Source organism: Oryza sativa, chromosome 8, assembly GCF_034140825.1.
Source record: "Oryza sativa Japonica Group chromosome 8, ASM3414082v1".
Lineage (NCBI taxonomy): Eukaryota > Viridiplantae > Streptophyta > Magnoliopsida > Poales > Poaceae > Oryza > Oryza sativa.
The window spans coordinates 2,659,643-2,731,731 of record NC_089042.1 but is presented as its reverse complement, the minus strand read 5'-3'; positions in this window follow the sequence as shown (position 1 = coordinate 2,731,731).

The following is a 72,089-nucleotide window of genomic DNA, read 5'->3' as shown; positions in this document are numbered from 1 at the left end:
TAAATCATTTACAAATGATTTATAACAGAGAAAAGATTAAAGCAACCTCCGGAAAAAGATTAGATCATATTTGGTAGATGACATATATTAAAAAGAAATAATATGCCACTGAAAAGAGGAGAGGATTTATATTGATTTTGGACAGCTGAGATTAATCTTGACCGAGTCGACTAAGATCGGATGGCTTGGATTGATCTGGCAAGCGAGCCTCACGAGATACCGACTCAACGAGTCAACTCCACGTGACACGGGATCACCCAAATGATCAACCGAAACCGGCGAACGGAACCGGCGGCTCTGAACTAAAGGACGACTCAACACGGACGAACGAACGAAGCACGGGGAACACCTCATTCGAACGAACGAGCGAACGACTCAACAACGGCTGCGGCTAAACCGGTGGACTAGAAACGGTTCACGGTAAAGCCCCGGTACGACAAACGATAGGCCGGTGGGAACCTAGGGTTGCACCTACGGCTACACAACTCGACTAAAAGCAGCGGCTAGGTTTAAGCGGCACACAGCTGCGACACGGCGGCACTAAGACAACTTGACTCAGCTAGGCGGCGGCTCAGCGGACAACAGCGGGTACGGTGCACGGCAATGACCGGCTCGACGCTAGGACCAAAAAAGATTGGATTGAATAAAGACCCTAGGGATAAACTACACCGGTGAACGACAAAGGAGCGGCGGTTGCCGGCGAACCACGACACAAACGCAAACGGAGGGCACCGGGAGCGAGAGGGGATCAAAGTGACCCTTACCACCACTTATGCGACGACGAACGGCAACGGAAGATAGCCGGCGACGAGTTTCAAAGGGCGGCGAGGTACTGTCCACGGAGGCGATGACTTTCCGGCGATGTGCGGCGACAACAGAGGGGTGGCCGGGCTTCACTTCGCAGCTGCGAATCCAATGGAGTCGATGGCGACAGAGGGCGATGACGGGAGGAGCAGCAGGGCTTCGCCGGAGATCAAAACATGGCAACGGTTCGGCCTTCACGATGACGACGGGCTTCCCGGGGTCTTCGACGACGGGGAAGTGGAGGCCGGTCTTCTTCTCCTCCTCGCGAACCCAACGGCGGCAGCGGCGACCGAAGGCGACGACCACAGCGACGGCGCGGGGCTGCTGGAGCGGCGCCGGCGAACCACGATACGACCTCGCCGGAGATAGAGCGGCCGGCTGCGGATTTGGAGGGCATGCACACGTAGAGGACGACGAGGCGAACCCAACGGTACTCACCACAACGACAATCGACGTCCGACGACGGCCGGCGACGAGAGGAGGCGGCGGCGGCTTGGACCTCACCGACGACGGCGAGCTACGGCGGCCGGCGGTGAAGAAGGACGGGCGGCCGGGCTTCTCCACCCCTTGGCGCACCTCTTGGCGACGGCGGCAAGCGGCGGCGACGGCAGAAGCGGCGCGGCGGCGCGGCTGCACTCGGCCGGTGGCGGCGACGAACTTAACGCGCGCGGCGACGAGGCTACGGGGCACTAGAGAGCTCGGGAGAGGGGGCAAACGAAAGAGGAGGACTAGGGGGTCCTATTTAAAGCCTTGGAAGCTCGGGTCCGGGCCCAAAACGACGGGAAAAACTCGGGAAAGTTTATCTTCGCCGGAAAAAGGAAAGGATTTGATCCGCGAAATTGGAAAGGATTTCCATAAAAAATTTTGGGGATTTCTTGGGGAAAAGGAAGAGGAGAATAAGAGGAATATTTCCCCTCAACTAATCGGAAGAGAAGAGGCCGGATTGGGTGCGGGATCGGCGCGGCAAGTTGGCGCGGCGGCCGACTCGGGCTCGGCTAGGGCAGCCGGCCGGAGGTAGGGGAAAGGCCTGACATGTGGGCCCCACATGTCAGTGACCCGAGGAAGGAGAGGCGGGAGGCGTCGGCTGGGCCGTTTGGGCCGGCTCGGCCGCGCGGGAGAGAGAAGATGTTGGGCCGAAAATGGCCCAAGCGGAGGAGGAGGATTTTATTACTTTCCCAATTAAAATAATCACTTAAATGATCTTTGAATTGTTAAAAATACTTCCAATGCTCAAATAATTTCAAGAAAAATCATGAAAATACTTGGACACTCAAAGTATTTAACAATATTAAAACCAGACCATTTAATGATTAATTTAATATGTGGATTATTACTGAAATGTTCTTTGTATGATTAAAATTAGGAATTGAGCTCCGAAAAATCCGAGAAAATTTCAGAGAGTTGACTTAACCATGGAGAATTTAACAAAAATTAAATCCATCCATGCTTTATATTTAGGAAATTTTATTTCCCACATTTAACTTCACTTGTAAATTAAAGAACATTTAATATAAATTCTATTAATGATTTATTAAATAATTTATAAATCCTGAAACGAAAATCAGGATGTGACACTTTTATACCATTATTGAGATTGAAGGCCGATCAACAGTTTACTTGGGGGGCAGAGCAGCAGAAAGCTTTGGATGATATTAAGGAATATCTGAGTTCTCCTCCAGTTTTGATTCCTCCACAGAAAGGGATACCTTTTCGATTATATCTGTTGGCCGGCGAGAAGTCGATCAGCTCGGTCTTGATTCAGGAGCTTGAAGGAAAGGAAAGAGCTGTGTTTTATCTGAGTCGACGGCTTTTGGATGCAGAGACTAGATATTCTTCTGTGGAGAAGTTATGCTTGTGCCTATATTTTTCATGTAAAAGGGTGAGGCATTATCTATTGTCCAATGAATGCACTGTCATATGCAAGGCTGATGTTGTCAAGTACATGTTATCGGCTCCAATTTTGAAAGGAAGGGTTGGAAAGTGGATATTTTCCTTAACTGAGTTTGATCTTCGGTATGAATCACCAAAGGCGGTCAAAGGACAGGCTATAGCCGATTTCATTGTTGATCATCGTGATGATTCAATCAGCTCAGTTGAGATCGGGCCATCGATTTTATTCTTCGACGGATCAGTATGTACTCATGGTTGTGGTATCGGCTTAATGATAACTTCCCCTCGGGAGGCATGTTTTGAGTTGGCTTATACCATTAAACCTTATGCGACTAATAATCAAGCTGAATATGAGGCAGTTCTCAAAGGGTTGCAGTTACTCAAAGAAGTTGAAGCCGATGCTATCGAAATTATTGGAGATTCTTTACTAGTGATCAATCAATTGGTAGGAGAATATGAGTGCAAGAATGATACGATAATAGTTTATAATGAGAAATGCCAGGAGCTGATGAAGGAATTTCAGCTAGTAACTTTGAAGCATGTATCTCGAGAGCAGAATATTGAAGCTAATGATTTAGCTCAAGGGGCATCGGGGTATAAGCAGATGATCAAAGATGTTAAGATTGAAGTTGCTGCCCTGACAGCCGACGATTGGAGATATGATGTACATCAGTATTTACAAAATCCGTCTCAATCGGCTTCTCGGAAATTAAGGTATAAAGCGTTGAAGTATACTTTATTGGATGATGAGCTCTATTATCGCACGATTGATGGGGTCTTGCTTAAATGTTTGAGTGCCGATCAGGCTAAGTTTGCAATCGGAGAAGTTCATGAGGGAATTTGTGGCACTCATCAATCGGCTCATAAGATGAAGTGGCTGCTTCGACGTGCAGGATATTTTTGGCCGACGATGCTAGAGGATTGTTTCAAATATTACAAGGGATGTCAGGATTGTCAGAAATTTGGGGCGAACCAGAGAGCACCGGCATCGGCTATGAATCCTATCATAAAACCATGGCCATTTAGAGGTTGGGGAATTGATATGATCGGCATGATTAATCCACCATCAAGTAAATGACACAAGTTTATATTGGTGGAACCGATTATTTTACCAAGTGGGTAAAAGCGATTCCTTTGAAGAAGGTTGATTCTGGGGATGCTATACAATTTATTCAAGAGCATATAATCTATCGATTTGGTACTCCTCAAACCATTACAACCGATCAAGGTTCAATTTTCGTGTCTGATGAGTTTGTTCAGTTTTCCGATAGCATGGGTATCAAATTATTGAATTCTTCACCGCATTATGCACAAGCTAATGGGCAGGCCGAGGCATCTACAAGTGCTTGATCAAATTGATTAAGAGGAAGATTTCTGATTATCCTCGGCAATAGCATATTCGTTTAGCCGAAGCATTATGGTCTTATCGGATGGCTTGTCATGGGTCGATCCAAGTCCCTCCTTATAAGCTTGTTTATGGACATGAGGCTGTTTTGCCATGGAAAGTTAGAATCGGCTCAAGGAGAACGGAATTACAAGATGATTTGACAGCCGATGAGTATTATAATCTCATGGTCGATGAAAGGGAGGATTTGGTTCAATCACGGATGCGAGCCCTTGCAAAAGTTACTAAGGATAAGGAACGAGTCGCTTGACATTACAACAAGAAAGTGGTGCCTAAAACTTTTTCGGAAGGTGTTGTGTGGAAGTTGATTTTGCCAATTGGGACTCGAGATAACAAATTCGGCAAGTGGTCGCCGAATTGGGAAGGACCGTTTCAAATCTATAAAGTTGTGTCCAAGGGAGCTTACATGTTGCAAGGACTCGATGGAGAAGTCTATGGACGAGCGCTCAATGGCAAGTACCTGAAGAAATATTACTCAAGTGTTTGGATTAATGCATGATCGGCTGGTGTTGCCGATACATGATAGCCGACGTGTTTACATCGCCTTGAGATGGCCGATATTGTTATATTGCCCTTAGTTGTTTTTCATATTGTAATCGGTTGTGGTTGGCCGATGTACAATGGCCGATATTGTTATATCGCCCTTAGTTCAAATTTTAATTTTATCAATGCTTTGAACATTGTAAAATTAGGGGGGGCATATATATACACAAGTTGCAAATTTGGAAAATTTTTGAGAGCAAGTTCAGAAGTTATATTAATCGGCACGAAGGATTATCAAGACAAGTTAAATACAATATCAGAATATCTTAGCCGATCACAAAAATTTTCCTAAATCCTATTACATGAATGTTCACTGAGACAAATGTCGCTGGATAGCCGATATGGCCCTTTGCCTGATTTGTTCTACTTCTTCTATGGCTTGGGCATCTTGAGCATCGGTTCCAGGGATGACTTTCAAGGACTTGGTCATATCAGCAACATTCTTGATAGCCGATTTCAGCCTTGCCTTTTGTTCTTCGATAGCTTGCGGGAGATCGGCTAGCTTCTTGTGCTCCATATCCAGCTCGGCGTTGCATTCTTGAAGTTGTGCCATGAGATCAATCTTACGGGCATCAAGCCGATCAATATTGGACTTGATCGGGCCCTCAGATAACTGATCAAGCTTAGACTTCTCTTCGTGCACAAGCTGCCGATTGTGCTGGATTGTGGCTTCAATATCTTTGCGTTCCCGGCGATCGGCTAATCTCTGCCTGGCCTTCTCCAGCTTGAATTGGTGTTTCTCAAGGTAAACGGCTGGAGTAAGGGCATCGACTAGCTCATCTGGGAGTAGAGCTTGGATATCTGTGAACCTTGCACGGATCGAGTGACAGTTGGTTACCAGGTTGTCTAATGATGCTTCTAGCCGATGAGAGATATCTTTAAGCGTTCTTTTCACATCATCGGATAGAGGAGCTGTAGCTTTACTGGTGGTATCTTCTTCTGTTTCATCGAGATAATCCTTGATGTCGAAGGAAAACAGATCGGCTAAGACCTACAAGAGATAATATTATGGATGATCAAAGATCAAAACATGATTGGCCGATCTCAGGTTTGTGTCAACAAAAACTTACTGGAATAGCAAGAGCAGCCAGTTGTTCTCCTTCTTCAACATGATGACTCCCTACAGCCGATGGAGTTTTGTCACTTGATGATTGCTGTACAGGGGAAGAAGCTGTAAAAGAGATAAATGTTAGATATAATCGGCTAAGATCAATTAATGAGAAAATTAAAAATATCTTACCGGTGGAACTGGTTTGAGAGTTGGTGCTGCTGATTTCTTCTTCACAGCAATTTTCTTCTTCTGCAACTATAAAATCAGTGAGCAATCGGCTATAAGTGAAGTAATTGCAAAAAGAACCGCGGAGGGTTGCTTACTCTTGAAAAATGAGCCGGAGCAGAAGGAGTTGGAGGAGTTTGCTTGGGCGAAGCCGATGGTGTTATCTCTGTATCGCTCACTTCGGCTACAGCTTGATCAACATCATCTTCGATGTCTTTGTTAACAGTGAAATTTGGTAAGCCCTAAAGTTATCATCGGCTGAAAATCATTATCGGCTGCAGCATCTCGGAATCAGCCGATGGGAGTTATCAAGTTGCCAATAGTCGGATTCCTGCTATATTCGGTTAAGGAAATCAATCTACTAAAGGAAGTTTATCCTTAAGCAACCGAGTTCAAAGAGGATGTGGCATGGCAGTTTATCTATTAATTATGAATAGTTTGTTAGTTCCCTTTTATCTTTAGGAAAGTGTGTTTAGTGTCTGATAAGGACTTTATGTTTTCCTTTTATCTTTAGGATAGTTTCTTTCTTGTCCGACAAGGACTTGTATCAACCATGGGTATAAATATGTACACCCGGGGTCTATGTAATCTATCAATCTTGATCAATACAACTACTCTCGGCGCATCGCCACCCTATTCCCTAAGGTTTTTACTTACTTTCCGACGTAATTTGGGCACCCGACGCAGGGCTGCATCGGCTTTCGATCTCCGGCGAAGGGGTAAGTCCTACGTTCTGTCGGGCCCTGGTGAATCTATCGGCTACGCTGGTGTTGTTCAAGGCTGCATCGATTCGATCTCTTGGATCGCTCTGGTTTGGTTGATATATTTGCCTACCTGATATCTCAATTCTATCTCTAGTTGCATTGTGTTTAGAGACGCATCGGTTTAGTTGGGACTGTCTCGGTTAGGTCTGATCTCCTGTCTTAGCCGATATATCTCTACAATCATAATGCTGTTCTAAATAGATTTGTTATATCCATCACATTAGACAGATCTATCGGCTCGTCGAGTATTAGATTATCATATACAATCTCGTGCTGCATCGGTTAGGTTCAATCTACTAGATTGTTGTTGATAATATAAATCTTGTTAAGTCGATAGGTTCATGCTAATGTTTTATCGGGGTGCTAGCCGATAAGTTATATAGACGTTGCATCAGCTTGTAGGGATTGCATACACATATAAGTTGGATTTAGCCGATGGCAACAAAGGTTTCACTGTTTAATCTAATCTTGTGGATCTTATGACATCAGACCTCCAGCCGATGTGTGCTTTAACCTTCGGATCGGTGCTTATTCTATCATATCATTGCTAGCCGATTGGTTTCTAGTGGATTATATTGTTATTTTATTACATCATCATCAGTCGATTGCCTCTATATCATTATCTACATTGGACTTATAGCCGATAGCTTAAAACCCTATCGCTATCGGCTGGTATCGGCATCGGCTGGGTTTGCTCCATCGGTTGTTTGATCTATTGTTTACATATCTTGTCAGTTGCAGGGTCAAACTGACTGGCACGCCTGTATCTTATCAACCTTTGGACCTGCACTGGAGTTAAGCAGATCTCCCAGGCCGGTGTGTTTGATTTTTTCGTCAACAGTCTTCTTCATCTAGAGCTTGTTCAATAGATGGATCTAGGGCAGGCAGATCATCAGCTGGCTTAGTTTTCTTTAATTTGGTTTTCTTCTTGGGAGCCAGAGCCGATGTGTCCTCAGCCGATGATCTGGTTTTTCTCTTTTTACCGACATCGGCTGGTTCTCTGGTAAGGCCTTGAAGAAGACTTGAAGTCCTGGGGGCATTATAGCCGATGACAGGAGGAGATGGTCCACCTCCATTCGGAATTAGACCTGGCGCATATTCAATATCCCTGCCACTATTGCTCTGGTGTGGAGGAGAGGATTCTGTTGTCTACAAAACAAAAGATAAAATTAGTCAAACTATGAATCGGCTAAGCAATTATTCGGACAAAGTTCAATCAAGGCATACCTGAGGAATAACATCTGGAAAGAGGTCTGTCATGTACATGGAAGCCGATTGATGGAATAGATGCAGTTTCCATTCACCCCACCATCTGTCAAATGCTCTGCTCCTGAAGGTTGCCAGCTCTATATTATCAATACTGCCTAGAGGGGGTCCTTTGTCACACCCTGAAAATTCAAAATATATAAATTGTTGTTTAATTGGAATTTTTAGAAATAATTTTAAAAGTCTTGAAGAGAAGATCTAGTTTTAATTAATAAATTCCAATATAAAATGGGGCCAGATAAAATTTCATTAAATACTTTGCTTAATTCTATAATTCCTAGATTTTTCTGGGATTTATTTGAGCTAAGGAAGTATTTTTAATAAATGGAATTGCATTTAAGAAATAATTTAAATTAAAAAAGGTTTTAAAAAGTCCTCTTTTGGCTTTGGGCCGAAAGTCGGCCCAAAACCCTTCTCTCTCTCCTCGGCCCAGCCGGCCCAGTCCGCAGCCGCAGCCGCCCGCGCGAGCGCGCTGTCGCTGACAGGTGGGTCCCACCTGTCGGACCCATCGTCTACCTTCAGCCGCCGCCGCCGAAACCCTAGTTTCGCGCCGCCGCCGTTTCCTTTCCAAATCCGGCCGTTCCTTTCCTTCTCCGGCCGAATTGAAAGAGGGGAAATGATCCTCGGGATCTCCTCTACCTTTTCTCCTTTGGAATCTTCGGCTAATTCGTTTTGGAAAGAGTTGGATTCGAGTTCGTCTCGGATTCGTTCTTCCCGATCTTTCCTTCGCCGTTGCCGTCGCCGTGGGCCTTCGCCGCCGCCTCCGAGCCCCTTTAAAAGGACCCCCGGTGTCTCCTCTACCCGTCGCCACCCTTGCCTTCGCCTCTAGTCGTCGGAATCGCTCTAGCGCCGTGTGCCCTAGCTTCGCCGTCGCCGCCGCCGCTCCAGCCGTGCGCCGCCGTCGTTTCAGCCGTCGCCATCGCTCGGGAAGACCACCGTCGTGCTCGCCAAGTCGTCGCCGTCCTCGTCCGCCCCTTCGCCGTCGCCGGAGATCACCGGAGCAGCTTCGCCGTCGTCGACCCGAAGGTTCCCGCCGCTTCCTCCTCGTCGCCGTCGCCGTCCGTTGGTCTTCCGCCGCCGTTTAGGTCACCGGTGAGTTCGCCGTGTTGTCCTCTACGTCTTGGTGTCCTCCGTTTGCGTCCTAGTGCCGCCGTTCGCCGGCGAGCGTGCGCCGCCCGAGCCGTCTGCTCCGCCGAGCCGCCGCCGCTGTCGGTGACGTCACCGCTGACGTCATCGGGGTCGTCCGCCGTGAGCCGGTCGTGGACCGTTCGATCTCGGCCGTCCGTTTTGGATGGATCGATCTCGGCCGTCCGTTCGCGTGAACCGTCGCCCGTGCGCCCGGTCCACCGAAACCCTAGCCCGCTGACGCAATAATCCTCCTTTTCCTTTTCAAAAATAATTCATTATTGCGTCATAATTCAATTAAAATCAATATAAGTGTTTTAATCCGATTTAATCTTCAAAAACTCATAACTAATTCATCTTAGCTCCGATTTAGTTGGTTCAAGTCTCTAAATTTTTCTAAAATTGAGATCTACACATTAAAAATATCCACATGTACTGTTCATGCTTGTTTATGTGCTGTTTTGGTGATTTTGCTCTTTTCTGCTTAGATTCAGTCGTTTCCGGAGAGTCCGTTTTCGCAGAAGAAGAGTTTGAAGAGTTCCAAGGCCAGCAAGGCAAGTCACATAGATCCCAAACAACCCTTTGAGCATGTTGATCCTATTTAAAGCTATTGTTTCTTTTCAACTATTGCATTTATTTTCGAATGTCATTGGGTGGAATTAACCTATTGTTTGTTATAGCCCTTTTGTTCTTGATCACTTTATTCCTTGATACCTTGGGTTATTATAATTTGACTAGTTAAGCTTTATTTATATTGGTTCAACTAGATATTAGATATAATTGCTTAGCTCTGCTTAGAAACATTAGCACACTTATGGGATAACTAATGACTCACTATTATTTCATGATGGCTTATTGATAGTTCACGATGGTCAATCGTGATTAGTTAATTAATTAATGTGCCAACTAAAACCTGGTAATGGTGGGTTGTGAGCACATGGTTTTGATGGTCGTGCTCATGACAATTAAGGACCGGTTCACGAGTTTCGGTTGTGAAACATTTATCGTGCCAACCACAAGCCAGCATGGGCAACGGCTTTATCTTTTGTATAGCATGGTTCATTGCGGAGCACCAGACTGAGAAGTGGCGGAGATAAGCCCACGGGGGTCGCTGGGGAGTCCATGCCTTGTTTATAAGGGGGTGATTATGATCCAGGAAGGTGCGCTGCAGTGGATTGTGTTATGCGAGGGGTATTGTCACAACTCCTTTCCGAGGTACCGTGGTGGTATTGAGGCACATGGTGACATGATGTGGGGTTGTGTCTTGTGGGTACAGTGGTACACCTCTGATCAGAGTAAAACTATTCGAATAGCCGTGCCCGCGGTTATGGGCGGGTCTAACAATGTCTTTCGTGATTAGTCTCACCCCTCTCATCATAGTAAAAGATGCTTAAACTGGTAATAATTTGATTAGCTCCTGGTTTGGAATGGTACATTCCTGGTTTGGAGATAGAACTGTGCAGCCGGGATGGTTGTTCAGAATGGTTGGGCCTATACAACAGGGTATGTTGTATAGTGTTGGATTAATATTGATTAATTATTACTTAACCGTTTTATTAAATTCTCAAATGTTTGCTAAATGCTGCTTTTGCAAATGAAACCCTATTATGCCATCCTTTGTTATCCTGTGCACTTGCATATTTGCTGCGTGGCTTGCTGAGTATGTCATATACTCACCTTGCAATCATTCATCAGAGGAAGAGTTCTACAATGAGGCTGATGGTGTGGAGGATTAGGTGTAGCCTTGGTCAAGCTGCCTGTGGAGTGGAGCCGTCTGCGCCGTTTATTTATTTTTCCGCTGCTTAGATCTTTATTGATTGAGAGGAACTATCTACCTCTGTAATGACATTTTATTCGCTTATTAATTAGAGTAATAATTGTACTCTATTATCAATTTGTTATTGTGTGCCTCGGCTGATTCCTGGACGAGGGTTTACACACATGTAAGCGTTTGGAATTTTGGATAGAAATTCCGGGCGTGACAAGTTGGTATCAGAGCCTCTTTGACCCTAGGTTATGCCAAATGGTTATCCATAGAAGCCCTCTAAAAATATTGGAAAAGTAGAACTGTTCTCCTCCCTTTCTCTTTTAATTAAACCAAACTAATGGCACATGCACTTCATAATCTCTTTTAATGGTTCTCATTAAAAATTTATTACAGGGTTATTCGTACTGTACATCTATTACTGTACTAATGGCTCATTTACCAGCAAAAGTTTTACAATACTGTTTTATTTAATCTTGCTGCAATAAAATAAATTTAGCATGTTGATTTTATAATTTTCTTTCATTTCTTTTGAAACCAGTTATTCAAAATTACAAAATTTATGATCTCATTTCCAACTGTTTCAACTTATCTCGCAAAGCTTGGTTTACTTTATTTACTTACCTTTTTACTTTGATTTTCTAAACTTTATTCAAATTAATCCAAAAACTTGTGCTATTAATTGGATAAATGTCTTAACTCCCTTAACTCCCTCCTTTCACTTGTCTTTAGATGCCGCGTTACAAGCCTGAGTACCTGTTTGGTGTTGAGGGTTTTGTCCAGGAGTTGCGTACGATGTCCTTTGTCATTGGATTTGGGACTGCCCCTTTTTATGCCCAGATTCCTCATGATCGTCATGAAGAGAAGTGCCGAGTCAAAGTCACCTTGAACAGTAATAGTGAAGATATCCCCTCAGTGATGTTCGAAGCTGGAGGAAGAAACTACATCCATGCATGTCAGGAGGTGGCAAGGATCGCCATAGGAGAGCTCCGTGATCGCTACAGTGATCAATTGGCCGACACTGAGTATCGCTACCATCCTCGCCAACCCCAGGGAAGTGACCGTGGCAGTTACCTTGAGACTGAAGGAATTGAGAATGATGCTACCACGAAGCATTTGGTTGAGATGCTGTGGGCTATGGATGAAAGTCGTGCGGAGATTGTGTTAGCCGCTCAAGATCGTGAAGACCGGAATCGTGGTAAGATTTGCAAGTTAGAAGACAAGGTGGATCGTTTGGAAAAGGAATTAGCCGCATTAAAGGGAGAAGCACCGCCGCAGAAGGCCAGGATTCGTCTTACCGCAAGGAAGAGAGCTCTATTTGTCCCTCGCTATCAACTGGCGCCAAAGGTTCGTGTGGTGGAGAAAGAAGTTGCCCCAGCTCAAGCGGATCCTCCGGTCATCATCATAAGTGATGAAGAAGAAGAATCCAAGCGCAACCATTCCAAGATTGAGTGGGTAGCAACCCAAGATGATGAAGACGAGCCGAACGAGCCTTCAATTGACCTCCGATGCTTGGAAGAACTAGAGTGACTTGTTAAGTCGTTGTCTTAGATCGTTGTGTTAGTTTGCTTGCTTTAAGTTTGCTTGTGTGTGTCTCGCATGTGATTTACATCAGTGGTGGGATGTAATTGCATGTGTTTGTTTGCTTTTGAGTGTTAGGAAGTTGGTGAGTTTAGTGGTGTGAGAGTCTTCAGTTTGTAATAATGAAACTCAGTTAAGATCAATAAAAGTTAAAGTAATTCTCTATCCTAAGTAGTTTCCCCCGTTTTCTCTTCTTGTGCCCTGTCCATGCCAGATGGTGAACACTCGCAGCAATGGGAATGGTCCCAACAACCCCAATAACAACAACAATGGAGAGAATCCCACTCTTGCTCAAGTTCTTGCTCAACAGACACAGCTTATGAACATGATGATGCAGCAATTTCAGAATCAGCAAAACCAAGGAAATAATCATGCACCTCCACAGAACAAGTTAGCAGAATTTCTTCGTGTGAGGCCGCCTGTTTTCTCTAGTACCACTAATCCTGTTGAAGCTAGTGATTGGCTGCATGCCATAGAGAAGAAGTTGGATTTGCTTCAGTGTACTGATCAGGAGAAGGTCTCATTTGCATCACATCAGTTGCATGGCCTTGCCTCTGAATGGTGGGATCACTTCCGCCTGAATAGGATTACTGCTGAACCTATCACTTGGCTTGAATTCACCGCTGCTTTCCGGAAGACGCATATACCATCAGGAGTAGTGTCTCTCAAGAAGAAGGAGTTCAGGTCGCTTACTCAGGGATCTCGCTCTGTTACGGAGTATCTGCACGAGTTCAATCGTCTTGCTCGTTATGCTCCGGAAGATGTGCGCAATGATGAAGAGCGCCAGGAGAAGTTTTTGGGAGGACTTAATGATGAGCTTTCTTACCCACTCATGGTTGGAGATTATCCTGATTTCCAGAAATTAGTGGATAAGGCTATTCGTCAGGAGGACAAGTACAATCGCATGGAGCAGAAGAAACGTCGGATTGCTCAATTCAAGACACAACAGGGAAATAATCAGAAGCCGCGTCTTACTTTAGGACCCCAGCCCATGCCACATGGAGGTTCTTCGTCTGTTGTTCGTCCGCAGCGTCAGTTCTTCAACAACAATGCTGGCAACAACATCCGTAATCAAGCTCCACGTCCTGTTGCAGCTCCAGCACAGCAACAACCTGCCAAGAGGGAGCAAGGCAGCAAGCCCGTGGTGTGTTTCAACTGTGGAGATCCAGGACATTATGCTGACAAGTGTCCGAAGCCCCGACGCGTGAAGGTTGTCCCTGTCCAGAATAACTCTGCTGTACCAGCATCCAAGGCTCGTGTAAATCATGTCGCTGCTGCAGAAGCTCAAGATGCTCCAGATGTGATTTTGGGTACGTTCCTTGTTAACTCAGTTCCTGCAACAGTACTTTTCGATTCTGGTGCTACACATTCATTCCTATCTATGAGTTTTGCGGGAAATCATGGGATGGAAGTAGAAGATCTTAGACGTCCTTTGATGGTTAATACCCCAAGTAATCAAGCACTCTCTTTGCAACGTAGCCCCTCTGTCAGAATAGAAATTCAAGGAGTACCATTTCTGGCCAATCTTATCTTGTTAGAATCCAAAGACCTTGATGTCATCCTAGGGATGGACTGGTTAGCCAGACATAAAGGTGTGATAGACTGTGCCAACAAAAAAGTAACTCTCACCAGCTATGATGGTCGAGTTGTAACTGTTCATGCATTGTCATCTGAGTCTTTAAGGTCAAGACTGAACCAGATAACTTTGGAAGAGATTCCTATAGTCCGGGAGTATCCTGATGTGTTCCCAGATGATTTACCTGGTATGCCGCCTAAAAGGGATATAGAGTTCAGAATAGATTTGGTACCTGGAACAACTCCGATCCATAAGAGACCTTATCGAATGGCAGCCAATGAGTTGGCAGAAGTTAAGAGGCAAGTAGATGATTTGCTACAGAAAGGATACATCAGACCGAGTTCATCACCATGGGGAGCTCCGGTTATTTTTGTGGAAAAGAAAGACCATACTCAGAGAATGTGTGTGGACTATCGTGCACTAAACGATGTGACTATCAAGAATAAGTATCTACTACCCAGGATTGATGATTTGTTTGATCAGCTCAAAGGTGCCACTGTTTTCTCCAAGATAGATCTTCGATCAGGGTATCATCAGTTGAGAATCAAAGAGGAAGATATACCTAAGACAGCTTTTACCACTAGGTATGGGTTGTTCGAATGTACTGTTATGTCTTTTGGACTTACCAATGCCCCTGCTTTCTTCATGAACTTGATGAATAAGGTGTTTATGGAATACCTAGACAAGTTCGTGGTGGTCTTTATTGATGATATTCTTATCTACTCTCGAACCAAAGAAGAGCATGAGGAACATCTTCGCCTTGCATTGGAGAAGCTACGAGAACATCAACTGTATGCTAAGTTTAGCAAGTGTGAATTTTGGTTGTCTGAAGTGAAATTCCATGGTCACGTCATCTCAGCCGGAGGAGTTGCCGTCGATCCTAGTAACGTGGAATCCGTAACCAATTGGAAGCAACCAAAGACAGTTTCAGAGATTCGCAGTTTCCTAGGCCTCGCAGGATATTACCGGAGGTTTATAGAGAATTTTTCCAAGATTGCTAAGCCCATGACACGACTGCTTCAGAAAGATGTAAAGTACAAGTGGTCAGAAGAATGTGAGCGGAGTTTTCAAGAGTTGAAAAGTCGCTTAATATCAGCTCCTATTTTGATTTTGCCTGATCCAAAGAAGGGTTTTCAAGTGTATTGCGATGCATCCAAACTTGGGTTAGGTTGTGTTCTGATGCAAGATGGGAAGGTGGTTGCCTATGCCTCTCGACAGTTACGTCCGCATGAGAAGAACTACCCTACTCATGATATTGAGTTAGCTGCAGTCGTTCATGCATTGAAGATTTGGCGTCATTATCTTTTCGGTACTCGTACAGAGGTGTACACCGATCACAAGAGTTTAAAGTATATCTTTACTCAGCCAGATCTGAACATGAGACAACGGAGATGGTTGGAATTAATTAAGGATTATGACATGGGAATTCATTATCATCCGGGAAAGGCTAATGTTGTAGCAGACGCTCTTAGCAGAAAAGGCTATTGCAATGCTACAGAAGGACGACAGTTGCCATTGGAATTATGCAAGGAATTTGAAAGATTAAATTTGGGAATTGTCGGTAGAGGTTTCGTTGCAGCCTTAGAAGCGAAGCCCACTCTAATTGATCAAGTTAGAGAAGCCCAAATTAATGATCCTGATATTCAAGAGATCAAGAAGAATATGAGAAGAGGAAAAGCTATTGGTTTCTTGGAAGATGAGCAAGGAACTGTATGGTTGGGTGAGAGAATCTGTGTCCCCGACAACAAAGATCTAAAAGATGCAGTTCTGAAAGAAGCTCATGATACTTTATACTCCATTCACCCTGGTAGTACTAAGATGTATCAGGATCTCAAGGAAAGATTTTGGTGGGCAAGTATGAAGCGTGAAATCGCAGAATATGTAGCAGTATGTGATGTTTGTCAGCGAGTCAAGGCAGAACATCAGAAACCCGCCGGTTTGTTGCAGCCTTTGAAGATTCCTGAATGGAAATGGGAAGAAATAGGTATGGATTTTATCACTGGTTTGCCCAGAACGTCATCGGGCCATGATTCTATTTGGGTGATAGTCGACAGACTTACCAAAGTGGCTCATTTTATTCCGGTAAAGACAACCTATTCCGGAAGTCGCTTGGCGGAATTGTATATGGCAAGGATTGTGTGTTTGCATGGCGTCCCTAAGAAGATAGTGTCTGATCGAGGCAGTCAGTTTACTTCAAATTTTTGGAAGAAACTTCAGGAAGAGATGGGTTCTAAGCTGAACTTTAGCACTGCTTATCATCCGCAGACAGACGGACAAACCGAAAGGGTGAATCAGATTTTGGAAGACATGTTGAGAGCTTGTGCTTTAGACTTCGGTGGAAGTTGGGATAAGAATCTACCTTATGCAGAATTTTCGTACAACAACAGTTATCAAGCTAGTCTTCAGATGGCTCCTTACGAAGCACTGTATGGTCGGAAGTGTCGCACTCCGCTTTTGTGGGATCAAACGGGAGAACGTCAGGTTTTTGGGACGGATATCCTAAGGGAAGCAGAAGAAAAGGTAAAGATCATTCAAGAAAGATTGCGAGTGGCTCAGTCTCGACATAAGAGTTATGCCGACAATCGCCGCAGAGATTTGAGTTTTGAAGAAGGAGACTATGTGTATCTTCGTGTCACGCCTCTTCGAGGAGTTCATCGTTTTCACACCAAGGGAAAATTGGCACCGCGTTTTGTGGGACCTTATAAGATTGTCAGTAGAAGAGGAGAGGTTGCTTATCAGTTAGAATTACCTCAATCTTTGGCAGGAGTCCATAATGTGTTCCATGTGTCACAATTGAAAAAATGTTTAAGGGTACCTACCGAAGAAGCTAATATTGAGCAGATAGAAGTCCAAGAGGATTTGACTTATGTTGAGAAACCAATCCGTATCCTGGAAACAAATGAGAGAAGAACCAGGAATCGAGTTATCCGTTTCTGTAAAGTTCAATGGAGTAGTCACTCGGAAGAAGAATCAACTTGGGAACGAGAAGATGAATTGAAGTCAGCTCATCCGCACCTGTTCGCCAGTTCTTCCGAATCTCGAGGACGAGATTCTGTTTAAGGGGGGTAGGTTTGTCACACCCTGAAAATTCAAAATATATAAATTGTTGTTTAATTGGAATTTTTAGAAATAATTTTAAAAGTCTTGAAGAGAAGATCTAGTTTTAATTAATAAATTCCAATATAAAATGGGGCCAGATAAAATTTCATTAAATACTTTGCTTAATTCTATAATTCCTAGATTTTTCTGGGATTTATTTGAGCTAAGGAAGTATTTTTAATAAATGGAATTGCATTTAAGAAATAATTTAAATTAAAAAAGGTTTTAAAAAGTCCTCTTTTGGCTTTGGGCCGAAAGTCGGCCCAAAACCCTTCTCTCTCTCCTCGGCCCAGCCGGCCCAGTCCGCAGCCGCAGCCGCCCGCGCGAGCGCGCTGTCGCTGACAGGTGGGTCCCACCTGTCGGACCCATCGTCTACCTTCGGCCGCCGCCGCCGAAACCCTAGTTTCGCGCCGCCGCCGTTTCCTTTCCAAATCCGGCCGTTCCTTTCCTTCTCCGGCCGAATTGAAAGAGGGGAAATGATCCTCGGGATCTCCTCTACCTTTTCTCCTTTGGAATCTTCGGCTAATTCGTTTTGGAAAGAGTTGGATTCGAGTTCGTCTCGGATTCGTTCTTCCCGATCTTTCCTTCGCCGTTGCCGTCGCCGTGGGCCTTCACCGCCGCCTCCGAGCCCCTTTAAAAGGACCCCCGGTGTCTCCTCTACCCGTCGCCACCCTTGCCTTCGCCTCTAGTCGTCGGAATCGCTCTAGCGCCGTGTGCCCTAGCTTCGCCGTCGCCGCCGCCGCTCCAGCCGTGCGCCGCCGTCGTTTCAGCCGTCGCCGTCGCTCGGGAAGACCACCGTCGTGCTCGCCAAGTCGTCGCCGTCCTCGTCCGCCCCTTCGCCGTCGCCGGAGATCACCGGAGCAGCTTCGCCGTCGTCGACCCGAAGGTTCCCGCCGCTTCCTCCTCGTCGCCGTCGCCGTCCGTTGGTCTTCCGCCGCCGTTTAGGTCACCGGTGAGTTCGCCGTGTTGTCCTCTACGTCTTGGTGTCCTCCGTTTGCGTCCTAGTGCCGCCGTTCGCCGGCGAGCGTGCGCCGCCCGAGCCGTCTGCTCCGCCGAGCCGCCGCCGCTGTCGGTGACGTCACCGCTGACGTCATCGGGGTCGTCCGCCGTGAGCCGGTCGTGGACCGTTCGATCTCGGCCGTCCGTTTTGGATGGATCGATCTCGGCCGTCCGTTCGCGTGAACCGTCGCCCGTGCGCCCGGTCCACCGAAACCCTAGCCCGCTGACGCAATAATCCTCCTTTTCCTTTTCAAAAATAATTCATTATTGCGTCATAATTCAATTAAAATCAATATAAGTGTTTTAATCCGATTTAATCTTCAAAAACTCATAACTAATTCATCTTAGCTCCGATTTAGTTGGTTCAAGTCTCTAAATTTTTCTAAAATTGAGATCTACACATTAAAAATATCCACATGTACTGTTCATGCTTGTTTATGTGCTGTTTTGGTGATTTTGCTCTTTTCTGCTTAGATTCAGTCGTTTCCGGAGAGTCCGTTTTCGCAGAAGAAGAGTTTGAAGAGTTCCAAGGCCAGCAAGGCAAGTCACACAGATCCCAAACAACCCTTTGAGCATGTTGATCCTATTTAAAGCTATTGTTTCTTTTCAACTATTGCATTTATTTTCGAATGTCATTGGGTGGAATTAACCTATTGTTTGTTATAGCCCTTTTGTTCTTGATTACTTTATTCCTTGATACCTTGGGTTATTATAATTTGACTAGTTGAGCTTTATTTATATTGGTTCAACTAGATATTAGATATAATTGCTTAGCTCTGCTTAGAAACATTAGCACACTTATGGGATAACTAATGACTCACTATTATTTCATGATGGCTTATTGATAGTTCACGATGGTCAATCGTGATTAGTTAATTAATTAATGTGCCAACTAAAACCTGGTAATGGTGGGTTGTGAGCACATGGTTTTGATGGTCGTGCTCATAACAATTAAGGACCGGTTCACGAGTTTCGGTTGTGAAACATTTATCGTGCCAACCACAAGCCAGCATGGGCAACGGCTTTATCTTTTGTATAGCATGGTTCATTGCGGAGCACCAGACTGAGAAGTGGCGGAGATAAGCCCACGGGGGTCGCTGGGGAGTCCATGCCTTGTTTATAAGGGGGTGATTATGATCCAGGAAGGTGCGCTGCAGTGGATTGTGTTATGCGAGGGGTATTGTCACAACTCCTTTCCGAGGTACCGTGGTGGTATTGAGGCACATGGTGACATGATGTGGGGTTGTGTCTTGTGGGTACAGTGGTACACCTCTGATCAGAGTAAAACTATTCGAATAGCCGTGCCCGCGGTTATGGGCGGGTCTAACAATGTCTTTCGTGATTAGTCTCACCCCTCTCATCATAGTAAAAGATGCTTAAACTGGTAATAATTTGATTAGCTCCTGGTTTGGAATGGTACATTCCTGGTTTGGAGATAGAACTGTGCAGCCAGGATGGTTGTTCAGAATGGTTGGGCCTATACAACAGGGTATGTTGTATAGTGTTGGATTAATATTGATTAATTATTACTTAACCGTTTTATTAAATTCTCAAATGTTTGCTAAATGCTGCTTTTGCAAATGAAACCCTATTATGCCATCCTTTGTTATCCTGTGCACTTGCATATTTGCTGCGTGGTTTGCTGAGTATGTCATATACTCACCTTGCAATCATTCATCAGAGGAAGAGTTCTACAATGAGGCTGATGGTGTGGAGGATTAGGTGTAGCCTTGGTCAAGCTGCCTGTGGAGTGGAGCCGTCTGCGCCGTTTATTTATTTTTCCGCTGCTTAGATCTTTATTGATTGAGAGGAACTATCTACCTCTGTAATGACATTTTATTCGCTTATTAATTAGAGTAATAATTGTACTCTATTATCAATTTGTTATTGTGTGCCTCGGCTGATTCCTGGACGAGGGTTTACACACATGTAAGCGTTTGGAATTTTGGATAGAAATTCCGGGCGTGACATCCTTGGAGATTAAGCAGCCGATCCATCATTAAGGTTGATGAAATTTTCCCTCGGCACTGGATCTTATCGGCAAAGAATAAGCCGATTGGGAGTTGGCCCATTCCAAACTGCCTGGCAGAGCTTATTGGATGATAAAATTCATAAGAGGCTTGGATGTTTCTTCCCTGATGGATGCCGACAGGAAGGATGCATGGGCTAATTGCAGCTGAGAAGACTTCCCTGGACTTTTGATATCTTTCATGATTGACATCTTCAAATCTAAAGTCCGATGGGAGTTCAAGGTCTGCTGAATCTTCATAAGGGAACCAAACTCGAGCATCTTTCTGGAAGCCTTCATAAAAGCTACAGAACCATTCCTTGAGTAATTCAGTCGATAACTTTGCTCCAGAGTCGGCTGGTGTAGATGCATACTCTCCATAGGACATACATCTCCGGTAGGTGCGCTCTTCTCCATCGTCATCTGTAATTGGCTCCAATCTTGGAAATTCGGCTTCTGTCACGGATGGCCGATTGACAACTTTCATGACCATCAGATTTAGCCAAGTCTGCAATAGCCACCATGGTCCACCTGCTCCAACTACTGAGCCGACAGCTAACTTAGCCGATGCATTGTTTAGCATTTGGTACAAGTAGCCGAGGAGGATTTTGCCTAAAGGAAATTGTTTCTTTGCTTCCAAGGCTTCGACTACGAATTGCTAGTTGGTTGTAGGGCCACAGCTTGATCCACAAAAGAGAAACTTCTCTAGCCACATCAGCAGGAAAGCTACGTGTTCTCGGGGAGTAACAGAACCTTGGCCCATATATGCTGCCACATAGCCTGACCAGCCACCTATACTTTTGGTTTTGAAATCATATTGGTTCTTTGTGTTCAAGCTCATAGGGTTAGCCGATGAGGTGACATCCAGACCCGTGATCATGATGATGTCTATGAGAGTTGGGGTCATTGGCCCCTGGTTGAACAAAAAGGCATTGATGGCGTTGGACTAGAAATAGGAAGCAGCTGCCATTAAGGGCTCATCTTTAGCTGAGTTGGCTATTGTAAGATCAAGTGCTTGGCTGATTCCAATTTCATCCCAATGAACTCTTTTGCTAGCCGAGATGCGCTTGAACCATGTGATCCAACTTTTTTCGGGTGGAGTTTTCTCGAGGGATGGCCAGGATTTGAAGGTGTTTTTCTAGTGACTTAGATCTGGGTTGGCCAATCTAAAAGGAATCCTGTTGGTTTCGCCAATAATGAACTCGGTGGGATTAGGGTTGCCGACTGGGCCGAGGAAGTAGTAATTTTCGTGTGACAAGCTTGGGATTGCAACTAGGTTGGAGAGATGCTACAAATCCAAAACAACCGAGAAGAGGAGAGCGATATAAGGCGAAAGAAAACCGATCTGAAGCGAAGAAAGAGATCTAGCCGATGGGTACTTACCTCTGCGTATTCGGTCGATGGCGCGGCGGATGGATTGGCGGAGGTCGACATCGTTGCAGGCGGAGATCTGGTCGGAGATGAAGTCGCCTGGGGATCGCCTTGTGCGTCGGAGAAATCGCCGGAGAGAGAAGAAGCAGGGTTGACTTCGGCGGTGAAAACGGGAGAAGACGGTGTGAGGTTTCTCGGGGGTAACGATTAGTATTTAAAGCAATGGAATAACGGTCGGGAAACAGCAAGAGCGGATTTCTCTCGGAATCGACATATGGCAAATCCGAAACATTATCCAATATTCCGGACTTGAGGGGCATGTGTTAACGACCAAATTTGGTAATCCAAGGATCGGAGATGAGGAAGAAATCGAGAAGGAATCGAGATTGAAATCGTTTCGGAAACAGAGTAAGAATCGGTTGAGTCTAAATCGACTACGATCAGGATCAGCTGAGTCCGAGTCAGATTAGGTGAACCGATATAGCCGATTCCAACAATACGACTCGGTATACGTCAGTAGGTCGAGTTGATATGTTTCAAGATGATTGCCGTGCATGGATAGAGTCCTGAGAAGACAATTGTATCTATTAATTAGGATATCTTATGTAATTTCCTTAGAGATATGTTTGGACAAAAGTCTGCCGTAAAGGCTTATGGTATCTTAGAGTTTGTTAGAGATAAGAGTCGTGTCCGATATGGACATGTTTTGTAATTCTCGGGTATAAATAGACCCCAAGCCCTATGTAATTAAGGACAGACGTTCAATACAATCGCGGCGCAACGCCACCTTTTTATTTTCATTTTGTTTCAACGAGTTCTTACTTTCGGGTTGAGTTGTATTGGTTGCGATCTTCAACAAGAGGTAAAACTTGTTATGGCGGCTTGCATTCTCGGGATTAGTGCTTCCATCATTATGACACTTTAATCTTGTCTACGTAATTCGTCAAGTTATCATATATCTTACATAATCTTCAGTAATATCGTCATTTAACCTACAATTGGCTAACATCCGTTAGTAGAAGGCGGCCGATTAGGTTAAATAACGACGTTAGCTTGGATTGTATAAGATATCTACCACTCTATGAAACATCCAGCAGCTTGATTGTCTAGATATTGTTCTTCTTTTCATACTTAATGCTGCATCAGTTGAGTTTGATCTATTAAGTCGTGCTTAGAATTTCAATCTCTAGCCTGCTTCCTAGTTGCCGATTAGGGTAGTGTCGGGGTTTCAGCCGATCTTACCTGATTTAACTACAGTTATCCTATATGCTTGATTGACATGTTAAATCTGCCCTTTGTGTTAAGATCTTGTTGCATTTAAGTATATTATGCTTTTGTTTAGTATATTTTACTTGCTTTGATATCTTAGTATAGAGTGGTATCAGAGTATTAGCCGATACATGTTAGATCTATCTAATCGGCTATGCTATGAATGTATATAGTTATGTTGTTAATTTATATTTCGATCTAAGTGGTTTATACTGTCTCGGCACGGCGGCCGATCTATCCCAATCACTTGATTTAAGTATATATCGACATAAGGGTTATATATTGTTAATGTCTACAGCCGATTGAGTAGATTTAGTTCTTCCTTAATTATTCATGACTGCCGATCGATGCATACGCGATATCGGCCCAAAGATAAATGATATGTCATCGGTATTTAGCCGATCGGCTATCATTTATAGGATTAATCGCGGTTTATTTGTCTTTGTTTCTTGTTGATTGCATGATTAAATCAACTAGCACGCTAGCATATCCGAAGGCGAGTTTTGGACCTGCACTAGAGTTAAGCAAATCTTCCAGGCCTCGTGTTTTCTGTCAACACAAAGGGATATGTAATATACTTCTTTTGGGATAATTTATCAAGTCTTGCTATCAGCGATACAACCTCATTGTATAAGAATGGTGTATATATCAAGGTCAGCTGATTGTCGCCATTAACATAATCTAAACTTTGTTTAGGGGTAATAATTCAGACTCACACAATCAACATGTCACATGAATGCAGAAAAATAATGGGTTCACATCCTCTACCATAATAACACTACCATTAAAGTCGCATGTGTGGTAATATAAGGGTGGACCCATATACCAGTGGCTATAATGGTAGTAACATTATGGTAGAGGATCCTCACTCATGGAAGAAGGTGGCATGGCGAAGTGGCGGCGACGGCGGTACCAGCCGCCGGAGGTGATGTAGTGGAGGGGGCAAAGCAGAAAAGAGAAGAGGAAGAGAAGCATGGTGGGCGGAATTGGAATATGAAATAGTTGCTGGAAAATATATAGTAAGAGCTAAGATAACCCCTACATATTTTTTGCACATGTTAATACTTTGAATTGGTTAGAATGAAATAACTTAACTATTTCCTTTAAAAAATAAAAGAAAACATCCACTAATCATGTCTAAACATGGAATTAACTATGCCCTGGATCCACATATCATTGAGAGTATGAAAGGCAAATATGGATTGTATTCAATTGACTATCATTTGCATTGAACTAGTGGTGTAGCTTGGTTGGGCTTTTCAACTTGCTTTTGCTTTTGCAAAAGCTAAAAGCCAACCAAAGGGCCTAAAAGCCACAACTGCTTTTGCCCAAAGCCAGCTTTTGGTGTGGTACAAATCAAAAGCACATCTACCCCCTGCTTTTACCTGCTTTTGGGGGAACAAAATTACCCACCTCTGCTATTAGAAAAAAACGTTTTGCTTTGTTCTTTTTTTTCTCCCGTCCGTTCCCATCATGCGCCACTCCTCCTCCTCCTCCTCCTCTTCACCAAGCTGCCACCGCCGCTCCTCCCCGCCCCGCCGCCCTCCTCCTCGCCGAGCTGCCCCGCTGCTGCTGCTCCTCCTCCTCGCCGCCGCGGCCGTCCCCGCCCTCCCCGTCCCCAACTCCACCGCCCCCTTCCGCCGGCGCTCCTCCTCCTCGCCGAGCTGCCCTGCCGCCGCCGTCGTCCCCGCCCTCCTCGTCCCTGACTCCACCGCCCCCTTCTGCCGCCGCTCCTCCTCCTCGCCACCGCGGCCGTCCCCGCCCTCCCCGTCCCTGACTCCACCGTCCCCTTCTGCCGCCGCCGCTTGATGTCTCTCGCGATCTGGCTCCCCTGTCGCCGGTAAGCCTCCACCCCCCCGGGCGCCATTCCTTCCCCACCCAAACCCTAGATCCATACCCTCCACTCCGGCGAGCTGCCTTCCCACACCGACGGAGCGGGCCAGCCCCGGCCAGCGAGCGCGGCCAGCCGCTGGCAAGCACAACCTTCCCCTGCCTTCCTGTGTCAAGAGGAAGGAGAGAGATACCTGTGTACATGACATGTGGGGTCCACTCGTCAGGGGAGAAGCTTTTCCAAAAGCCACATGTGTGTAACCAAATGAGCTTTTGGCTTCCTCACAGCTACTTTTCAAAAAGTCACAGCCCACAACAGCTTTTTCAAAGGCCACAGCCTAACCAAACACACCCTCAATATGCATTCATTCTTTGCCTACCGCTGGTAGTTATAAGTACTCAAACAATTAATTTTCTCTACATATATATGGTTAACCAAAGCATGGATAAATAGAGCCAACACACGAAGTAGTCCACTCCTCCGAGAAGGCCGCTTAGTTCCATCCAACTGATAATGGCACGAGCAGCTTTCACTGACGTGTAGCTATAGCCATTGACAAAAAACTTGGCAATCGGCATGGAAGGCAACCGGAATCCAGGTTCCAGTTCAAGAAAAATTAGAGGCTCGGTACCAACTCCAAACGGTATGACTGCCATGAAATGGAACTCAGTATCGGCGTTTGGATTGACCTTTGGTTTTCTTGGTAGAACTCGCTCAGGATTTGTGGGTTGTAAGAAGTTAAGAGCCTGGCCTGAAGATATGCGAAACATCCAAGGCATATGATAGTACAAGAAAGGAGGATCCATTCTTACACTCTCAGCGTGTTCTACCCTAGAAAGCAAATCGATCCACAATATGGTGGCAGCTGGGGCATGTTGTTTGTTTTTTCTGTACTGCCACTAATTTGAAAATCGATCTAAGCACCCAAAAGTTTTCTAATATATATATATATATATATATATATATATATATATATATATATTTGTTCTGAATACATAAGCAATATCTCGGATTTCCTTTCATGTGTATGATGCTCGGCAAACTGGTCGGTGTTGAACACTACTGATCAGCGTGTGTAGAAGCCCTATCTTATCTACTTATAAATAGAGACAGCATCACCACACCCTGTCAAATTGATAGCTAATTAAAACAACTTTCGATATATACAATGTTACAAACACGATTAACATGCGCGGCATTAGTGGCATGTTCTTGTTAAAGATGTATTGTACAAACTCTGCTTGGCACAGAATAACCTTAGAATGGAAGGCATTGGGAGTTCTGTTTGAAGATGTTGTGAGATATTCTGCTTAGCTTGGGATCTGTGTCTATGGACCTGCCAAGTGACTGGTTACACACAATGCTCGATCTGTATTAGCTGAGTAGTTTCATACATGAAGCACGCTCTGTTCTTCATCGGCCACATCGATCACCTTTGGCAGCTACGTACTTCAAGAGTTAGAACTAGTCTAAACATGCTATAGCTATTTGAGATCATGGATCTACTAGCTACTTGGAGCACCTCAATTTAACTGATGTCTATCATCTATTGGCATTGGTGTGGCTGGCCAGTTGTCAAATTTGAGAAGGGACGTTTTGTCACAATTTGAAAAGGTCTTTGTTGGTTGATAAAAATTCCAAGCAAGTTTCGTTGCTTTGCACATGGCTTTTGTCCATGTACTGTAAATTCATTTTCTGTTATTAGTTAGATATACTATCAAGGAGTAGTAAACATAGAGAAAACACATTTGGTGTGGTGGAGCGATTGTGGATACGTGGTGCACTAATTCATTAAGGTTATGCTCATACCATGTAGAAGGTTCAATCAGAACAATTATTATTTATTTCGAGCTTAATTTTGTCTCTTTCTTAATCTTTGAAAAGAAATAAGCACACACACTCAGTTATGATTGTGCATGCATGGAGATTTATGGTTGTGTATTTTTTTAATATAGAACATATTGATGTAAACACTACTACATAAACACTAATCGGTGTTGGGTTTCCTAACCGGTACACGGCTTGAAACCGGCACCTTTGGGGCGTACACGAGCCAAAAAAAATCGTCTTGATGCATCAAGCCGATACATCGAGCTGTCAAGCTGATCTCAAATAATATCCAAATCCCAAAATTGCATCAAATTCATGAACACATGAACTAAATTGCCTTAAATCCATGAACACATGAACTATAGTCAATAATCCCTAGAAAAACAACACATCTAGATCACATCAACATCAACAAATCACAGAGGGAGGGGAAGAGATGGATCCACGTCCACCGACGCCATCGCACCTCCAGCTGGCTCTCTCCTGTGGCCACATGCCGCCTCCCGCTGCTGTCGCCGCCGGGTCACCGTCTCCCTTCCTGCTAGATCTGGTGAAGGGGATCGGAGGGCCCCGCCATGTCGCCGCCTCCCCTCCCGTCGGATCTAGCGAAGGGGAGGGCACCATCGCTACCTTCTCTTCCGCTGGCTCTGGCGGAGGAGAGGACATCGCCGTGCTGCCGCCGGATCACCGCCTCCCCTCCCACCGAATCTGGTGGAGGGGAGGGCCTTGCCATGCTGCCGCCATGGTGGATGGAGGAGGAGGAGGAGGAGGAGGAGAGGAGAAGGAAGAAGTGGAGAGAAAGAGAGAAGGAATAAGAAGAGAGGAGGAAGTGGATTGCGGCTGGGAGACAGAGTTCGAGGGAAAGAGTGGGAGGAAGAGATAAGGACGGGAGTAGATAGGGCTAGATCGAACAAGGGATCTTCTTGGAAATGGGAAGATCTAGGATAGGCGGCCAACCTCCTGGAAAGAGTGGGAAATATAGTACTAGGTTCTACCATTATCGAGAAGTGAAACGACGATTTCCATATCATTTAATGAAAGGGAGTCGTTTGTTGACCCGCTGCCTGTGTGGCTCAGCTCGGCTCAGTCGGTTTGGCAGATGGGTGTCGTTTTTTTAAAAAAAGGCACCTATAATATATTATAGGTCTCGGTTTTTAATTAACCAACACCTATAATATATTATAGATGCTGGTTTTTTAAAAAAACCGACACTATTGCATAAGTGTTGGTTTTTCTTTAGAATCGACACCTATAGTTGTTCAAAGGTGTCGGTTTTTTATGTTTTCATCATGTGGAGGTGGGAAAAACATTATAGGTGTTAGTTTTAGCACTTCCGGCACCTATTGTGCCGACCTATATGCCCCTTTTTGTAGTAGTGAAATAAAGTCCAAGATTTCTCATCAGAACATAATTTCCTGCTGAAAAGATAAAAGGAAAATGCGATTTCATATACTTCGGTAGATAACATTAATAGATAGCCTTTGTATGTCTCAGTAAAGCCAAATCAGCTTGAAAACTTCAGTTCTGTTGTTCTATTTGCTGAATTATACATGAGAGCTGGCCTCTCTGGACCATATATACTCATTCAGGATGAGGACATTGCGTGTATTACGACGAGAAATGCCACATGCATCAAAGTGACAATTTTATATTTAGGTGTGAGGCGAGGCCTGCAAATTAAGATGTATGTATGCTTGGGAGGCGTCAAGAAGTTGGACTAAGTGTCATACCCAAGGTTATGCACTCGTATGACAGGATTGACAAGCTCCAGTGTTATGAGTTGTTCTTGACTAATTAGTAGCAGAATGAAAGGTGTAGCTTGGTTGGAATAGGAATCCAGAGGCCTTGCTGGTCGGCCGACTGCATTTGATTCTTTATTTGACACAGCTGATTGTCAAATCACAAAGATAAATTTTGGGTTGGTATTATGTACTGCATCTTTCTTGATAACTAATATTAAGTTTCTCCTTACTATCCCCCAATTTTATATGTTTTATATCAGAAATATGTTGTTGAGCTTCATGGTTTGAACAACTCGAATACCTAATGTATTGTTTTTGCATGTTTTATTCAGGGAGAAGTCACACTTTAGTTGAGTTGGTGGGACATGTGCATAAGGGAAGCAGATTCTCTGATTGAACTGCACATGTAGTGTGGGTCTCACTTTATTATAAGACACCGCACGAAGTCACTTTTGGGGAAACATACTATGTAAATGTGGTTATTTGCTAGGGGTCACTCCATCCATTAAATTAATATTTTCGTGCTGACTAGACGAGAGAAGGCCCACTTTTTTGCACGGCTTGACCAAATTACCCCTTTATCTCTTCCTCTCTCTCCCTCCTTTTTCGCTTCTCCAACCCTCCCTCCTTTTTCGCTTCTCCGGTTGGCGACGTTGGCCTGCTCGACGGCGGCGCCTGGAGCGCAAGCGACCCACTCCACACCCTAGCCGAGCTAGCGAGCAGTGGCGGCAGCACCGGCACCGAGGGCTTCGGCTGTGGCAACGCAGCAAGCTGTAGCGGTGAAGCAAGCACCGGCGACGACGGAGCGAGCAGGGCCTAGGCATCGCTCATAGAGCAAGCGGCGGCGGTGCTGGCCGCAAAGCAAGCAGCGGCGGGGCACCGAGGGCTTCGGTATGGCGATGCACCAAGCAGCGACGGCGGTGAAGCAAGCGACGGGCGGCGGCGGCGCTGGCCGCGGAGAGACGGCGGGTGAGGGACGCCAAGCGCGGGCGCCGCTGAGTCATCCTGTGCCGGTTTGGGTGGATTCGTGCAGAAAGGCAAAGGCACATGATCATGGACGACGGGACTAGTCGACGAGGTGGATGGGTGAACGTGGCGGAGGCGAGCTTGTCGCAGCGCGACAAGTTCGGAGACAACGGCGAGCTCCAACGCCATTTTCCTTTCCTTTTTCCCTTTTTTTTCTCCTCTCTGTACTTTTTTCAGGATCAAATACTGCAGATCGATTCTGATTTTTTTTAACATGAGCGATTTCAGTTTTTTGCCGCCCCCGGTGGAGAAATCCATCGCCGCACGGTGGTCGGACTTATCGCGTGAGGTCGGAATCAAGACGGAGGGATCTGACATCTGGGCCAAGGGCATTTCAGTACTTTCTTGTGATTTCTCTTTCCTATTCAACTGAAAAATATTATTTTAATGGGTACGATGTCCACCAGCAAATATCCAACTTTTGATAGTGTATTTCCCTAAAAGTGACTTCGTGTGGTATCCTACAGCTAAAACTACAAAGTCGCGATGTCATGTAGCAAAATTTGCAAAAAAAAAAAGGTACGGGGAGAGCTATAATTATTGTCATTTGAGATTGCACTTATAATAATCAAAGTTCATGTCATGAACATAGAAACGTGTAGCAGGAAAAAAAATACTAAGTAAAGAGCACACGCTAAACGAAAACTTCAGATGTAAATTTCATTGATAGAGACTTTAAAAGTAAACTTTTAACCAGATATTTTTACCACTGGTTACCTACTGTAACAGCCAACACCATGTTGCTATATAGACTGAAGATTCTATAGTTGTTTTAATTTCTATGATATATATGATTATGCATCCAACTCCAATATGTACTAATCTAGCAAATACAGCAAAATTTGGGAAACTATACCAATGTTTCAATTAACCGTGATAGATTTATGCTAGAAAAATTGAGTATTTCTTGTTTAGTTTCTTTCTTCCATCGAGAAAAGCTCTTGACCGCTGCTGTCTCTGTTAGGAAATGATAGGCAAATAAACGATAAAAAATAATATATTAATCACGGAAGACACGAGATTTAATGTGAAAAACCCTCCCAAAGCAGGAGTGAAAAAACCACGGGCGCCAAACAGCAAATATCTTCACTATATCGGGATGAGATTACAACGCCGAACGACGGCTTACAAGAAGTATGTATGAAGGTGAAACCCTAAAAGGATAACGATCCATACCGCGGGCCAAGCTTCCGGTGACAGGCCTTCACTTTGCTCTGTCCAAAGTTAGCCGTTATATGAATTTGGATCACAACTCAATAGCCTAGTGTGCTGTGGGCGTGGCGCATGCTGCTGTTTGTGGCCGACTTCTGTACCAGTCGCGTGCCAGATGCAGGCTCACCGGAACGTGCGGCGCCGTGGAAGCCCTCAGCGTCAGCTGCCATCGCCACTTGCTTGATGAGAAACTTTACACGAATACACGACACAAACGGGGAAGTGATGGCTCTACGATTCAGGTGTTGTGGATCAGCGGGAGTGCGCTGGATGGGGTATGTACTCGCGATTGCGGCCGCCAGCCGGCGTGAGCCTCGCCCTACCGAGCGCTCCACGCTGGCTATGACCTAGCCAGTGACTCAAGTTCATAGCAATTAAGTCATATGATCCTTTTCCGTGCATAAGCCATCAGTACTCTTACCCTGCGATGTTTCTACCTATTCCATCATTCATATATAGCCATATAAGCATAGAGTCTTGTCTAACTGATTGGTACTCCCTTCGTCCCATTTTAAGTACAGTTGTAGGTTTCCGTGTCCAACGTTTGACTGTTCGTTTTATTTTTTTATGATTACTATTTTTATTGTTATTAGATGCTAAAAACTATTTTTATTGTTATTAGATGATAGAACATAAATAGTACTTTATGCATGACTTATTTTTTTAATTTTTTATAAGTTTTTCAAATAAGACGGACGATCAAACGTTGGACACGGAATACATAGCTACACTTAAATTGGGATAGAGCTTAAATTGGGATAGAGGGAGTACTAACTTGGAAAGTATCCCAACACTAGAAGATGTATAAAATAAATAGCTAGGGAAAATGTATCTTAATTATCGAGTTTTTTTAAGTAGGGATAGGATCCATAGAATTGTTAATTGGCGCATACGCGCCATTAGTTTAAGTCGCGCGCATTTTTTTCCCAACGCTCCGTATGCGGCCCACGTACTCACACGCAGCCCATCCGATTGCTTTTTTCCCTTTTTCGCGTGGAAGTCTTCCTTTTCTTTTTTCGCATCGCTAAGCCGTGATTAGATCCGATAATCAGGAGAAAAACGTGATTAGTTGTACTTCTACATAATTCGATCCGATAAACACGGTACTTCCCTTTTTTCACATAACATTGTTTTCCTTTTTTACTCAAGATTTGAAACCTATCAACTTGAATTTTAAAAACTTTCAACTACAAATTTAAAATTTTAAGTCAATTTGAAAACATTTATGTCAGATTTTGAAAATTTCAAGTCGGATTTTGAAATTTTTAACTCGATTTTGCAAACTTTCAACTTTTCATCTCAAATTTGAAAAAAAATTAACCTAGATTTGAAAACTTTCAACCCAGGTTTGAAAACTTTCAACTTAAATTTGAAAACTTTTAACTCAAATTTAAAAATTTTCAACTCAAAATTTGAAAACTTTCAACTCTTCATCTAAAATTTCAAAAACTTTCAACCCTTATTTGAAAATTTTCAATTCAAATTATAAACTTTCAACTCAAAATTTGAAAATTTTCAACTCAAATTTGAAAACTTTCAATACAAAATTTGAGAACTTTCAAGTCAAAATTAAAAACTTTCAATTGTACATTTGTAAAGAGGTGTGCGAAAGATTAAAAGAAAAAAAAGGAAAGGAACGGCGAAAAAAAGTGCGAACATAAGAAAAAAAAAAGCGTGAACAGAAGAAAAAGAAATAAGCCCACGGGAGGGGGCCCAGCTAGCATGCGTGCCAGCGAAATTGCTGGCGCGTACGCGCGCACTAGCGCTCCCCTAGGATCGAAGCCTTAAGTATGAAAATCAAGCTTGTGTGGGTTTGAAGTTAATATCAAATACGTACATTTCAAATCTGAAAGTGTTAGAGTTTGTGTCGAATATATGTAGTCGGTTATAGTTTTGGATTTGGAGTTATACTAGGTGTAAGAATAGAGGAAGAGTCGGACTCTGCCTTAGGATCTCTCTTAAATAGAGGGACAAACCTGTTGTAATTGCATGGTGACTTTGCATAGTGAGAGGGAACGACGGCCGGCGGCGTTACTCTATTCCTGTATACGTACATTTTCCAATCATGTTTCCTGTTTTTCATCCGGAAAGCATCATAGAAGTTTTCACAGTTTTGAATTTAGAGACCAGAAGAAAAGTAGCATGATCCAAAAACTGAAACGTACTCACATTGTCCCTTCAGATTGGGAAACACCCACCGTCAATTGGCCCTAAAACAAAAGTCAGTTTTAATATCCATGGACGGACAACACATTTTCATGTAGTTCTTGCTTTTGAAGATTATCTTTTATGATATTCATGTATTTGCTTATCCAACACAGGATTAGTTAACACTTAAGGGGGGAAAGGGTCTTGTAAGAAGTGAAGTAATACTCAGAACACTTGGTTAATATAGAGTTTTTTTTTTAATCTCGGCTAACCGTACAATTGATACATACCAAGGGCTTCATCATGGATCTAGTTATTTGGAGAACATTAATTTTTCGTCTTCCATGAGGCTTCAAGGTGTGTCTATCCCATCTGTCAATTTGACTAATGGTGTACTATCTGTTGCCATCAGCATGGCTACCTTATCGATTGAAAAGGGGCGTTTTGTCACAATTGAAGAGGCCTTGGCTGCTGATAAGTTGGCAGCAACTCTCTCTGCTTTTCATGTGGCTACTGTTGCCAATGTATTGCAAATTCACCTTTCGCTACCAGATACCACGTGCTATTAAGAATAGTAAATATTGAGGAAGCACAATCTCTGTGTGCTAGGGGTTAGTTGCGATGTGGGGTCGAGAAATATGACAATGAACTGTCCAAAGTTATCTTCCGGTGGATCGGAGGGTTCATCATTGCTTAATATATCCTTAAGGTCTTGTTACAACGAAACCAATCAAAATTAAATCTAGCTGTTCCTGAGCATGTAATGCAGAGGAACCACATTTTAGATAGCAATGGTGTTCAACATGCGCCTACACACACTTGAGCCATCAATACGTACTCTATATATCTTCGATAAATAGAGACAACATCACCACCTTGTCAATTTTGTAGCCAGCTACATGGCTAGTAAATGGCACAAAGCTTTCTTCGAAACATATATCTACTTAATTATTCAGCCAATGTTAACACTCAGATTGTCAGCGTGGAAGGCATTGGGAATTCCGGTTGAAGTTGCAGATCGAGACGAACACTGCATGGCTTGGAGTATGTGTTCATGGACCAGAACAAGTAAACGTTCTTGCTCAATGTCCTTGGTGGCCAAGTTGCAATTCCAGCCGAAGCAAGTGGGGATTAACACTCGATTTGATCCATAAAGCACACCCAACGTTTCGTCAATCACAGCACACTTCATAGTCACTGCACTTCCTCGGGCATCCTAAACTATCTAATCATGATATATAGCTGTAGCCATTTGTTATGTGTTTGTTGATCACTTCTGTTACTTATCCTCTCTAGATATTCCATGCATATCCATAAAATAAATAGCTAAGGAAAATGTATCTTAATTAGGGATTTTCAAAATACGTTTTCCTAATTAATAAAATTACTTATTTTCTTTCCTAATGTATTTTAATAAAATTAGTTTTCAAAATACATTTCCTTACCTAATGTATCTTAATAAATAGCCTCAAGCTTGTGCGGGTTTGAAGTTAATTTCAAAATATGTACATTTCAAATCTCTGAAAGTCATTGAAGGTTGCAATAGAAAGGTTTGGATTTCGAATAATACGGAACTCACTATAAAAAAAGCTCATAGAGATCAGCACTATAGGTGCCGGAACCCACTAGTACTAGATTGAGATTTTCCAATCATGTTTCTTGTTTTTCAACCGGAAAGCATCAAACAAGTTTTCACAGTTTTGAATTTAGAGACCAGAAAAAAAAAGTAGCATGACCCAAAAACTGAAACATACTCACATTGTCCTTCAGATTGAAGAAACACCCACCTTCAATTGGCCCTAAAACAAAAGTCAGTTTAATATCCATGGACGGACAACACATTTTCATGTAGTTAGTAATTGCTTTTGAAGATTATCCTTTATAATATTCATGTATTTGCTTATCCAACAACAGGATTAGTTAACACTTAGGCCTTGTTTGGTTTAAAGGGGGATTGAGGAGGATTGGAGGGGATCGAGGGGGAATAATTCCACATGTGGAATAAATCCTCTCCAATCCTCCCCTCATAGGGATTAACCAAACAAGGCCTTAAGGGGGAAACCGTCTTGTAAGAAGTGAAGTAGTAATACTGTAACGCTCCGCTTTTCGTGAGGTGTTAAAAACTAATTCGGCAAAATCCTAATTGCGAAAATTTTCGTTCTTTGTGTGCGAGTCTAAGTCGTGCCAAGATCTCATTTCAAATCTCGTTGTTCCCTTTCGTCGCCATCAAAATCCTCCACCTCAAGATTCCAATTCCGATTCAAGTCTCCGAAATCAACATCCTGAAATCAATCGTCGATTCTTTCGTCCCTATCTCTCTCTCCCTCTCTCTAATCAATCTGCCTACCTACTATCTATCCATCGATCTGTCTATCGATCTTCCTATTCGTTTATCTACCCATCAGCCGATCTATCTGTCTATGTATCAATCTACCTATCTATCTATCTATCTATCTATCTATCTAACCAGCTGTCTATCTATCTATCAATCTATCCGTCCCTCTACCTATCTACCCTTGGAACCTATCCCATACCGTTGTCCCAACTCCAAAGATAGGTCTCACTTGAATCCCTCTCATCTAATCCCTCGGACCGCCGAGTATAACTCTGCTCCAAAGAAATACCGAATTCTCGCTTGGGTGCTTCCCCTTGACTCCTCCCTGCCTTGTCAGACCAAGCCTCAAGTTCGAAATCCAAATTCAATTTCCAAATCTCGTATCCCTCCGAATCGATTTCCTCGGAAAAAGTCTAGTTTACCTCCCTCGGTTGTTGTGGGCCGTTTTTTTTCCCTCGGCCCATCTCTCTCCCTCAGCCGCTCCTTCCTCCCTCGCGTGCGCTCGCTCTCTCTCTCTCTCTCTCTGTATCTCTCACTCTCTCCCTTGTCGAACTCCCTCTCACCGGCACCGATTTCCCGCCGCCGCCGTTCGAAATCCGGCCGCACCCCCGCGTCGCGCGCGCGCTCGCTCGCGAGGTGGCCGACCGGCCGGTCGCTGCCGCTGTTAGCCCTGCCGCGCCTGCGCCGCGCAGCCGCCCGGCCCCGCTCGCCTTTTGCCGACGTCGCCACTGTCATCGCCTGGCTCCGATGCCCCCATGCCGCATCCTTCCAAAACCAGGAGACAGAGCTTGTGCTCCTCTCTCTCGTTCTCACATCCTCCTTCCTCCCAAAATAGCAAGGGAGCAAAGCTCGTTTCCCTCCTCTTTTCACCTTTTTCCTTAGTCGGCGTCACGCCCGTGACCGCCTCTGCCGCCGCTTGGCCGCTAGCTCCGAGCACGACTGCCAGCTGCCGCCTTGACCACCCTAAGGTCGGTTTGAACCGACCTCCCGCGCGAACCGACCTCGCCTCCACTATAAAGCCGAGTCCCTCCTCTCAAATCCCTCCCACTTCAGTCTCCACCGCTGCAGTGCCATCGCCGCCTTGCTGCCGCCGTCCTCGCCTTCCTCCGCCGTCGCGTGTGCCGGGAAGCCGGCGTGCGCACGGAGCCGAACAGGACTCCGGTCGCCCTCTCTCCCTCCCCTTCCCCGGCCCGAGACCGAGGTGATCCCGCCTGTGCCGTCGGACACCCTTCCCGGCGATCTCCCGACGCGGTAGCCTCCGTTCTCCCTCCCCACTCTTCCTCCCCCCTAGCTTGCGCGATTGCTAGCCTAGACCTTCCCAAACGCACATGGACGCTGCCCCGAGCCCCGCCGCCGCCCGGCATGGCCTCGCCGCCATTGCCGTCCGCTCCCGGAGGCCGCCGCTCGTCTCCGGCTGTCCTCGGTGCTCCTCCGTCCAATCCGACGCCGGAAACGGATTCCTTGAACCCCGGAGATGCTCCCACCCCTTTGAATCGAACCCTCGTCATCTCGTCGCGTTTTCCCCTTTTGCTCTCCGGTGATTGCCGCCGCCGCAATCCACCGTCGTCGGCTCCTCTCGCGTCGATTCCTCTCACCGCCACGCTCCCGGGGATCCCCATGACCTCCCCCTGGCTGCCCCAAGGCCGTCGGCCTTCTCCTTTGTCTCCACGCCGTGTCGCCGCTTCCGCCGCCGCCTAACGCCGCCGTGCGTGCGCCGCCGGTGACCATCAGGTCCCGCGTCACCGCGTGCGCGTCGCAACACCATACCGGTTCGGCTAAGCCCGAGCCCGCGCACCCTTCGCTCTTCTCGCGCGCGGCCACGTCGGCGTGCCGGCGAGCTTGGTCGCCACCGCTAGCCACCGTCGTACCTCCCCTCTCAAATCCGTGTCGTTAAACAGATTCCCCCTGACCTCCTCTAGCTGCCGGCGGTGGCCGTTCGCTCAGGTTCGCCGCCGCTCGCCGGAACGCCTCACGCGTCGTCGGCCGTCCGATCCCGGGCGCCTCCTCCTCCCCTTTCGCCCCTGCCCGCATGGCTGCCACGTAGGCGCCACGTCGGCGCCACCTCGGCTTTGACCGGGCCAAGCCGGTCAGCCGCCCCCTCCCTCCGTCTTTCCTCCCGTGCGCGCGGTCCACGGCAAGCCGTGCGGCTGCACGTGGGCCCGCCGCCATCCGTCCAACCGGTGCACCGCTCCTAAGCCACGCGCACCCGAAACCCTTGCGCCGCACCTCGCGTGCGCCCATCCCACCGTGGGCCGTGCCACCGACAAGCGGGCCCCACCTGGAACCCGCGAGGTGCACTCGGTCCACCGGACCGCTCCCTCCCCCTTCCGCGCGCCCTAATGGGCCGCCTTTCCCGCGCCCGCGCCGGCCCAAATGGCTTGGCCGAGCCTCCTTCAACCCTTGGGCCGCGCCCTTGCCGCCCGAAAAAGTCTAATATACATCCCTCATCCATTTCCTTTTCCTTAAATCAAATCCTTATTCCAAAATTTCCATGAATCATTTCCCTTGGTCCCGCACTTCCGTGACTGCCAATAATATTCTTGAGAATATTATTTCTATAAATTTCCCCTTGTTCCACAAATATCTTCCTTTGCCCAGAAATTCCTTAATCCTCAGAAAATCCATATCTTCTCAACCGCTCATCCGATTGACTCCGTTCAACTTCCAATAATTCCGTAAAATTGATATCTATCTAATGGTACTATTATCTAGTCTAAATAGGATCTTTTCTTTTGGTCTTTTGTTTAGGTTTTCGATTGTTTGCGTATAGTTGCGGTTATCGGATTTTCGTCGATATTCTTGAGAATATTATTTCTATAAATTTCCCCTTGTTCCACAAATATCTTCCTTTGCCCAGAAATTCCTTAATCCTCAGAAAATCCATATCTTCTCAACCGCTCATCCGATTGACTCCGTTCAACTTCCAATAATTCCGTAAATTTGATATCTATCTAATGGTACTATTATCTAGTCTAAATAGGATCTTTTCTTTTGGTCTTTTGTTTAGGTTTTCGATTGTTTGCGTATAGTTGCGGTTATCGGATTTTCGTCGATCGCGGGTTTTCTCGAAGATTCGTGAAGCTTCGTGAAGACCTTGAGCAAGGCAAGTCACCCTTTGATCAATTGCCCCTATAATTGAAAAGTCATTATTATTTTGTTTGCAACTTGCATTATTAGAATCACACACTTAACTTGCTTGGCCTCGGTTTGCGTGCCAAACCGACGGACCTACCCAGTAGTCGCACTAATTTTCGTAGGTCGTGCTACCCTATTTCCTTGTCGCTCCACCCTTGTGGTACCTCGGTATTCGTGCTCTCTGAGCGTGTATACCAAATATCCCACATACACCGTTGTTTGTCGAAAACTTGGGAAATGGGTTTGTGAAGCCTTCAAAACCCGACATGTGGTGTCGGTGTGTTTGAAAATAAAATGAATTGTGAAAACTCGCGATGCGGGGGTTGTGCCTATGTGGCACTGTCCCGTATTCGCATATAAGGACCGATTCCTATGGGAAACCCATCGAACATAATCAAAGTGCAACCACAAGGTGGAATGGGACACCCTGGCTAAGTAACTAGTCGGTTCAGGGAAACCTCACATGCCAATAGTTGGGAACGCCGGGGCGGGGTCGGTTGGAGCCAAACCGGGTTCCTGGTAATGCAAGAACGAGAAGCTTGCTGAATTACCGATCGAGGTGGTTGGAGTTTGATTTGTGAACGCCTAAAATGGCCTATGTTTATGTGAGGATTTGATCCTTCTATGTGGCATGAGGTATCCCTGGGTCGGCTTGGGAAAGGCTTTGTCGCGAACCTCTGGCACCGGCCAGTGTCTGGAGTAAGTTCGTGTCTTGTGGGTAAAGTGTACCCCTCTGCAGAGGTTAACTAACTGTTCGAACAGCCGTGCCCACGGTCATGGGCGGATGTGAGGTGGTTCCCGTTGCGTAGATTTGTTTGCCTGTGCTTTGTGAAAAGTTGTTGTGGTGTGGGAATCGTAACCAGAATCAGCCTATGTGGCAGATGGACGACCTGAGTGGTCAGAAACGAATCTGTGTGATTCGGGATGTCTGCGGGCATCATAGACTAGGCTTCCCGAGTGGAAGCGGATTATTGTGCTGCTGGGCAGCTGGACTCTGGGAGTCCGAGAAAATGAAAAAGGCTCTGGGAGCCGATTAATCAAGTGAAATGGCTCTGGGAGCCGAGAAGTAATGATCTGACCCGGGAGGTCGGTACATTACTAAATGAGCTGTTGAAAAACATCTCTTAAAGTCAAATCGAGACGCAAGTCTCTTTTCGGCCCAGACTTAGAAAGAAATAAATCACTTAGTGATTTCAAAATATCTTCAAATAAAAGATTTGCAAAACAACCTTGCCTCTCTTCCAAGCTTGCATTAAACACCTAAGTTCCCGTGACTTGCTGAGTACGAAAGTACTCACCCTTGCTCTATATAAATATATATATATAGTTCCTCCGCCCTGAAGAGAAGATAAAGTGAAGTGAAGATTAGGGTTTTGTCCTGGTTCCCAGCCGTCGCCTGTGGTGTTGGGTGTTAGACTGTTGGTTCCGCTGCTGCTGCTGCTGCTGCTGTTGGTGTTTCCTCGTCCGCGTCATCGGTTGTATTCTCGGGCTGTCTGAGCTGCAACCTAAGTTAAGGTAAATAAGTCCTCTATTTATTTTAAGGATTGCTATGATTCATATTTGTCACCGTGGGTACCAGCACTATGTCCTGGGACTGGTACCGAGATCGCGGTTTCGTAGGAAGCGGTTCGCGCCGTTTTCCCTACGACACGCTCCTGTCAGGTGCCGTTGTACGGCGGTATCAGATTGGGGTGTGACAAATACTCAGAACACTTGGTTAATATAGAGTTTTTTTTTAATCTCGGCTAACCGTATAATTGTTAGATACCAAGGGCTTCTATATGGATCTATGGCCGTTTTGGATTGCTACCAAAACTTAGCCTTACCAATATTTTGGTAGTTTGAATAGTACATGTGCTTGGTTTGGATTGAAACCAATTTATTGGTAATGCCCATGCTAGATTTGGCATCAATCTAGAATAATCTTCACTAGAATTCATATGTTAGCTTTATATTGGTAGCAAACCAAATACAATCTTACCCTACCAAAAAATTGGTAGTGCCAAAATTTAACTAAGTTTTGGCAATACAAAAAAATTGGTATGGTAGCAATCCAAATAGGCCCCTAGTTACTTGGAGGACATTAATTTTTCGTCTTCCATCAGGCTTCAAGGTGGGACATAACTACACAGCTAGTGGTAGCTACCACTTCACCAAAACCAGCTACCACTTCATTTATGAGAGATCCTATCCACCTATACTTCAAATAAAATTTTCTCTTAAAACTACACATTCGATCTACGATTCAATTACACTGTTGTGTTCGTAACAATTAAATCTTTATAATAAGATCTCACATGATTATATTTTGATGAAAAATTGTAATTTACTTTTATAATATATCTAACTTACTTTTAGATTTCACTAAATTACTTCTTAGACATATAAAAGTAAATTTAATAAAGCCTAAAATTAATTTATATATATTATAGAAGTAACTTATAACAAAAAAAAGAAAGTAACTTTAATGCAGGCCTTTTTTCATAGGACGTGACTACACAGCTAGCGGTAGCCATTCCATCTAGTGTCTCCTTTCAACTTGAAAAAATGCAATAGTGTGTGTCTTTTTTAACCTCTTTAATAACTTATATCTTTTAAATCACATATTGTTTTTAAAATCTATTTACACCATTGTGCTCCACTCAAAATATGCGACAAAACAAGATCCATATTGAATATATTCACATATTTTATTAATTTAATAGTAAGTTATTACATGTTAGGAAGTAACTTCCATGTTATTAAGAAGTAACTTTTACATCTTATACATGATTAATTCTCATTACTTACTCCATCAATGTTTTTTACAATCCATCAAAGGTTTTATCTTCTTTTCTCATACTACATGAAAAACAAAAGTGAAAGGGAAAAAACAATCAGTGTTTAAAACAAATTTATAGAAAGTTACTTCTGAACCATGCAAAAGTTACTTCCAATTAACATAAAAATTACTTTTAAAAATTTTTATACTTACTTGTGCTGATCTATGCTGATTAAATTTAATTTCTAGATAGAGTCATATTTTTATCTCTACAACGAATTTACTTCTAATGTCGTGACAAAGTTACTTTCTTTATGTTTTAAGTTACTTTTATAATTTATGTAAATTACTTTTAGATTTCACTAAATTACTTCAATGTCTAAGAAGTAATTTAGTGAAATCTAAAAGTAATTTAGATATATTATAAAAGTAATTTATATTTTTTTCATCAAAATATAATCATGTGAGATCTTTTTAATAAAGATTTAATTGTTATGAATACAACGGTGTAATCGAATCATAGATCGGATGAGTAGTTTAAGAGAAAAAATTATTTGAAGTATTAGTATATATTTTCAGTGTGATGGGAGGAAACCTCCCCCACGTCTGTCTCTCTCATTTTCTCTCTTTTTTTTTCTGGGACTCGAATGGATGAGGACGATGACACGTGGTGGGATGGCTGGGACAACGACGCGCGGATGGATGCCACGTCAACTTGCGCGGGATGGACGGTTTTCTCGGCGTCCAGCGATAGCGCCAGATCGAGAGGCCTCTCGAAATAGTTTTTGCGTTCAAGGTGTGTCTGTGCCCGTCTGTTCAATTTGACTAATGGTCTACTATCTGCTGCCATAATCATGGTGAGCCAGTTATCAGTTGAAAAGGGGCGCCGTCTTTTCACAATTGAAGAGGTCTTGCCTGTTGGTATGTTGGCAGCAACTCTCTCTGCTTTTCATGTGGCTGCTGTTGTCAATGCATTGCAAATTCACCTTTTGCTATCAGATACCATGTAATATTAAGAACTAGTAATAGTACTAGTAAATGGAGTATTGTGGAAGCACAGGTGTGGCGTAGCGGTTCTCGGTGCATGCATGGCTCTCTCCACTAAAGTTCAAATATTCGTAGTGGATGTGCATTTGTAGTGATTTATGGGCATGGATATTTCCCGTAATAAAGGAAAGAGTTAATTGTATTGGTGGTACATAAATTTGTTAGGTGGGTGTAATTTAATACACACTTTTAAAATGTTTATTATGGTGTACGGACTTTTCTAGTGCATAGACCAAATGATACATTATGACTAATTATATTGAGTTAAAGTCCGATTAGGATGTCACGTGCACACATGAAGGCATAAGACATGTTGTACATGCAAATAAACTTTATATATACTTTGTATTTATTTTGTTTTTTTCTATTATTTTATATTCATTGCATACTCCCTTTATATATATAAACATTACTCAGTCTATGTTTGATTGAGCATATGCATATTTACATAGCATCATCTTGACATACGAGCCTACACAACATTCTAACCAACATCCAACTTAGTGAAATTAGTTATGATATATCCTTCTGGCTTTTGTTTACATGCATCACAGTCCAATATTTCTTGTCAAAACGTATCTTCCTTTTTTTAAAAAAAAAACATTTCATTATATATATGCTTCTGTAGATAACTGTAGTGAATAGTCTCTATCTGTCTTGTGTAGTAGAATCAGTTCACTAGGGCACATTGTGTCACAGTGAGAAATGAAATGCTACAGGTGGGCTAGTGACATTTTTTTTATATATATTTAAGGTCGAGGAAAGCATATATATATAAGCCTAGGAGGCATCAAGAAGTTCACCAATGTTATGCAGCTCAGTGACAAGCTATAGTGCCTTAGCCATCGGTATGAGAACAACATGCATGTAGCTTTGACAGAGTTATCAATAACTGCCACTTACCTCTGGGTTATCAGATAAACAAACTAAATTTTGGTTTGAGCTCATGTATTCTTGGTCACATATCTGTATTCAAGAAATAGAGCATAATCAAGTTCAGACATTGCACTCGTCCCAAGCATAGGAATATATGCTAGTTGGTTGGTTGGAACATGAGCTTGAGAAGTATGACAACGAGGCATAAGATTTATCCGTTGGATGTCATTCATTGGAGACGATGTAGTAGCAGATTGGGTGATACTTTCACCTCAGTATGTCAATCCTTGATTCAGATTAAAATGCTTGGAAACGATACCTGTTTATAGCTAGGAATTTTCCAATATTGTAAGATATGTTTGATTTTCAAGCATGAAACTTCAGCATCATTCGGTTTAATATTGGTATCCCAATCCATGTATCAACATATGCTAACTGTGGAACTTGATAACTCACAAAAATAGTTTAGCTCCATCAAATCTGGAATTGGTACCGTGTCAATGAGTATTCGGTCGATCTAAAAGGTGTAGTTTCAAGCATGTTCTAGGATGAAAACACTTCAAATATTCAAGATTGATGTCCTGTTTTATAGATGTCCCAAAGTTGAAACTTGAATGTTTAATATTTTTTGTCAGATCCAAAACTCGATGAATCAGCAATTTTTTTTCACCCATATCATTGGCTCATTGCCGTACATCTCGTTTCTCTGAAACGAATCAAAATTAAATCTAGCTTGTGTGATCATGCTTCTGTTCTTGAGCATCCAATGCATAGCCCTATATATCCAGTTATGCCACTCATCACTCACTCCATCTTTGATAAATAGAAACAACATCATCACTTTGCCAATTTGGTAGGTACTGAGATGCCTAGTGAATGGCATGTACTCACTTCCAAAACATACATCTACTTATCCAGACAATGTTACATACATTATTAGCATGTAAGGCATTGGGAAGTCTGGTTGAAGATGATATCATCAGGATTGCATGGCTCAGAGTCTGTGTTCATGGATCTGAACAATTGGACGCTCATTTGTTGTACTTCGAGGCCAGGGTTGTAACTCCAGCCGAAGCAAATGGTCCATGAAGCACACTCGATTCGGTCCATTAATCACACCCAGTTTCTTGTCAACCATAGAGAAGCTCAAAGAACCTTCAAGTTTCTTGTCAATCACAAAGAAGCTCAAAGAACCCCCAGGGGGTCATAACCAATCTACTCATGCTGTTGTTCTTCGTTATGTCCTCTTGTTGATCACTTCTGTAAAGTACCATTGTCCTATCTAGATTGCACGCATATGGACAAACTTAATAAAAATTTACTCCGTAATGATAGGGAACATTACTTAACGAGCGAGCTTTCCGATGGGATAGGATGGATGTCTTAGGTATGAAACTTAAGCTTGTGTGGATTTCAAATTAATTGTAATACATACATTACGAAAGTGAAAGTCTTTGAAGGTTGTGACAGAAAACTGTTGGATTTTAAATAATCTGGAACCAGGTTGCCCCTTATCAAGCATGTTTTATGTTTTTCATCCAAAAAAAAAACATCATAGAAGTTTTCACAGTTTTGAATTCAGTGACCAAGAAAATAAACTGAAACTTGGTTTAAAAATTGAAGTTTCTGATGCAGGGGAGATTGTCTGTGGTACCTTGCACATTATTAATTTTTAATGCAGGAGATTTTCTTTATTATTTTCGTCTCTGTGTGCAAACTAAAGAGATATTCGTATATTGAATTTTTTTGTTAGATTATTGGATCACACCTTTTATTTTTTGATTAATTTATGGTTCATCTCTGTTGTAGTAGCAGGTTCACAAATGAGCAGTATAAGAGGCCTCATACCATGTGTCATCCCCTCAAGTGAAGTAATTACATGTCTTTTTTGAGCTCAATATCATACCGATCAGCTTAGTCTAGCTTAGCTACCTCAAGCTACACCAATTAACACACTTGATCCCTGTATGTCTCAGTGTATACAAATTAACAAACATAGTACATACAAATTACTGTATGTCTCAGTTTCAAACAGCTGGGTTAGGTAGGCTAGCAAAGTAGTACATATATACCACACGGAGAGACTCATTCTAGCTGATGAGGCTCAAGTGAAACAAATGATCAGGCTGACAGTAAACAACACAAGCTTATTCCTGATCAGTAATGTCTACATACAAGAGATGATAGATATGCTAAGATGAATCTCGATCGGCATAGGAGGCTTTGGGATTTGAGTTTGGAGAATTGCATGAAGGTCACTTGCTTAGTGCAGAGATATGTGTTGCCCAACCATTCCGCTGAGGTGGATGAGTTGCCATTGCACAAGGAGTCTTTGCACAGGATCACAGCCGCCGATGCGAGCAGAATCAACTCTTCTCCAAGAACCCACCAAAATCTACCGATCACTATCTGCAGCGAGCATCTCCCGTTCAAGTGGCTGACGAGACAGTTGTTGGCTGTGTGTGCTCCTAGGCCAATTGCTCCAGCTATTGATTTGCATTCTTTGTAGTAAAGCAATGGAATCCATTGAAGTATTTGTTGGCCAATGTGATAGGATCAGTGCCTATAAGTTGATTCTAGCAAGAAAAATGCATGAAACATGATCAGTTTCAATGGGTTTCAAAATATTAATCTTGTATTGCTGGCATATTTCTGGCTGAAATTTTTTGGAAAACAGTAACTCAAAACTTTAATTTTATTTAGTGTTAAATGTAGCACATTCTTTAATACACATCCAGATAATGCAAGCGATTGAGTACCCCAAGCAATTTTTTGGTTGGTGGGATATATTGTAGGTGCAGACACATGCCATCAATATATTGACGACAACAATATATGAAGATATGCCTATGTGTACTGTCAATCCTTTCAACCACAGGGAAACTAGCTAAAGTGTTGCTTATAATAAATATATCCATGTATAAGAAATGAAGCCCCCCTATATTTAAAGGTCGAGGTGAAGTGTGAGATTCGTAAAGATGTATACCATTAAACCTTTCATTTTTAGTTATTTTGTGGTGCATCTATCGTCTAGTAGCAAGCTCATAAATGAACACTTTAAGAGGCAATGCACCAAGCTAGATAGCTAAAGCTACACCAACACAATTGATCCCCTGTTGATATCTCTACTGGTAGTAATACTACAGATAAAGAGCACCAGAGCGTTCCTCAAACATATATAGACAGATAGAGACCTAGTAAACATAGTACATATACATTAGGCAACCGGCTCGGTAGGATATATATATATATATATATATATATATATATATATATATATATGTATGTATGTATGTATGTATATATATATATATGTATGTATGTATGTATGTATGTATGTATGTATGTATGTATGTATGTATGTATGTATGTATGTAAGATATTGGGAGGTACCACATTTTAGCTTAAAATTCAGATACCACTGGAGAGACTCGTTCTAGTTGATGAGGCACATGTGAAAGAAATGATCATGCTGACGGAAAACAACACACACTTTATTAGTTCCTTATCAGTAGAATCTCGATCGGCATGGGAGGGTTTGGGAGTTGAGTTTGGACAATTACATGAGAGTCACCTTCCTCATGGGTAGATACCTGTTTCCCAAGCTATCATAGGGGTTGCAGGAGCTGCCATTGCACAGGGAGTCTTTGGACAGGATTGTTCATTCAGGATTGAAGCCGCCAATGCCAGCAGAATCAACTCTCCTCAAAGAAAACATCAGGATTGACGCGAGCATCTCCTGGTGAAGGGACTTCAGATAGTTGACGGTGTTGGACTACGAAACTTCGTGCGTGTGCTCCTAGGCCAATTGCTCAGCCATTGATTTTTGCGTGATGAACTAGGGAATGGGATCAGCTGAAGTATTTATTGGCCAATGTGATAGGATAGATGCCTAATTGAGTCGATTCTATGCGTGAAAAATATGATCAGTTTCAATGGGTTTCAAATCTTAATCTTGTACTACCGGCATATTTTTGGCTGAAATTTTGGAAAAAGGTAACTCATAATTTTGAATTTTATTTAGTGTTAAATGTAGGACATTCTTTAATATATATCCAGATCGTGCAAGCGATTCAGTACCCCTAGCTAATCTTTGGTTGGTGGGATATATTATAAGCGCAGACACATGCCATCAACATATTGACAACGGCAATATATGAAGATATGCACATGTGTACTGTCAATCCTTTCAACCACATATAAACTAGCTAAGTGTTGCTTATATATAAATATATCCAAGTATAAGAAATTAAGCCCCACTATATTGAAAGGTTGAGGCAAGGCGCGAGATTCGCAAAGATGTATGTAGACATAGGAGGCATCAAGAAGCTCAATCGTCCATCTAAGTGATGGATCAAAGGCAACTTTTTACCATCTCTTTAAAATGCCCGGTCAACATATATGAATTTTTGGGTTTTACAAATTCAAAGCTCGATCGATGTATCAGCAAGTTGATTTATTTTCATTTGGTCTGAACGATTTGCCTAGGAAGTGATTTTGTCATTTAGGAGGTACCGGGAGATCACACATTTTATAGTACCAAATTTCATATGAGATTCTAGAAGCTACGAAATTTTACATATAAAATGTGGGTATGCCATCAAGACGTGAAGAGCCATAAAATTTGTCTTCATTAAGAGCATAGAGTAGTAAATATGAGAGTAGAAGTTCAAAGGAAGCTATCATATCTTCAACGTCGCCATATATATATATATATACAGCAAAACCAACCAAAATTAAATATCACCTTACATTTATAGACTACCCTATATGACTATATATGCTGTGATCGATACTTAACACGGTAGAGGTACACGTTTCCACATTTGTAGGCTATACGTACATATACAAAGTTTTAGGCATGAAGAATGCATATTTCCACGTGTTAGATTTAATTGGGTAATTAATCCATTTAAATCAATTAAATCAAATAAATTTCAAGGCTCATTATGCTAGGAATTCATGTGAATTCATTCTTCTATGGGATATCAATGGGATGAAGAGTTTTGAGAATTAATCCATTTGATTAAGGAATTGGTAACTTATATCAATTAGTCCTAATTGATGGATGGTTGATGGTTGTGTAGTGGAGGATGGTTCATGGCTAGTTGATGACAATTAGTTGCTCTATTCCTCTTCCTATTCCATTGGTAACTTACATCAATTACTCTTAATTGATTGTTGGTTGATGGTTGTGTAGTGGAGGATGGTTCATGGCTAGTTGATGACAATTAGTTGCTCCATTCCTCTTCCTATTCCATGACTCTTACTCTTCATCTTCCATTCCTCTTATAAAATGGGAATGGATTTGATCTCCCGCGAGAAAAAGAAGACACACTTTCATCCATTTTCCAAAGCTGTTGTTGCTACGGTAATCCCATCCCGACGAGTGTGTGCACACGCGTTGGGAGAGTAGGCCTCCGAAACCACGCGTTGCTGCGACGTTTGCACAGACGGGCGGGCGATCAGGTTTTTGGGGAGCGCAAGGCGCGACTACTCACTGTTCGTCAACATCTACTTCATCTTCACCAACATGTCGAACACTGGAGACAAGGAGAAGGAGACTCCCGTCAACACCAACGGAGGCAATACTGCCTCAAACTCCAGCGGAGGACCATTCTTGGGGTATAACCTTATTACATTATTTCAATTAGAAGTTTTACTGTTAATGTTCATCGCAATGTCAACATTGTGTCATTATGTGATTGTTGATGCTTATTCAACGTTAAGCATGCTCATGTTGATTACATTCACCACTATCACTGGATCAAATCCTATTGTAAATATCATGTTTATTATCTTGTTATTTTGGATTAAAATATGCCGAATTATGACCAAATTTCCAACAATCCAAAAACCTGAAAGGTCATTTTCGGTAGTTGGCTTTGCTGCTACACTGAAACCACATGCCTTTGATGGTTCAAACTATAAGAGATGGAAAGCACGTGCACTATTGTGGTTGACAGCGATGCAGTGCTTCTATGTTTCACGGGGCAAACGAAGTGAACCACCTCTTTCTCCTGAGGAAGAGGCTAAGTTCGAGGCTTCGGATTGCCTGTTCCGTGGAGCATTGATCAGTGTACTCGCTGACAACATAGTGGACGTGTACATGCACATGCCTTCTGGGAAGGACATGTGGGATGCACTTGAGGCCAAGTTCGGAGTTTCTGACGCCGGCAGTGAGCTGTATGTTATGGAGCAGTTCTATGACTACAAGATGGTCGATGACCGTTCTGTAGTTGAACAAGCTCATGAGATTCAGATGCTGGCTAAGGAACTTGAGAACAACAACTGTGAGTTGCCGGACAAGTTTGTGGCAAGTGGCATTATTGCCAAACTACCACCTTCTTGGTCGGACTTTGCCACTTCTCTAAAGCACAAGAGACAAGAGTTCAGTGTTCCTGATCTCATTGGCTCTTTGGGTGTTGAGGAGAAGGCGAGGGCAAAGGACGTCCGGGGCAAAAAGGTTGAGGGAGGTTCTAGTGCCAATATGGTACAGAAGAAGAACCCTCATGCATCCCACAACAACAAGAAAGTCAAGCCTGATGTCAAACCCAAGGCTGCAACCAATTTTAAGAAGAAAAGCAAGGGAAAGGCAAAGGGAGACTGCTTTGTGTGTGGCAAGTCTGGGCATTGGGCCAAGGACTGTCCTGAGCGCAAAGACAGGAAGTCTGCCAACATGATCATTAGCGAGGGCGGAGGAACATCGGGGTACGGTAAAATATTACCTACAGTTCTCTCTGTTTTTCATTCACCTGATTGGTGGGTGGACACTGGTGCTAATATTCATGTATGTGCTGACATTTCTCTATTTTCTTCTTATCAGGTCGGGAGAGGTTCCTCCTTGTTGATGGGAAACGGGTCGCTTGCGGCTGTTCATGGTGTTGGTACGGTCGATCTGAAGTTTACTTCGGGAAAGACCGTGCAGCTGAAGAACGTGCAGCATGTCCCTTCAATAAAGAAGAATCTAGTTAGCGGCTCTCTATTGTGTAGAGAAGGTTTTAGACTTGTGTTTGAGTCCAATAAATGTGTCGTATCTAAATATGGGACTTTTGTTGGAAAAGGTTATGACAGCGGAGGCTTGTTCCGCTTTTCTTTGAATGACATGTGTAATAATCATAATGCTGTGAACCATATTAGCGAGAATGATGAGTCTAATGTGTGGCATTCGCGACTCTGTCATGTGAATTTCGGTTGTATGACGCGCTTAGCTAACATGAGTTTAATTCCAAAATTCACTTTGGTAAAAGGTTCCAAGTGCCATACTTGTGTTCAATCGAAACAACCTCGCAAGCCTCACAAGGCATCTGAGGCGAGGAATTTGGCACCTCTAGAACTTGTTCATTCCGATTTGTGCGAAATGAACGGCGTGTTGACTAAAGGGGGAAAGAAATATTTCATGACACTGATAGATGATTGCACTAGATTTTGCTATGTGTATCTATTGAAAACAAAGGATGAGGCATTGCATTTCTTTAAAATCTATAAAGCTGAGGTAGAAAACCAACTTGAAAGGAAAATCAAACGGTTGAGGTCTGATAGAGGTGGGGAGTATTTTTCCAATGAGTTTGCATCCTTTTGCGAAGAGTTTGGAATTATTCATGAGATGACGCCTCCCTATTCACCCCAATCAAATGGGGTGGCCGAAAGAAAGAACCGTAGTCTAACTGAGATGGTGAATGCCATGTTAGACACTGCGGGGCTTTCCAAGGAATGGTGGGGTGAGGCAGTTTTGACTGCGTGTCATATCCTGAATAAAATTCCAATGAAGCATAAGGAAGTAACATCATTCGAGGAATGGGAAAGGAAGAAATTAAATCTCTCATACCTACGAACATGGGGCTGTTTGGCCAAGGTAAATGTACCTATAGCCAAAAAGCGGAAACTTGGACCAAAAACTGTTGATTGTGTGTTTCTTGGTTATGCTATCCACAGTGTGGGTTATAGATTCTTAATAGTAAACTCTGGAGTACCCGACATGCATGTTGGTACAATTCTTGAGTCCAGAGATGCTACATTCTTTGAGAATGAATTTCCTATGAAATATACACCTAGCACTTCTAGTAAAGAAACTGTCATGCCCCATGAGCACTTTGCACCGATATAACACAATGATCAAACGCCTGAGGAAAATCCTGAGGAGGACAACATTGTAGATACTCGCAAGAGTAAGAGACAAAGGGTTGCAAAATCCTTTGGAGATGACTACATTGTATACCTCGTGGATGACACCCCAAGAACCATAGAAGAGGCATATTCATCTCCTGACGCTGACTACTGGAAGGAAGCAGTACGCAGTGAAATGGACTCGATTATGTCTAATGGTACTTGGGAAGTCGTTGAGCGTCCATATGGGTGCAAGCCCGTAGGATGCAAATGGGTTTTCAAGGAAAAGCTTAGGCCTGATGGTACAATCGAAAAGTACAAGGCAAGGCTTGTGGCCAAGGGTTATACCCAAAAGGAAGGCGAGGACTTCTTCGACACATACTCACCAGTTGCTCGCTTGACCACGATTCGAGTACTACTTGCTCTGGCAGCCTCTCATGGTCTTCTCGTCCATCAGATGGACGTTAAGACAGCTTTCCTAAACGGAGAGCTGGAGGAGGAGATCTATATGGATCAACCAGACGGGTATGTACTAGAAGGTCAGGAGGGAATAGTGTGTAAACTATTGAAATCCTTGTATGGCCTCAAGCAAGCACCTAAGCAATGGCATGAGAAGTTTGACACCACGCTTACATCTGCAGGCTTTGTTGTGAACGAAGCTGACAAATGTGTATACTATCGCTATGGTGGGGGAGAAGGGGTGATCTTGTGCTTATATGTCGATGACATACTGATCTTTGGGACCAGCCTTAATGTGATTGAGGAGGTCAAAGACTATCTGTCCAAGAGTTTTGAAATGAAAGATTTGGGAGAGGCTGATGTTATTCTTAACATCAAACTACAAAGAGGAGATGAGGGTGGGATTACACTTGTGCAATCCCACTATGTGGACAAGGTTTTGAGTCGCTTTGGATATAGTGACTGCAAGCCAGCTCCTACTCCTTATGATCCCAGCGTGCTATTAAGGAAAAACCGAAGAATAGCAAGGGATCAGCTGAGATACTCTCAAATCATTGGTTCATTGATGTACTTGGCTAGCGCAACGAGGCCTGACATCTCATTTGCTGTAAGCAAGCTGAGCCGGTTTGTCTCAAATCCGGGAGATGATCATTGGCAGGCTCTGGAAAGAGTAATGCGCTATCTAAAGGGTACTATGAGCTATGGAATTCACTATACCGGGTATCCAAAAGTACTAGAAGGGTATAGTGACTCAAACTGGATATCTGATGCTGATGAGATAAAAGCCACAAGTGGATATGTGTTCACACTTGGAGGTGGCGCTGTTTCCTGGAAGTCTTGCAAGCAGACCATCTTAACGAGGTCAACAATGGAAGCAGAACTTACAGCACTAGATACTGCGACAGTTGAGGCCGAGTGGCTTCGTGAACTCCTGATGGATTTGCCGGTGGTTGAAAAACCAGTGCCAGCTATCCTAATGAACTGCGATAATCAAACAGTGATTATTAAAGTGAACAGTTCAAAGGACAACATGAAGTCATCTAGACACATCAAGAGAAGACTGAAATCTGTCAGAAAGCAGAAAAACTCCGGAGTGATAGCATTGGACTATGTCCAAACGGCTAGAAATCTGGCAGATCAGTTTACCAAGGGGCTACCACGTAATGTGATAGACAGTGCATCGAGGGAAATGGGCTTGATACCCACCTAAGGTTGCATAATAGTGGAAACCTGTCCATTATGATCGGAGATCCCGTGAATTTGGATGGTGAAACAAACTATTGTGTGACTGAGAGAAGAGACCCTTGAAAAGAGCTCATTTTCATGATGTGCTTCTCTTCTTTCCTGCATGGTAGGATGGCTTATGTCTTAATGTGATCCGAGTGGCTTTTCCAAGCAGAGATGTTGACCTGCAGAACATCTTAGAAGGAACACACCTATATGAGTTCGACTGCTAGTCACAGTCTATGAGATTTGGGTGATCTCTAGATACTCATGAAAGGCCTGGAGTATGACTTATAAGCTCCAACCCGAGGGAATACTAATGGTTGCCTAGTATCAGTTATGGAATTGAGTGAAACCTAACTGCACAAGACTGACAATTCAAGGCATAGTCCATTGTTCAGTTGTGGTCAGGTGTAGCTCCTTTTCTAGGTGAAAGTTCAACTTAACAGTCTTCACCGAAACACTGGTATATAAAAGCTGCTATGGAATAGAGAGCATTCTCATGAGCCTTGAAATTTGGTGGGGATTGTTAGATTTAATTGGGTAATTAATCCATTTAAATCAATTAAATCAAATAAATTCCAAGGCTCATTATGCTAGGAATTCATGTGAATTCATTCTTCTATGGGATATCAATGGGATGAAGAGTTTTGAGAATTAATCCATTTGATTAAGGAATTGGTAACTTATATCAATTAGTCCTAATTGATGGATGGTTGATGGTTGTGTAGTGGAGGATGGTTCATGGCTAGTTGATGACAATTAGTTGCTCTATTCCTCTTCCTATTCCATTGGTAACTTACATCAATTACTCTTAATTGATTGTTGGTTGATGGTTGTGTAGTGGAGGATGGTTCATGGCTAGTTGATGACAATTAGTTGCTCCATTCCTCTTCCTATTCCATGACTCTTACTCTTCATCTTCCATTCCTCTTATAAAATGGGAATGGATTTGATCTCCCGCGAGAAAAAGAAGACACACTTTCATCCATTTTCCAAAGCTGTTGTTGCTACGGTAATCCCATCCCGACGAGTGTGTGCACACGCGTTGGGAGAGTAGGCCTCCGAAACCACGCGTTGCTGCGACGTTTGCACAGACGGGCGGGCGATCAGGTTTTTGGGGAGCGCAAGGCGCGACTACTCACTGTTCGTCAACATCTACTTCATCTTCACCAACATGTCGAACACTGGAGACAAGGAGAAGGAGACTCCCGTCAACACCAACGGAGGCAATACTGCCTCAAACTCCAGCGGAGGACCATTCTTGGGGTATAACCTTATTACATTATTTCAATTAGAAGTTTTACTGTTAATGTTCATCGCAATGTCAACATTGTGTCATTATGTGATTGTTGATGCTTATTCAACGTTAAGCATGCTCATGTTGATTACATTCACCACTATCACTGGATCAAATCCTATTGTAAACATCATGTTTATTATCTTGTTATTTTGGATTAAAATATGCCGAATTATGACCAAATTTCCAACACCACGTGCAGCTGCGATGGACTGGATTTACATAGGATAGATGTGTAGACATGGGAGGCAGGGGGAGGTTTGTTTGTAAGCCAAAGATGAGGTGTTGTAGTTGATCACTGGAAGACCGTGATTGACCTTTGAGCCATCAATAGCGCATGTCAGGAAGCTCTATCACCACTGATCACTTACTCTCTGTGTGATAAATATAGACAATATCTCCACCTTGTCAAATTGGTATATAGCTAGTGAGACCTCTAGAACATGGAATATAGATATTTCGAAATATACATCTACTTGTGTAGCCAATTTGTTACATATAGATGATTTACATGCAAGGCATTGAGAGTTCTGGTTGAAGAGATGCATATATTCAGAAGCTCTGCTTTGGCTTGGAATCTTAGCATGGTAGGCGTTGGGAGTTCTGTTTGAAGATCAGCCGAGAAATTTTGCTTGCTTTGTTTGGAATCAGTGTATGTCTGGTCCAAAACAAGTTCGTGAGGCACACACTGTTCTTCATCGACCACATGACACTTGATATTTCAAGAGCCAGAACCTAGTCTCATAATGGTAGCTATTAATTTGTAATCGCCTAATAATGATATAATAATTGATCACTTATTTTACATATCCTACTTAGATTGAATGACAAGCTTGAGGAAAATATAATAATAGGGGATCAACAGTATGTTAGTTAGGGAGCTTTCCAACAGGGATAGGACCGATGCGTCAAGCACCAAATTTAGAATCTCGAATGTGAAAGTCATTGAAGGTTGCAACAGGAAAGTTTTGGATTTCAAATAATCTAGCATGTTTTACATATGTTTTTGATCCAAAAAATTGGATGTTTTCACAAGTTCGAATTCAGTGACTTGAAAAATTGAGAATGTTACAAAAATTGAGATTCTGTCACTCTGTGGCACCTTGTACATGATTATTTCATATATACCTGTGAGAGATTCGCTCTTGATTTCAGCATGTGTGCAAAAGAGATATCCCCGCTACCAGAAAACATGGAGCTTTTGTGAGATAGAAGAGAATTTATGTACCGTCATATATATAAAAAGGTGAAATACACATGTTACTCCCTCAACTACTGTGTATGTTTGAAAACACCCGTCAACTTCAATACCGGATAAAAAACACCCTCCAACTTTTGAAACCATTCATGCCACATGTTGGATCGAGGAAATAACAGCTCTAGCCATATCCAAGCCATGCATAATTTTAGCTCCAAATCCACTCGCATGGTATTGGCGCTTTTTTTTATTAGAGTTTATGTCGAATATGTGTATAAAGTCGGTTATAGTTTAGGACTTGGAGTTATACTAGGTATTGGAAGGAATAAGTTCATCTGAGGTCCCTTAACTTGTCAACGAATCCGATTTTCGTCCCTCAACCGGAAAACCAGACACAACGGGTCCCTCAACTATCATGTAGCGCCCGTTCCGTCGTGGCGCCTAGCGGGAAAGCTATCTCTTAAAAACCCTAATTGCGAAATCCGTTTCTTTGCTTGTTATCTAGTGACCGTGCCGTCTCAGATTTCAAATCCCCGATCTATCGTCAAAGTTCAATCCCGAATCCAAATCCTTCCCAAATCAAATCCCTCCGCAAAAGTCTGTTTCGCCTCCCTCGGGTTCGATGGGCCGAATCCCTCTCGGCCCATCTCCCCCTCCCCCCCCGGCTCTCTCTCTCTCTCTCTCTCCCTCTCCCCCGCTCTGCCCGTGCGCTGCGCATGCGTGCGCGTGAGCCGCGCCCAGCTGAGCGCCCTCCGCCCTCGCTGCCGTTTCCCGCCGATGCCGCCCAAATCGCAGCGCCGCGCGCGCGCGCGCCGTGGTGGCCGACCGGCCAGTCGCCGCCGCCGTCAGCACCTGCCGCGCCTGCTCACGCCTACTGCCCGTGTCGTCGCTCCGCTCCAAACCGCCCGGCCGTCATCGCCGTCGTCATCGCCTCGGCCCCGCCTCTCCCCGCGCTAGCCTCCAAGGGATGGAGGCAGAGCTCCCCCCCTCTGCCGCGTCGCCCTCTCTCTCTCCCTCCTCCTTTTCCCCGAAGCGGCAAGGAGGCAAGCCCTCTTTCTCTCTTCCTTTTTCCTTTTTCCCTCCCCGCCGGCGTCATCCGCCTCTGTCGCCGTTTTGGCCGCAAGCGCCGAGCGCCAGCTCGCTCCCTTGACCGCCCAAGGTCGGTTCCCAAACCGACATCGCCACCCTATAAACCTAGGCGCCCTTCCTTCCTCTTTCCCCTCCCAATCTTCCCCGTTTCTCGCCCGTGCCATTGCCGTCCCTCTCGCCAACCGCCGTTCATCGCCAAGCGCCGGGAGAGCCGGTGCGTTCGTGGACGCGGAAGGGGACTCCGGGCGCTCGTCTTCTTCCTCTTCCCCGGCCCGAGGCCGGACAGATCACTCCCGTGCCGTCGGCCTCTCGTCACTGCGCCCCATCACCCCCGCACGGTAGTGCCTCCCTCCGTTCTCATTCCTCGTTCCATCTCCTCCCCTTAGACTCGGGTAGTAGCACAAGTAGCCTTCCCGTAGCTAGCTAGCGCCGCCCCGACCATTGCCGCCGCCCGCTGTGTGCTCGCCGCCGTCGCCGCCCGTGCTCCGTAGCACCCGCTCGTCGCCGGCCTCGCTCGGCGTAGCTCCACCCAATCCGACGCCAGCAACGGACTCCCGGAGTCGCGTAGATGCTCTAGCTCGCCCGAATCGGTCTCTCGTCGCGCCGTCGCCGTTTCCCCCTTCTCTCGCCGCCGGTTGCCGCCGCCGCAATCCGCCGCCGTCGAGCATCCCCTGGCGAATCCGAGCCGTTGGCTCGTCTCCCCTCGTCCTGTGCAACATCCCGGTGTGCTCGCCTTCGCTTGTATCGCCATGGTTCGCTCCGCTGCTCGCCACCGCCGTCCGCCGTCCGTTCCGGCCGGCGTCTTCTTCAACCTCCCGCCGGCCCGCGTGGCTGCCACGTAGGCGCCACGTCGGCGCCACCTCGGCCGCGACCGGATCGGCTGACCCGGCTAGCCGCTCCCTCCGTTTCCCCTCCCTCGCGCACGCGGTCCACCGCGAGCTGTGAGGCTGCGCGTGGGCCCGCCGCACCGCGTCCTCCGCGAACCGCGCGCATGCGCCGCGCCTCCCTCCCCAAACCCTAGCACGCCCCGCGTGCACCTCGCTCACGGTGAGCCGAGTCGCCGACAAGCGGGTCCCACCCGGGACCACGCGGGATGGACCCGGCCTACCGGCTCTCTCTCTCCCCTCCCCGCCCCGCGCGCGCCTTGGGCCGCCTTCTTGGGCCGGCCGGCCCATTAAGCTCGGCCGAGCCGCCCCATTCTCTCGGGCCGCGCCCTAGCCACCCGAGGGAAGTCTAATTCCCCTCCCTCCTTCTTTTCTTTTCTTTTCTTTTTCAAAAGGATTTAAATAAATCCTTTTCCTTTAGACCAAAAATCCAATAATCTTAGAAATTCAATATCTTCCCAACCGTAAGTCCGTTTGACTCCGTTCAACTTCCAAAATTCCTCAAATCTCGAGATCTATCTAATGGCATGCTTAGAGGTCATTAATAGGGCTTTATTTTCGCCGTTTGTTGAGTTGTCCCGTTTCGCGTGTAGTTTCGGAGCCCGAAGACCCGCAGTGCGAGGATTTCGAGGATCAAGCTCAAGATCTCGAGCAAGGCAAGCCACCCTTGAATATCTTGAGCCTATATTTGAACTTAATTATGTTGCTTGAAAAATATTATGCATTGATAGGATTGCACTTAATCTGTTTGCACCGTCTACAAGGCAGACCGGTGGGCCTACCCAACTTGTTGCATTTGACCCTTCCGTTGTAATGGTTATACCATGTTCCCTTGTACCCACCTACTTGCGCCTCGGTAATCGTGCACTCTGCACGGATATCGACGGTCGCCTTCAAACTTAAAATCTGAGAAACTTCTTGGGTAAAACTTGGGTTTTACAAAAGTCTTGGAAAACCCGACATCTGGGTCGGTGCTTGCGAACTAAATGAATTTCCAAAACCGCGGACCGGGGAACGTACCAGGTGTACGGTTTCCCGCTCTTGCACTTAAGGACCGTTTCCTTGGAATTTCATCCGAACATAAGACAAGTACGACCACATGGGTGGAATGGGACACCCCTGGCTGAGTAATTAGCTAATCAGGGGAGCCTTGATGCTGGGAGACATGTGGATTCGCCGGGGTGGTGTCGGGGAGGACCCCAGGGCTTCCTGGCACAGTATGGTCTGGGACCTAACCTGTTGTTGGTCTGGGACCCCTCTCGTCAGCATATGGTAAACCTGTGTCGGCTTTCGAAATGCCTTGTCATGAAAGCCTTAAGGTCTCTAGTCGTGGCCGTTCTGCACGGGCTGGATGATCCGGGTTAGTAATATCGTGTGGGTAAAGTGTACCCCCTTTGCAGAGGTTATTAAAACTGTTCGAACAGCCGTGCCCACGGTCATGGGTGGATGTGAGGTGATTCCTAGCGTAGTTTTGTTTGACTACTGCCTTGTGAAATTTGCTGTTGTGGAATGGGTTTGATGTTTGGAAAATCTGCGGCTGATGGAATCAGCCAGGCCCGGGTGGCCGTTTGAAAGCTGTTGGCCGGGTGCCAATCCTGTTCAATTCAAAAGACTGATACATTGCACATACTCCGACCGGACGAGACGCACTGTCTCATCCGTGTCATTTGAGAAGCACTCACTTAGTTGATTCAGAAAAGAGTTCAAATAAAATCAATTGCAAAAACAACAGCCTTTCTTTGAAGCCTGCATTAAACACTTATTTCCCATGGCTTGCTGAGTACTCCTGTACTCACCCTTGCTCTATATAAATAACCCCCCCAGTTGCTGAAGAAGATGAAGCGGATCCCGCTGACGAGGAGTTCTTCCAGGAGCAAGCCGGCTACGATGAGTTTTAGGGTTTCGGCCTAGTTCCCAAGTCGCGCCTGTGATGTTTGGTCCAAGTCTTGGCTTCCGCTTCCCTTTTGTAATGCAGTTGTGAGCTCGGGATCTGTCCGCAGCCCAACATGACTGTACTCCTACTCTATAATAAAGAGACCTCTGTTGCTGCGATATTCTGTCTTCCTGTGATACCAGCACTGTTTCCTGGGGCTGGTATCGATTAACAGGTTAATTTGGAGCGTCACGGGCTAGTCCCGCTCGGGACTGGTTCGGGGCATGACATATCAAAACCGGTGCAGATGAGGTCTCTCGGCGGTTTTGAGGGCGGTTTTGGCTGACGTGACGCCTACGTAGCTAATTTGACCCAGTCTTCATCTGACGTGGCACTGACGTGGCGTTTACGTGGCAATTTGATTTGGAAAAATAATAAACCCTGTGGGACCCACCTGTCAGTTCCACACATAAAATTAATTTAAAAAATTGGGCCCGCGTGGGCCACACATGCTGCTTCTTCTTCCTCCTCTCTCTCCTCATCTACCCTCTCCTCTCTCACGAGTCACGACAGACGGACGGAGAGTCAGCGGCGTGCGGCGGCCGTCGGGAGAGGAGGGAGCGGCGTGCAGTGGCGGAGGCACGGCTCCGGCGACTATGCCACCACCGCGTTCCTTCACCGCGCCTGTCCTTCTCCCCGGCACCCGCCGAGGCGGGTGGCCTTTCCTTCTTCCTCCTCTCCGAGTGCGCCAACCGCATCGATGCATGCGTCTTCATGAACTGCTCTGGCGGCATGTCCCAGTGTTCTTCGAGGACACTGTCACATGTCCATGTGAACACACGCCCTGCACAGAAAAGAATCAAGATTCAGTGCAGGCAAGACGAAGACGACGATAGCGATCAGCAGCTCTGATAGTGATTGTTACCGTAGACTAGAGAGGGATCCATTATTACCGTGCGGTCACCGAGACGCCGTGGGCGACTGAGATGCTGCCGTTGAGGAGGAAGAAGAACTAAAGAAGATGCGGAGCACGACAAATGACGACGATGACGAGCTGTATCCTGTAAGCAGTATTTGCTTTTTATGGGACACTGCACATCACATCTTGTTCGTGTGGATTTTTCATAACACATGTTAGATTTGGCTGCTTCTGCCCATTCGGGGGACAAGCCGATGCGGCGCTCGATGTTCGACGCCATCCTCGCCGTGTTCTTCGAGGACGCCACGGCGAGGCGGTACCGCGGCAATACGGCTGGCACCTGCCCCCGAAGCGGTATGACGAGTTCTTGGTGTACATACCCAAGGAGTCGGTCGTGTTCGACGGCGTCAAGATCGTCATCCACCGCCGGTCGCTGCCCCGCGCTCCCTCTCGCCGGCATCTTTCGCCTGTAACTTGCGGAGACTGCCCGCCTCCGCCGATTCAGCTTCCGCCGCACCTCCCCCAATTCCGCCTCCGCTCTCGCCGCCGCCGCTGCCGGGGACTCCGTGTGCCCTGACGGAGGATGCCGTCGAGAAGGAGAGGATGCGGCGCCGACGCGCGCCGTAGAGGACCAAGAAGGCCGCGACGCAGCCGCGCAGAAGGAGTCGGCGGCGGCGGGGCCGAGGTTGTGCAGCTCCTCTCCCGCTGCCGCCGCAGCCAGGGCCATCGCCCGCCGGTCGCGCGCGCAGTTTACTCTCCGTCGTGCCGAGAGCCCGAGTGGAGAGGGTAGATAGGTAGAGAGGAAAAGGAAGAAGAAGATGAGTGAGGATGACATGTGGGGCCCATATGGACCCCACCATTTTTAATTAATTTGGGTGTTAAACTGACATGTCGGTCCCATGGGTTTATTATTTTTCCGAATCGAATTGCCACGTAAGCCCACGCTAGTGCCACGTCAGACGAAGACCGAGTCAAATTAGCCACGTAGGCGCCACGTCAGCCAAAACCGCCCTCAAAACCGCCGAGAGATCTCATCTGCACCGGTTTTGATAGTTGAGGTACCTCTTGTGTCTGGTTTTTCAGTTGAGGGACGAAAATCGGATTCGATGACAAGTTAAGGGACCTCAGATGAACTTATTCCGTATTGGAATAGAGTAAGAGTATGCAGCCCGGCCCACCAACTGTAGGCCACCCAGGTCACATTGGGTCTACCCTACCATAGGCCTAACCAGAGCCATAACTTTTGGTCCTGGTTCTACACAAACCCCAAAAGACTAGTCTGGTGGGTGAGAACTGTCTCCACCTTTTATGTCATGCTCCCCCATTATCAATTACCAATGTGGGACTAAACCCAACATTTTCTGACCAACACAGATTTGCACAAATATTTACGGCATTAATGGAATCGCCAACCACCCCGATTTAGAAAACTTCAAACCAAGATGGGTTTTGGAGATTAAACCGGCTAGCATAGCTGATTTAGAGATTAAAACCATACTCTAGGCCGATTTAGATTGACATAAAGATACCTGTCTTGTGTGCGAAAAAGAAGGTTTATAAGACAAACCTATAAAGGGTATCGCACTCTCGCAGCGAAGAAGAATAATTTATGATGCAAATCGATAAAGATAGACATAACTAGAATAAAGTAGATAACATGGTTAAAAAGTAAAGGTGTCGAAACTAGATTTCGGCAATAATAAAAGGGGGTGGCTATCAAGCTGGAAAAGTGTATGGGTTTGGAGACAAAGGATTTATACAGGTTCAGGCCTTCTTATAAAAGAAGTAATACCCTACTCCTGTCCGGGGATGAATCCGCCGAGTATATTATTGATTGTATGATTTAGAGAAAATCAACATCTGCCCCTAGAGGCGCCCGGACCCCCCTTATATATGGGAAGGAGTCCAGGTTACAAAAGATAATCAATATCCCTAACGGAATACACAGATATAGATTAAATACAGCCGTGACCGACTAAATCTCAAGGTGTTTCCTTGTTGTACAAGTTAAGAAACAAACCCGAGATACAAATAAGATATTCTATACATATTCGGTATCCTATATCCAGCCCAAATAGTATCGCCGTGTAGATATGGGATATCCATAATCTCCACAGTAGCCCCCGAGACCTTTGCAGTCAACCATCGTAGCCTTCTCAAAGATAGCAATCCAAGTGCTTCAGATTATTCATGCCAAGGCCCACCGAGTAGCGAAGACGAAGACTGTAAAGGGCGAAAAGATAAAAACATGGTGCATCGAATAGATGCACCTAATTAGGTGTAGCCCCCAACTATGTGATTAGTTAACGAACTAAACATATAGTTGAAAAACAAAATAATAACACAATTGTGCATCATATGACAAAAGCCTACACGGCGCCTAGATAGGCATGCCAGCCGACTGCTTTTTAGTCATAATGAAAAGAGTCCGAGTGGTTCACACTCTAAAAGGTTCACGAATGAACATACTGGACAGGCATCCGAATATAAAACTCTAAAGATTACCCACCAAGTATTATAAAAATTATGGTAATGAATAAGTCTAATAGCCTAGGCTATGACCATATACCATAATGAAAATAGGTATATAACATACCAAGGAAATGACTATGATAAAAACAAGTCATTCCAAATTAACCCAGACAGCTTTTGTAGCCTAATAAAGCTAACAAAAAGCAGTATAACACCTTTCTGTCGGGCACCTTTTAATTTGCATTGCAATAATTCCAAAGAATTATATGACCGCATAAAAAGGATTTTATCAGCATTGGGCAACACTATTGTGCGCATAAATATTGCCAAAGCAAAATATGCCTAAGTCCCTAAGGAACACAATGGGCCACGCTGTTAAAAGTATTGGGCTGAGGTACTGTTCAGGCCTAGGCCCATTTGCACCTCCGATACCCTTAACAAAAAATCCAAGATCCAAGCGACGCTTCGTCTTCCCCGCCGGAACGCTCGCCATTTTCCCCACTCCCTGCTACAGTAAAGAGCTGCGCCGGCGAACTAGGGTTCATCAATCCGTCCAAATCCACCTTCGAAAAGTGATTAAAAATCCTTCCCGTGATCCACCGCCTCAATTCCTCACCTCTCCCAAGCCATCCCTCGAATCAAATCAGCGCATTCGGGGAAAATCGATGGCGGAAGAGAAAGAAAGCTTTGAAGGCCAGTGGGCGCCGTCCGACGTAACGGAAGAGAACCTGAAGGAGATGGTGGCGCACGGCGTTCTCCCAGCCAAGGAGATCATCGGGTGGCGGCCAGCGTGCGGTGAGGCTTTTCCGACCCCTGATACACATGAGATCGTAGTCTTCTCGCATTTCTTCTATGGCGGCTTCGCTCTTCCGACCTCGAAATTTTTCCGCGGGATATTAAGCTTCTATGGAATCAGCTTGCATCACCTAAACCCAAATTCCATAGTGCATATCGCCAATTTCGTCCATGTTTGTGAAGCCTTTTTGGGAATCAAGCCTCACTTTGCCCTGTTTCGCCGGATCTTCTTCCTCAAACCCCAACCGAACAAGAGAAAACCGTGCGTAGTCGGGGGGGCAGGATTCCAGCTAAGGGGAACTCTGAGCCAGAAATACTTCTCAATGCCTTTCAAGACTTCAAACAAGGGATGGCATGCGAACTGGTTTTATGTTCAGAATCCTGAGCCTGCTCTTCCTGAATATTCTTGTCTTCCCCCGGTGTACCAAGATACTTGGAACTCTCTTCCAATCGGAGATGAAGCTGCCCAAGCCTTGGAATTGTTGGATCGCATGTTAAAACTCAAAGAACAAGGCTTGCAAGGAGAGCAGATTACTCGGCATTTCATCAAATGCCGACTGGCGCCAATTAAAGAAAGATCCCGTACAGCTTTTGAGTTCGACGGCAAGCATGATCCTAATTGCGAAGAACCAGACTCTCTGGATTTCAAAATCATGAAGGAGAGAATGTATAAAATCTTCTCAAATGCCATTGTCATCAGCTACTCACACCAGCTGCCAGTTGTGCCATATAATGCATTCAATCCGCCTCCGCAGGTATGTATCTGAAATCTTCAACTTATGACCAAAATAGTATCTTGTCTTCATGTTGAATTAACTAACCATGGAGGCATCTTATTCAGGAATATGTATTGATGAAATCCGATCCCCCAATTGCTCAGCGACGATCTCCTCGCCAGCACACCATTCAGGGAAGTGGAGGGCCGACAATCAGGTCAGACCCACAACCTCAAACCTCCAAACCGGCTGGGCAGACAGGTCCTCGCAAGAGAAAGCTGGTGCTTTATGACGACGAGGGCGACGACAGCAACAAATCTGGGGACAAGGGCACGCCCAACAAACTCCCGAAGCATACCATGCCCAGGAAAAAACTGGCTGGCCGTCAAATGCCAAAGATTAGAACGTCTTCCAGGTATAAACCTCTCGATACCATTTTGTTTCGGCATGCTTCCCTTATAGAAATTATGCTAAATATCGAAAGGGCACTTTGCAGGAAACCGTCCGATATAGACCCAACCGGAAAAGATCCTGATCCAGCTGTGACAGAACAAAATATATCCAAGGACGCTGAGCCGACTGCTGAAAGCCAGCCGACCGCCGAAAGCCAGCCGACTGGCGCCCATTCTTCGGATGACAAGGCCAATCCGAGTGACCAGCCGTCGACTGGAAACCAGTCGGCAACAACTGAAACTGCAACAACCCGAGAGCCCCCAACTGGAAACCGGTCGGATGTAGGTCCTGATCAAGAAATCCCTGAAGTTGAAGCGCAAGCGACAGCCTCTCAAGGACCAGAGGCTGGAAATGACTCGGTGGTTGGCTCTCCAGATAAAGAACAAGGATCATCTCGCGCTCAGCTAGGCACATCCTCAGGTAACTCATCTTCTCAAGTGATATCGTTCTGAATAACTCCAGCTTGCTCGTCTAATGTCTTAGAAATACATCAGGAACACTAGGCGATGACGAAGAAACAATTCCTCGCATAAAGGCGGCTGATGACTCCCGTCCCCCTATCTTACTCAAATGGTGGGACGAGAACTCTCAAGTTTCCGGCATTGTTATAAATCGTCAAAAAGAAGATGAGGAAGTGTGCCAGCTGAAGAAAGCACTTGGAGAAGCCACTCGCATTGTGAATGTAAATCTTCCGGGTGACTACCTTTAATAACTTTGTTCTCTCTTTAGCAGAATTGAACCATGATCCATCATGCAGAGAATCCATCTTCGTAATGAGGCCAAGACTACAACTTTGGAAAAACTGGTTCCTCATTTGGGAACTCTAGAAGCAGTTAGGGACCAGCTGCATGAGGCCAAGGAGTGCGCCAAAAAGACAGAGAAGGAGTTAAGGGATCGAATTGCCCAGCTCCAGGATTCAAACTTCGAGCTAAGTGGTTCATCAAAAGGTAATCATCCAGATCTGTTCCATTGATTTATGCTGTCATAATTGCATCCTCAAACACTTGGATTTCAAACAGCGCAAGCCACCAGAATGGCCCAGATGGAGAAACAGATTGAAGCCTTGAAAAGAGACAAGGTAGAACTGGCTGCGGAAAGGGACTCAGCCTTGAAGGAGGTTGAAGGTACTGCCAACTGACAATTTGAACTGTCCTCTCTTTAATGCAGCAGATTCTTATTATAAATGTATTTTGTAGATCGTAAAATCAAATCGCAAGCTCAGTTTGATGTCCTGGTTGGTAAGATCAAAAAGCTTGAAGGAGCAAGAGACGAAGTCGCCAATGTCGCTACACCACTTGTCCAAGCTATGTTCCTTAATGACAGTGGTCCGAGTGCACTTGACGCAACCGAAATTTTTGACAAGCTGAGAGTTGCACCGGATGTATACTTCAAAAATATCAAGAAAGCTGGAAGCATGGGAGCTAGCATGGCATTGGCGATGACAAAATCCTTGTACCCGAGAATTGAAATCGACACCATTGATGGATTTGCAGATGGGACAAGTGAAGAAGCTGCTCTTGATCTTATCAATAATGCTCAAAGTGCGGCTGACAAGATTGCAAGTGATGTTGTAGAGCAATTCCGCAACAACGACCTTCAGCCGAGCAATAATAACTCTGATGATGAAAGGACTGATTCTGACTGAGTATGATTGTAACAAATGGAGGCATAACTTGTACTATACTGGTGTATTTATGCTGTGCTTGATAGTTCTAGCCAAGTCTTTGATTTCTTAAAAGTTTTTATCAAGCTTTGTTGAGCCTAAAACCCAAATAAGCTATTAAAAACTTTCAGTCCTCGCAAACTAAGTAGAAAAAACCAAACAAGGCAATGATAGACCAAGTAAGCAAATTAAATTGATAAAAAATCACACTCCATTATTATAATGATAGCCCCCGACTGACAACTTCAAGAAGAAAACTTGATGTTGACAGTCAAGATAGGGAAGTACAATGATAAACTTAAGCGTAGAAACGACGAAGATGCTCAATGTTCCAAGAGTTGTCGACAAGAGTACCGTCTTCGCGCTTGAGTCGATAAGACCCTGGCCGGGTGACTTCAGAGATAATAAATGGCCCTTCCCATAGAGGAGATAACTTGTGCCGATCTCGTGTAGTTTGAATTTTCCTCAAAACCAGGTCACCGACTAAAAAGGCACGAGATCGAACATTGCGATTATGATAGCGCCGCAACCCTTGTAAATATCGAGCCGACCGAATCAAAGCTGCTTCGCGGGCTTCTTCCAATCGGTGCAAGTCATCCACTCGGTCCTCTTCGTAGCGTTCTTCACGGAAATTTCGAAAGCGCAAAGACTCGAATTCAACTTCACTCGGCAACATTGCTTCTGCCCCATAGACAAGGAAAAAAGGTGACTGGCCTGTGGCCCGACTGGGTGTAGTTCGCAAAGACCAAAGTACTGATGGCAGCTGTTGCACCCATTTGCTGGCATAGGGTTTTAGCCGGTCAAAAACACGCGCTTTAATCCCTTGAAGTATCATGCCATTGGCTCGCTCCACCTGTCCATTGCTCATGGGGTGTGCCACTGAGGCATAGCAAATCTTAATTCCAAAGTCTTCACAAAAGTCTTTAAAAACTCCACCGGTGAATTGTGTGCCATTATCAGTGATGATCCGATTGGGCACTCCAAATCTATGCACAATGTTGATGAAGAAGTCTCGAGCATTATCTGCTGTGATTGTGACAACCGGTTTAGCTTCAATCCACTTGGAAAATTTATCAATGGCCACAAAGAGATGCGTGTAACCGCCGACTGCCTTTTTAAACGGGCCAACCATGTCGAGCCCCCAAACCGCAAACGGCCAAGACAGCGGGATTGTTTGCAACTCTTGAGCTGGTAGATGAATTTGTCTGGCGAAAAATTGGCAACCTTCGCACGTGCGCACAATTTTGTCGGCATCGGACACTGCAGTAGGCCAGAAAAAACCCTGCCGGTAAGCTTTGCCGACAATGGTGCGTGCAGCAGCATGGTTTCCGCATATCCCAGAATGTATGTCTTTTAGCAATTGTCTCCCTTCCTCTAAAGATACGCAGCGTTGCAGAATTCCTGAAGGGCTTTTCTTGTATAACTCGGCTTCATGCAAAACATAAAGTTTGCTCCGCCTTGAAATCCGCTCGGCTTCATCTTTGTCTTGGGGGAGTTCTTGAGAAGTCAAAAATCGTATGAGGGGCTCTCGCCAGTCGGCTTCAACCATAGCTACGTCATAAGTGTCCGCATCTTGAGTAGTATCTTTATGAGGTACGGTCGGTGTATAAAGGTGTTCGACGAAAACATCTGAGGGCGCCGCCTCACGCTTGGATCCAAAATTGGCAAGTCTGTCGGCGGCTTCATTGTTGTGTCGAAGAACGTGACTGAGCTCGAGTCCATCAAATTTGTCTTCCAATTTGCGTACCTCTTGTCGATATGCCATCATGTTGTCGTCAAGGCAGGACCACTCTTTCATAACTTGGTTAACAACCAGCTGTGAATCGCCTCGAACTATTAAACGCTTTATCCCTAGGGAAATTGCAATCCGTAGCCCATGAAGGAGGGCTTCATACTCAGCGACGTTGTGGGACGCCGAAAAATGTATCCAAAGCACATAGCTCAATCTTTCTCCAGTTGGGGAAATCAAAACCACTCCTGCTCCAGTGCCCGAAAGTCGTTTGGATCCGTCAAAATGCATGGTCCAGTGCTCCATGTTCTCCGCGGGGGTATCCTCCTGGCACTCGGTCCATTCGGCGACAAAATCAGCTAACGCTTGGGACTTGATTGAAATTCGGGGCTTGAATGATATGTCCAAAGACATCAACTCCAAAGCCCACTTAGCAATACGTCCGTTTGCTTCGCGGTTGTGCAGTATATCACCGAGTGGAAATGATGTAACCACCGTTACCGAGTGACCTTGAAAGTAGTGAGATAGCTTCCTGGTAGTAATTAGAATACCATATAACAGCTTCTGAACCTGAGGGTACCTCGTTTTGGAGTCGGCTAGGACCTCGCTGACAAAATAAATCGGTCGCTGGACTTTTTGGACATGACCTTCTTCCTCGCGCTCAACGACCAAGACTGTGCTCACAACCTGGGAGGTGGCTGATACATACAGCAACAACGGCTCCTGCGGGTGTGGTGAGGCTAAGACTGGTGGCTCGGTGAGGAGTTTCTTGAAATCTTCGAAGGCCTTCTGTGCTTCGGGTCCCCACTGGAAGTTATCTGTTTTCTTCAGTAGCTTGAAGAAGGGCATCCCCCGCTCGCCAAGTCTTGAAACAAATCGGCTGAGCGCCGCCATGCATCCAGTCAGCTTCTGAACATCTTTCTGGGTACTTGGCGGTTTCATGTTGAGGATAGCAGTAACTTTCTCCGGGTTGGCTTGGATGCCCCTATGAGACACCATAAAGCCAAGCAGCTTCCCTGACGGTACTCCGAAGGTGCACTTTTCAGGGTTCAATTTCATCCTGAAAGCACGGATGCTCGCAAAGGTTTCTTCTAGATCCGAGATCAAATCATCCTTTTGCTTGGTCTTGATGACTACATCATCCACATAGGCTTCAACGTTGCGGCCGATCTGCGTTGAGAAGCATCTTTGGATCATACGTTGATAAGTTGCTCCTGCGTTTTTTACTCCGAACGGCATGGTGATGTAGCAGTAGGCCCCAAAAGGCGTGATGAATGAAGTCTTCAAGCAGTCGGATTCCTTTAGTCGGATCTGATGATACCCCGAGTAGCAATCCAAAAAACTGAGAAGCTCACAGCCGGCGGTCGAGTCGACTACCTGGTCAATGCGAGGCAACCCAAAGGGATCTTTGGGACAAGACTTGTTGAGGTCGGTATAATCGACACACATGCGCCATTGCCCTGTTTTCTTCCGAACTAGAACCGGGTTTGCCAGCCAGTCGGGATGAAGAACTTCTTTGATGAAGCCTGCTGCTAACAGCTTGGTTAATTCCTCCTTGATTGCGTCCTTCCTGTCTTGTGCGAATCGGCGGAGTCGTTGTTTGATAGGCTTGGCATCTTCTTTGACATGTAAGGAGTGCTCAATCACCTCTCTAGGAATACCGGGCATATCCGAAGGTTTCCACGCAAAGATATCTTTATTATTCTGAAGAAAGGTGATGAGCGCGCTTTCCTATTTACAATCTAACTCGGCGCCCATTACAGCAGTTTTAGTAGGATCGGAGGGATCTAGGGGAATCTTCTTAGTCTTGGCTTCGCTTTCTCCACTCTTTGAAATCTTGGTAGCGGGCACTTCTCCTTCGCTCGCCGTGGCTGCAGCCAGTCGGATATCCTCTCGGGCAGACGCCATCTCGCGGGTTTGGGCCATGTCGCAACTCTCCTTGTCGCATGTGACGGCTTGCTTGATGTCGCTCCGTAGGGATAGCACTCCTCGGGGACCAGGCATCTTCATCATCATGTAAGTGTAGTGCGGGACGGCCATGAACTTGGCTAACGCCGGGCGTCCGAGTATGGCATGGTAAGCTGTCTCGAAATCGGCGACTTCAAAGCTGATATTCTCTGTGCGAAAGTTTTCCCGAGTGCCAAAGGTGACCGGGAGTGTGATCTGGCCGAGTGGAGTTGCGGATAATCCTGGAATTACTCCGTGAAAAGGCGCATTGCTTGGTTTTAGCTCGGAGCGAGGAATCTGCATATCATCCAAGGTCTTGGCGAAGAGGATATTGAGTGCACTGCCACCATCAATGAGGGTTCTGCGAAGCTTGACATTACGGACCACTGGGTCTAGTACCAGGGGGTACCGCCCCGGGTGGACCACTCGGTCAGGATGATCCGAGCGGTCAAACTTGATTGCAATCTCTGACCATCGAAGATACTGGGGCGTGTCGGGCTGAACAGCATTGATCTCCCGTTCAGTCAACTTCTGCTTCCTTTTGGACTCATAAGCCAGGGGGCCGCCAAAGATATGGTTGAGCTCCTTGCGGTGATCTTGAAAACCTGCCGGGGTGTCACCGTCGTCCTTCTTCCTTGACGTGCTTTGTTCTTCGCCAGGATTCTTCCGTGCAGTCTTGGTGTATTGATCCGCGAATTGCTTGTAGATGAAACAATCTTTGGCCACGTGGTTGGAGTTAGGATGGTGCGGGCATTGGGAGTTCATGATCTTGTCGAACGTGTTGACGCGCGAACGCTGTCGAGAAGAGTGACTGGCGGTTGCAACAAGTTCCGCAGGCTTACGCTTGCGGTCCTTATGATTGTTACTTCCACCTCCTCCCGTAGCCGGCGTACCCTTGTTTTGCTTCCAACTCGGACCCGACTGCTTTGATGCGGTGACGGCGTCTTCAGCTTTGGCGTACTCGTTGGCTTTTTCAAACATAAGCTTGACTGTCCTGGGAGGCTTACGCCCAAACTTGCCGACTAGTTCTTCGTGGCGAATCCCTTTGGTGAACGCGGCGATGATGACGTCGTCGGTGATGTCGGAGATCTTGTTACGTTGTTCAGAAAATCGCCGGATGTAATCTCGAAGGGATTCTCCAGACTTCTGAATAACGTTGTAGAGATCATATTGTGTGCCGGGACGCTCGAAGGTGCCTTGGAAGTTGGCGATGAAGTGGTCGCGTAGTTCGGCCCAAGATCCAATTGTACCACGGGGCAATCCATGGAGCCAAGATCGGGCGGAATCCGCTAAAGCCACCGGTAAATAGTTCGCCATGGCCTTGTTGTCTCCTCCTGCTGCGCGGATTGCGAGACCGTAGACGGTAAGCCACGATTCAGGGTTAGTGGTACCGTCGTACTTCTCTATTCCAGTCGGTTTGAAGCCGGCTGGCCAATCCACTCGACGCAGGTCGTCGGTGAAGGCTGCTACTCCGTCAAGGTCGTCGTCGCGGCGATCCGGCGAGTGATGGTAGCCTCGAGCTGCTCGGCGCTGTATGATTGTGTCGCGAAGATCGATGGGGTGGCGACGAGGTGGTGAGCGAGGCCGATCCACTCGGCGCTCCCTATGAAGGTCGGGAGGTGAGTGAACAGACCGCTCGTCGTGACCCCTGCTCCTGCGGTTGGATCCCGCGCCGGTGATGCTGAGGCTTGGATGACGGTAGTCGTGAGATCGGAAGTGGGGAACTCGGCTGCCAGTCGGCGTGTGGACGCTTTCGGAGTTAACTGGGACCGAGGCCGCAATCATGGTCTTCGTCTGGTTCAAGATGTTGACGACGTGGTCGGATCGATTGAGCTCGTTTTGGTTGAGGAGGGTGTCGAGAAGGGTGATCGCGGCAACCGCATTCTGTTGAGGGGTGCGGAAAACCGGTGTCCCCTCGACATCTTGCTGACCGATGAGATCACGCGCTCGGCGCCCTGCTTCCAAAGCTCGCTGACGTCGATCCTCAGCCTCCTTCGCAGTCCGCTCACGGTCCTGCTGCTCACGCCGTAGCCGTTCTTGTTCTTGTGCTTGATGCTCCTCCTCCAGTCGGCGACGTTCTTCGGTCTCCCGGGCTTGGCGTTGCTCCTCCGTCTCATTATTGGCCATGAAAACGCCAAAGTAGAGAGGAGTGTAGTTGTCATCCAGGCTTCCGTCGAAGTCGTCGAAGTCGTTGAGGTCGTTGTAGCGAGAACTAAATTCGTCGTACTCCACGATGTCAGTAGGACGTGAGTCGACGGTGGGAGAGCTGTTGTAGTCGTCTAGCTGATCCGTCGAAACCGTGCCGAGTGGTTGGAGGATGACGCCGACTTCCCTGAAGCTAGGCGAAATCGGTGTTGAAGCCGACTTCCGCCTAGGCCTACGGGATGAAGACGCTGTCGTGGTGAAGACGGCCGCTAAATCGTCGGGGAGCTTCATCAGGACTGGTGGGTAAGCCCCATCATCTTGATCTGGTGTCGTTGGAGAAGATGCGATCTCGGCCGAGTGGTTTGAAGCCGACTCGGTTGAGATGGTCTTGAAGTAGCTTTCAGCCGCGTTCGGGAATCCAAACGGGACCGAA